This window comes from Anabas testudineus, chromosome 3 (genome assembly GCF_900324465.2).
Source record: "Anabas testudineus chromosome 3, fAnaTes1.2, whole genome shotgun sequence".
Classification (NCBI taxonomy): domain Eukaryota; kingdom Metazoa; phylum Chordata; class Actinopteri; order Anabantiformes; family Anabantidae; genus Anabas; species Anabas testudineus.
Window position 1 is genome coordinate 26,055,531 of NC_046612.1, and position 59,731 is coordinate 26,115,261.

The following is a 59,731-nucleotide window of genomic DNA, read 5'->3' on the forward strand; positions in this document are numbered from 1 at the left end:
AAATGTTCTATGTTTTTGCGGGGAATATTCCCAACATCTAAGAGCAAAAGGATTTTGTTGGAATATTCATACAGTAACAAAATATTTTTTATTTAAACTAGTATGGGATGGTTACTGTATGGGGTAATAGTCCTCCATAGATATTTTCCATTCCCTAAATTTCAGCTTTTATTATGGTTTGGTATGGTCTTGTTTTTTTTTTTTGTTTGTTTGTTTGTTTGTTTGTTTTTTGTTTTATTTTGCTCCCATTTTTCATTTGAGCAAAAGTATTGAAACATGTTACTGACAGGTGTGTTTTGCTGTGGTGTGTCCTAATGCTTTGATTATTCAAACTATAAATAGCACAGAATGTCTCCACTAAGTTTCAGATTTAGATTTGTTTGTTAAGACTGCATTTATAGTTAAGAGGCGTAACCAACATAAAAACCAGAGTTGTCTATTGACAAGAAACAAGCAATTATGAAGCTGGAAAGATGGAAAATTAATCAGAGCCAGTACAATAATTCAGAATGTTGTGAAGAAGGAAGAAACCATTGTTGTACTAAGTAACAGACATCGAATGGGTAGACTAGGGAAGACAAAAGATTATATAAGGAATTATTATAGTTCTATGACAATAATTACTGATGGATCTAAATATCTAGGAAGTGAGCAGAAGAGTGTGCATACCCATGTTTCTTGTGTATATTTGCAAAATAATTAATGATTATACAGCAAGAATAATAGCTATAATATTTAGGTTACAATGGATAGAAGTAAGACCTGCGAGAGCTGGTATTTGTTCAGTTTCAGGATAGGTATTAATACCCTAAAATTAAAAAATACTGCAAAAAAAAAAGAAAAAAGAAATCACATTAATCAGAGAAGATAGATATTTTTATTATCATTTATTTTTTTAATCAGAAGCACAGAAGAAACAGTAGGTGGCGGTATGCACGTATATGGACGTTGGTTTGCAACCCTCCTTTAAAGAGAAGAAGAACCCTTGACGGTAGCGTTGGTGAGTCACATGACAGGTCAGAATTTCTCCCTGATCTGATATCGTTACAAGACTTGTAATCATGGTAAGTAGTTTTCTCCACAAAAGGCTATTGTCTGCATTTTGTCCGATAGTCACGTGTTTTCATTTTAATGGACCAACAAATGTGTTAATTTTAAGCGATTCTGAAAGGAGACTTGTCTGTAAATCCTACTATGGCCTAACTAACGTCAGTTAGCGGTTTGCTAAGCTAACGAGCTATTAAGCGATTGCAGGCGATCAGCTAGGTGTACCTCCTTTATTTTAATAATGTATTACATTCCACATAATGTGTTTGCAAAATTTACAAGAAGTATACCCTGAGCTACCCAGGACAGAACATGCAGAAATAACCTGTTAGATTAGCCTGCTCATCCGCATAGCTGTGTCAAATTAGTTGTTTCGCTGTTCCGGTAGCGTTACTTGTGATTTGATTGCGCTGTTATGGGAGCTGCATTAACAGAGAGGCCACGGTGCGAGGTGTTTCCAGTGTACTTGTGACTATGTTAACTGGTGACCGTTGCACGTAGGGAAGTTGCTGAAAACAGGAAAAGCGCATGTAGTGAATTCCTTTTGTCTGTAATCAATTAATTACCATACCAGTATGATATGATATTTGCAGGAGAACCTGCACCTACTACACTCTGTGTAAAAACTGCCAACAAATCTTAAGGGCTGATCAAATGGGCAGTCCCCGTACGTATGGTGAGAAGTACCAACAACAATATCTTCTTCCTCTTCCCCCGTATTTCAAGGTGAATGTGCCGGACCTCGTACATAGGAAAAGGAATTCCCACAGTGTTAAAAACATTCTACTCATTTAATTTAAAGTTATTTACACTGCTCAAAAAATGAAAGCAACACCTTTTTAATCAGAGTATAGCATCAGCTAAACCTCTGGAATATTAGTCTGGTAGCAGAGGGGTTGTTAGTCTGTTGCAGCTGCTTTGGTGTTGATGAAATTAACAACAGGTGCACTAACTCTAGGAGAGCTGGATAGAGCTGTGGAAGGTCTAGACAACCACACCGAGTGCCTTTTGGTATCGGAATAAAATCTTTGGACCTATTTTCAAACCTTATGTTGGTGCAGTGGGACCTGGAGGAAATGCCTGACTTAATGTGTTGAGAGTATGCAGGAGGATGGAAGATACTATCTACCGACCCCCACGCTTGCCTGCCCTAAATGCAATAGAGCACCTCTGCAATATAATAATTTAAGATGAATGGACTAACGCATATATTCACTTTGATTTGAAGGGTGTCTTTAAATTCAGTCCTCTGTAAATAATGATAATTTCTCTTATCTGTGTTTTCAAAGTGTTCCTTTAATTGTTTTTGAGCGGTATAAATACATAATACAAACAGTGTCACATTGTTTGAACCATTGAACCAAGAAAAATAAGCCAAATCCATATTTGATAGGCATTTTCATGATTCCTTCATTTCCACAATAAGACACACAGGGCTGTCGCTTCACAGGTTTGATTCCACCAGTCGCCCAGGGGACATACAGTTGGGTTAGGTTATCTAGTGACTCTAAATTAAAAACATAGGTGTGACACTATTTCTGAATGAATATCTGTCTGTTTATGTCAGTCCTGTGAACAGGGCTTTTCTGGAATATCAGAAGGAAAATACATAGCGTAGAGTATTTTGCCCTGGGAGGTTGCCCAGGTCACTTATACCTGAAGTGGTGATCTCTCCAGGGTGTACCCTCCCTCTTGCCCCATTTTAGCTAAGATTGGCTCCAGCCTGATTACATTATAAGTAAAGGTCAGTTTAGTCAGTCTTTTGAATGTTTTCACATGGATTTTTTTTTTTTTTTTTTTTTTTTGTGACCCAAATATTTTTCTACCACTTCATTTTTACTACATGACCCCTAGGGGGATCTGTAAGATTCTAGGTAACTTAAATATAAAAATGACTAATTGAAATCTGTTAAGATATGTCAATGTTATAGTACTTTTTGTCCATAAATACTGGATCTTCCTCCTTTACTTGTAAACTTTGTTTAGAGGGTGGTTTTGATCTGTTCAATATGATAATGATGTTGACTAATTTCAGCAATCTTGCTATGGGTGGCCCTATGGGAAATTAACAGTTTTGGGCATGAACAACTTAATAATACTTACATTTGAAACAAGCTCACTCACAGTGATACATATGAAATACTCACAAACCTACTGAAATAGGAAGTACTCACATTCATTTATGACTTTGCATTTGTGTATATGAAACGCACTGATATGAAATACTCAGAAGGTAGTCATCAAATTAAGAAGAAGACAAAGAAGAAATAAAGCATGCAAAATGACTGAATGTCATTAATGCTGTATTTCAAATGAGTGATATTCTGAGTTTACCTGCCTGTTGAGTGCTATTTTATGTGCAGTATGCATGGACATAGTCTTTAAAGACTTAGCATCAGAGTTTCGTAGAACTATATACATTGCTGTTGTTTTTTTCTCTTTTTTCTCCTCTCCTCTTCTAGTTGTCATTTCTAGTTGTCATATTTTATTTTCATCATCTTTTACATCCCTGTCTTCTGTCTCCTCCGTTTCATCTAGTTCCACCTCACATTTGCACTGTGAATACACTGTAATTGGGAGTATTTAGTTTATCCAAACTATTTGGATAAACTAGATCAGCTTTGTCAAAACTATAGATCAACACCAGCACATACAAAGGTAAAAAAGTATCAGTACCTTTTGACCATTTTCAGTACATTTTAATAATTGAAATACTGTGATAATACTGGTAACCATACTCATTTTGGTTACTATAATTGTGAATAAAGATTTACAATTCATTTTATCTCTACATTGATCCACTGAGAGGGAAATTCATGTGCCACTACGGTGGAGTAAAAATTACTTCCAAAACACATTAAATCCACTCTGTTTGTCGGAAATAATGGTTACGCCAAACTCACAGGTGCATTTCAGCTATACAATAAGGGAAAATTTTCTGCAGTTATCCGACTCACTTGAGTTTATAGGGAGTGATGGAGGTGACCGGTGAAGATGGACCATGTTGTTTTTATGTGAGCCCCACAATAGGGCACAGAAGACATTGATGTCTTTAACTGCTAATGATGTGCATCTTAACTCAGTCACGCCAGTGCACCAAAATAATTGTTAACAATCATATGATGCAATTTTCAGTTGTATATGTGAGTGAAATATTTCCATGGTATGATAATTAGTGGAGACATCAGGCAATCACTGTTAGTTTGCAAGAATGGTTAATCAATATATTAATAATGAATTAGATGGCTTTTTTCTCTGCAGCATTATCTAAAAAAATGTCACTAAATTACTTTTTTTTTTTTTTTTTTTTTTTTATTACAGCCATCCACACAGTCTCCCATGGATGAACAAGAGAAACTTTTAGATGAAGCTGTGCAGGCTGTAAAGGTGCAGTCTTTCCAGATGAAGCGATGCTTGGTAGGATCATCCTTTTATTACTAAATATTAATATAGTGGTAATTGCTTGAGCCTGAAATGTGTACTAAACTTGTGTGACGAACCAGTCAGCCTTGAAGTCCTTTTTTACTATGGAATATGCTTTCAATTTTAATTTACTGTGTTTGTTTTTTTTCTGGTCAGAAATATTTAATATAGTGTTATATAGTAGTCATACCAACCACCATGTGTAACAGCCAATTACAGTGGCAAGAAAAAGACTTTCTCTTAATCCAACAGTCTACAGTTAGGAAAACAATCTACAAATGGAGACATTTTGGGAGTGTGGCTACCTTAGTGGGCGGCCAGTCAAAATGAGCCCAAGAGCATAACGAATGCTTCTCAATGAGATAAAGAAGCAACTCTGAGTGACAGCCAATCATTGTGACTGGCTAACATGTGTTCATGTGTATATATAGTACGTAAAAAACATTGAACAAACGTGGTGTCTTTAGTAGGACACCATGAAGGAAGCCGCTGCTTACCAAAGAGAATATTGCTGCATGCCTGAAGTGTACCAAAGAGCACATTAACACTCCTCAGCAGTAATTGCAAAATTTTTGTGGACTGATGAAACTACAATATATAGAACAATTTGGAAAGAGCACACAGCACTCCATTTGGGGTATAAAGGGAACAGCATATCACCATGAAAATATCATTCCAATCAAAAAGTATGGTATTTCTTGCCACTGTATATTGCTTTTTCTAAGCCAGTTAATGAATATTAAAAATTGTAACCATTACTTTTGACCATTCAATATGCAGTTCAACTCAGTTTATGTATATAGAGCCAAATCAAGGTGGCGAAAACCCTACAGCCCCACTTGAGCAACCACCAGGCGATAGTGGAGAGGAAAAACTATATGTCTATATCTCTATCTAGATATAGATATAGATAGATAGATAGATAGATAGATAGATAGATAGATAGATAGATAGAGAGATATAGAGAGATAGAGTATCAATATGACTGATACTGGCCAATCAGAGGCAGGTGGGAAAAATGCAAAAAAAGAAAAGACATGCTGGTTGAATATAATCTAATATAATAATAAAGAAAAGGAAAAAAAAACTTGGTGACATGTCTATTCTGGCTCTGTTAGTGACTGCTGCCATCTTGTGTAGTACTGCATCAGAATGTTCTGTTCAATACATGGCCAGATGCTACTGAAATCCAGTCCTGTTTTCCATTCTATTTGGTTAAAACTATTAGCCATAGAAACACACATTTGGCACCCTAGACAACATGTACCTAAAGACGTAATTTGTACCAGTAAGTAATCAGAGGCAATTGTGAGATTTCAACAATGGATTTCATCCTGAATTTCCGTTTGGGGATTAATAAAGTTTGTTATCTTATGTATTGGGAATTTGAGTCATGGCCAACTGGACTTTCCAGGTCGAAATGTTTCACTATTCATCCAAGTAGCTTTATCAGTTTGAGGATAGTTGGTTGAAACCACAAATTAATCCTCTAGGTTGGTTTCATTTCACAAACAGTCTGAATAGGCTTGTTATGTGAAACAATGGAATGGGATGGTGTAAGTAGATCTAAACACTACACTTCTGACAGCCTACTTAAAAGTGAATTGTTCAGTGTGACCAACCTTGATGAATGACAGGCAGCATAAAAAAATTTCATGGTTTGCTGAATCAAATGTTTTGAGAAAATGGACACAAGCATGATATTAATTTTGTCTTGATAACAACATTTCTAGTTAATAACGCTAAGACAGTTATTTTTAATAAAAATTAAATAAAATTGAGAAAATAATTGCTTTATACTGTATGTGAGGGCTCACTGAATGCTTTGATAAGTTTGAAGATCATATAGAGCATATGATAAAACTGCTGGAAGAAGTTTCTTACATAAATTCTATGCCCAACAAAGTTCTTCACAATTTGTCTTTGACATTCGAAAGAATTCCCTTTTTAGATAGAAAATTCAGTGATAAAGGGTTGTATTTAAACCTGTGTGTGTGCAACTTGCCATGCATACTACTGGTATATAGTGTTTTTAAGATTTCTTAAAGTTTTGAAATTAAGGTTTATAATTTGACTCTATTATGGTGTTTGCAGGACAAGAACAAGCTGATGGATGCTCTGAAACATGCCTCTAACATGCTTGGTGAACTGAGGACCTCCATGCTTTCTCCAAAGAGCTACTATGAGCTCTGTATCCTTGACAGTTTTAAAATGTGGGGTGGCAATAGCTCTGTTGGTAGAACAGTCCTTTATGAACCCCAGAGTTAGTGGTTTGAATCTTGCTTCCTCCTGACTACGTTGGGTGTCTTCGGACAAGACACGCAGTCACGTAGTTTTGCCAACATGGCTGCTGCTGTCTGTCTGGCTGCTGTCCAAAAACAATTTTCCCATGGGGAAGTATGTCATAATGTTCAAACCAATTTATGGATATTTGCTCGCCTTATGTGCTATACTACCGTATTTTTCGTGCTATAGGGTGCACTTAAAAGCTGTAGTGTTTTTTTACACGTTACAGCTGAACAAGTTTGGGAGTTATAGTAAATGCGTTGAATAAAGTTTGACTGACTTTTTTGTTTCGCTTAATGCGCCTTTTAGTGCGGTGCGCTTTATATGTTAAAAAAAGTAAAGCCAAAATAAGATTTCAAGGAAGAACCTTCTGTTTCTGTCACACTTTCTGTCTTTTGCCCATTTCCTCTTTAGGAAAAGTACAAATACTTTAAAATAGTGCATTTCTGAAACTAAAAAGTGACTCGAGCAACTTCAGACCTATCCACCAAATATTGTCCAGAGTTCATGCAAGAAGTCAGTTTATGTCAGTTACTTAAAAAGAGAATGAATAGTGTTCATTGTAGACGATTATGACACAGTGCAATAATGAAGCATCTCTCAGGTTAGGAAAATGCAGGCAGCTACTTTGACATTGTATGCAGCTATTGTTACATTTGAATAATTCATGCTAGGTTTGTACTGGTACCTAACAGTGTTTTCAGATATGGCCATTTCTGATGAACTTCATTACCTAGAAGTTTATCTGACTGATGAGTTTGCCAAGGGACGCAAGGTGTCAGATCTCTATGAACTGGTCCAGTATGCAGGGAACATCATCCCCAGGCTGTAAGTACACCTTAAATAAACTTTCATCACACACAAGTGATCACAAAATTAATCTGTACACAGTATATTTAATGCATTATTGTAAGTCAAATAAAAATATTAAAACCTTTAAATACTAGCAGGCATTGTAGGTCTTGATCCGATAATGATTGCTTTTGCTTAAACACTAGTGATGCTATTGTCTACCTTTGTGCAGTTTGACTCGAACTAGAAGTCTACGTATGAATTATGTCAGATAAATTATAATTTAAATGCATTTATTTAAAACGTCATAGGCTGCAGCATGCACATGTTTTGGATGCTTTGTTTGCACTATTATTACACTTACTTCTAGGCTGTAGGATTTCCATGCAACATAAAGAGCCCATATTACACAAAACAACACGTTTTGGTAATTTTGGTATATATATATATAGATAATATATATAAATATATATATATATATATATATATATATATATAGATATATATATATTATTATAGATATATATATATATATAATCATATATATATACATAGATATATATGTATATATATATGTACATATATAGATCATAGAATGAACTATATAATGTACATATATATATACATATATATGAATATATATATATATATATATATATATCTATATATCTATATATGTATATATAGTACATATATATATATAGGTATATATAGGTACATATATAGATACTATATATGAATATATAATATATATATATATATATTAGAAGTATATTTAGAAGTATATTTAGAAGTAACAGGTCTACGGTATATGTCCCCACTAAGTCTGGGGGTAATCATTGATGATCCACTGATCTTTACCAACCACATCTCCTCTGTCATGCAAAAGATCAGACCTTATATTTTGGACTATACAGTACCTCATTGTGCAGGCTCTTGTCATATTATCAGAAGTCTATTTAAAGATTCAATTAAATTACATTTTGTTTGTATAGCACCAAAACACAACAGAGATCATCTCAAGGCAATTTACAAAGATAAGTAAGATTTAAGACCTTATAAAATATAACTGTATAAAGAATTAAATAGAAAACCTAACAACCCCACTTGAGCAAGCACTAAGCAACAGTGGTGAGACAAAACTCCCTTTAGGGGAAGAAACCTCCCACAGAACCAGGCTCCGGGTGGTCGGCTGTCTGCCTTGACCGGTTGGGGTGAGTGGAAAGGGAAGAAAGAAAAGAACAGCAGGCAACAAAAATAACAACAAGCAGCAAGAACACTGGGCAGGTTGGTAGGGCCAGTAACTGCACTCTGGGGATATACAGCCCAAGGATACCTGCAGAAGAGTACAGAGGGGAGGAAGCACATCCACGGGAGAGAGAAGACGCAAAGTTAATAACATGCAATGGTGGCATTTGAATGGATAGAGGAGAGGATAGGACGGGAGAGGAGGAGCTTAGCTTACTGTATTAGTAGAGGTCCCCCAGCAGACTAATCTATAGCAGCACAGCTAAGAGATGGTCCAGAGTCACCTGAGCCATCTTTATCTACAAGCTTTATAAAAAGGGAAAGTTTTAAGCCTAGTCTTCAATGTATGCGTGTCTGCCTCCAGAACCTGAACTGGGAGCTGGTTCCACAGGAGAGGAGCTTGATAGCTAAAGGCTCTGCCTCCCATTCTACATTTGGAAACTTTACACATGCTACCAGTAGACCTGCACTCAGAGAACAAAGTGTTCTGCTGGGAAAATATGGAACTATGAGGTCTTTAAAATGTGATGGAACTTGATTATCAAGTGCTTTATATCTGAGGAAAAGTTCTTTTGAACTTTATTCTGGATTTTACAGGCAGCCAATGGAGAGAAGCTAATGTTGGAGATAGGGTAGGCTTTTTAAGGAGTAATCCTATGAATATTAAATGAAAATAGTCCCAGTTTGCTTCATTGATAAATGCTTGCGCTCACTTTTGTCCATCTGACATCCTCAACTGAGGGTTCAGCTGTCTGACTTAACCGGTTGTGGTGAGTGGAAAAAGGGAAGAGAAAAGAACAGCAGGCACCAAAAGAACAACTTAAAACAGCAAAATCACCGGGCAAGTTGGTGCATACTAGAAACATACATTTGGGCAAAGAGAGGAGAAAACACAACGACAGGGAAATACAAGACACAAAGGTAACGACATACAGTGGCAAAAAAAAGTGGACGTCTTATGTGTATGGCTCTCCTTAGGTTGATTGATGCGTGTTTCTTGTGCTCTTGGGGTTATTTTGACTGGCCGCCCACTTCTTGGTAGAGTATCCACAGTCCCAAAGTGTCTTCATTTGTATATTGTTTGCCTAACTCTAGACTGGTGAATTTGTAAAGTGTTTGAAATCACTTTTCAACCCTTTCCTGTTTAATTGTTATCAATGGTTAGATCCTCCGAAAGCTCTTTTAGGGCGAGGCATGACTCACATAAGCTTATTTTTAATGTGCGGAGCAAACTCAAACAGTTTGGTCATTAATTCAAATGTTTTTTGTGGTTGTTCTCAATTAAGACATGACAGATCAGAATTGTAACTTATTTAGGCACATTATGTGTTGATACTCTTGGCTTGCATTAAGATCAGATCACATTTTTTATTAAATTTTTTTCACATTACAGTAATGCAGACAAACCATGAAAAAAAGTTGCACATACTTTTCATTGCCACTGTATGAGTGAGGAGAGCAGAGGAGAGGAGTTCCACAGTCTAGAGCTAGACTTCAAGTAGATTCTCTCTCCTTTCTAACCATTTTAAGTTACTTTCACTAACTACTTACAGCCTTGGTTTTACCAGATTAAGGCTTACTAGCAGGCACATCTTTCAAAATGTTGTAGATTTTAAAAGAATAGAATGTTCTATCAAATCGATTTCTTTTTTTTTTGGTTTACCCTTTCTTCCCAGGTATTTGCTCATCACAGTTGGTGTTGTGTACGTTCGTTCCTTTCCCCAATCTCGTAAGGACATTTTGAAAGACCTGGTCGAGATGTGCCGAGGTGTGCAGCACCCTCTGAGGGGCCTTTTTCTCAGAAACTACCTGTTGCAGTGCACCCGCAACATACTCCCGGATGATGGAGAGGAATCAGAGTAAGCCAGTCAAGTGTTTTCTTTGTATTAGATATTCACTGTACTTTCCCATAACGGGGTATGGGTATGTTACGTTATGATATGTTATGTTATGTTTTACGTCATGTCTTAATTGCTAATTTTGAATATTGTGCCATCACAGTTACTGCATTGGTTGTGATCCATGTGATTGTGATCTATGGGCCAGCTGGGTAACTTCTGTAATGAGCTTAGCTGCTGTTAAGATGGAGACGCCACAATGCCAACGCCATGACATCTAAATAGGCCCTGGGACATGTTTCTCTTCTAACTTTCTGACATATTTTTAATTTTCTGTCTCTATGTCAACCAGTCTGGCCTAATAATTACTTATTCTACAGCAATGACCTGTTTCACGGTTATGAAGTTACTATGGACTGCAATAGATATAGCCTACTCCTTTGTCCTAATCCTAGTTGGGCTATCTGCAGCCTTTGACACTGTTACCAGTCAGCCAACAGGTTCAGGATCTATCTATTTGAGCAAACGTGTTTCATTGCCTCTCCACAGGTCTTTGTCTTATCTCCATCGATACCACATCTCTGCAACTACTGCTTATCACCTAGCTAAAACTATCTCATATGGTGAAGCATGCTAGTGGCAGCATCATGTTGTCTGGGTGCATCTCAGTGGCAGTGACAGAGAGACTGATAGAGGTGTATAAATTCCAACAAATACAGAAAAAAGACTGCTACAGACTGGAAATGGCCAGAAATTGGGTTAATTGGTGAATACCTCATGCTAATGGAAAGAATGGAATAGCTGTTATTGTCATTGTGCATCATCACAACATTTGGATGAGCTCTTGGCGCAAACAATACAGTATAAAATATAAATTGTATCATAAAAGAAAAACATGCATGTCCCACACTAATCACTTTTGCGTCGTCACTGTCCACACATATGTATTGCACATGTATTGTAGAAAGTCTGTATGATCTGTATATGAAAGTTAATGTACTGTTTAAATCAACGGCCCCTTGATGTAAAGTGTGTCAAGTTCTCCTCTATGCCTCTGAAAGTCCAGTACCAAATCCTTTGTCTTTCTGGTGTTTAGATAGATAAGTGGCTGGTTAGGGTAGTGGTAAGATCACTGCCTTCCATGTGGGAGACTGGGGTCCGAATTCTAGCTGTGGCCTACTTCCAGTAGGTGTCCATAGGCAAGACCTCCTTACTGCCTGCCCTTGTAAGTCGCAGTGGATAAAAGCTTCTCATAAATGACTAAATGTAAATGTAGATTGTTGACAGCACACCATGTACGTAGCTTCTGGACCTCTTCTCTGTATGCTTTTTTGTCACCTTCTGAAATAATTAAATTTTAAATTTAAAGTTTATGGAGACCAGTCTCACGTAGTTCCCAGGTTTCTCAAGATGGTTCAGAGCAGTGTGTAGGGCTGTGGCGATGGCGTCCCCTGTTGACCTATTTGCTCTGTAGGAAAACTGGTGTTGATCAAAGTTTGGTGGAAGGCAAGAACTAAGATGTTGAAGGACCAGTCTCTCAAAGCACTTTGTTACTACAGCATTCAGCGTGATTGGTCTGTAGTCATTCAGGCTACTTAGGGCTGTTCTCTTTGGACTGGGATGATTGTAGCTGCTTTCAGGCATGGTGGGACACTAGCCTGTTGAAAATCCTTGTTAGGACCCCTGATAGCTGGTCGGCAAAGGCTTTTACTATTTTACACAGTACCCCATGTGTTCCTGCAGCTTTGTTGGTGTTCACAGTCTTTAAAACTGCTTTTACACGATGTTCCTGCAGGATGAGTGGCTGAAGGTTGGAAGGCCATTGAGCCAGGGCCACCGGGTCAGTAACCTCATAATGGGTATGGCATAAATGTAGCCCCTGCCACACCTGCCTCGAGTTATTGTCAGTGTATTCTCCACTCTTTGTTTGTAATCCTCTTGGCCGCCTCTATACCTCTTCTCAAATTTGCCCTAGCCTCACTGTTTTGGTTCCTGTCACCTGCATTGAAAACAGAGTTCCGGGCTCTCAGGATTAACTGTACTTCTGTTGACATCCAGGTTTTATGGTTGCTGTAAACCCCGATGCACTTATCCACTGTGACTTTGTCAGTGCAGGTCTATAAATACGAGAGTACGGTGTCAGTGCATTCTTGCAGCTCCAGATGTTCAAATAGACTCTACCCAGTTGTTTTGAAGCAGCTGTAACTGGCAGAGTGCTCCCTCTGGCCAGTTTTCATGACTGGTCTAATTCTTCTTCTGAGAGCGGTGTATGTTGTATGCTTGGTAGTACCAGACTTTGAGGTTGCATTTGTAGCCGAGCTAGCAGGCCAGCTCTGCATCCCTGGTCCTAGAGAACCACAGCCCTACCCACCACTGGCACAGAACATCTGTGGAAAGACCTAACGATTTGACTTCACAGATGGTTTCCATCCAGTTTAACCAAGCTTGAAAAAATTCACTAGCATAAATGGGAAAACCCAAATCAAGCTTGTAGGAAGTTGCCCGATGATGCTCTAAACAATAATTGCACCCAAAGAAGTTCTACAACTTACTAAATTCTGGGTCTGAATTATTTCTAAACACAGATGTACAGTATTTTCACATTATTATAAAAATTTTAAATTAAATTTACAACACAGATGTGTGTCCAAAAAATAAGAGATCTGAATACTTTTCTCAGCTACTGCATTGTGTACAAGCCATATCTTTAAATTCAGAATCTGAAAATCAATTTTGGTAACACTTATACTTAATATAATAAACATAAACATAATTTAGGTAGAGTACAATCGTTTACCTTTTTAAGAGAAACGTTCAGTCATCAATCTATGATATATACCCCCTTGGCTGCTATTGCACAGCAATTGAGTTACGTCCTGGAGTGGTTTTCAGGCTGTCACAAGGCTGACACATTATAGCCTTTTATGCTCGTATTCATGCCCATGTGCAATTTAGATATACATGGTAGATGTGTGAAGGGAGCTCGAGGGTCCGTTCCTAGGACTGCACTCTTCTGGACAGAGATCTCAGATGTTGTTCCTGGGATCTGCTGGAGCCACTCTCCCAGTTTGGGAGCTACAGCTCCCAGTGTTCCTATCACCACGGGTACCACTTGTGCCTTCACCTTCCACATCTTTTCCAGCTCTTCTTTCAGCCCTTGGTACTTCTCCATCTCATGCTCCTTCTTCCTGATATTGCTATCACTTGGGATTTCTACATCTATCACTACAGCCTTGTTCTCCTGTTGTCACCATGTTGGGTTGGTGCCATACCAGTTAATAATAAATAAAAATAAGAATACTTATGATCGAAGTGTGGGTGGTTGTCGCATACACAGGGTTTTCTTCCAAGACACGTCTGCAAGTGCCGGGACAGGGAATCGAACCCTCACCTGGTTCAGGCGATACCCGCTGAGACTCAATTAGAGTCAGTTCTCTGAAGACAGATCCTGTTTCGCGACCACCTTTGGTGTGTCCCATTTTGACTTGGGGACTGTCCAGCCTGTTTAGCCGGGCACAGATGTCACCTGGTACCTGCCGGCCGCTTGATTATGGCGTTCCATGTATGTCTTGCCTGCTAGCATCTTGCATCCCGCTGTTATGTGCTGGTTTGTTTCAGGGGCATCTTTGCACAGCCTGCACCTGGGGTCCTGCCTGGTATGGTAGATCCCAGCCTCTATCGATCTTGTACTCAGAGCCTGTTCCTGTGCTGCTAGGATTACTGCCTCTGTGCTGTCTTTCAGTCCAGCATTGTCCAGCCACTGGTAGCATTTGTCGACATCAGCCACTTCTTCTATCTGCCGATGGTACATACCATGAAGGGGTTTGTTCTTCCATGAAGATCACTCATTCGCTAAGCACGCCATCAGTTGGGGCCATTTTCCTGATGTATTCATGGAGCTGAGTTGTTTCATCCTGGATAGTGGCTTTCATGCTCATTAATCCTCGGCCTCCTTGTCTTGATGTCAGTGGCTTCCATCTCCTCTTTCAGCCAGCTCATTATGCCAGCAGGATACCTGGTGACTGGGAGGGCGTAGGTGTTGATCGCCTGACACTGAACTTTTTGTTTGTCATTTACAACGGAAACTACTTGTGGTGGAAATGTGTTTGTGAACAGACATTCTGCATTGCCTCAGGGTTTTTTTGACATGCAACTTTATTTTTACTCTACAGTGAGGAAATGACAGGTGATATCAATGACTCCATCGACTTTGTCCTTCTGAATTTTGCTGAAATGAACAAATTATGGGTTCGAATGCAACACCAGGGTCACAGCCGAGACAGAGAAAAGAGAGAAAAGGAACGACAGGAACTTAGGATCTTGGTCGGAACTAATCTAGTTCGTCTAAGCCAACTGGAGGGTGTCAACGTGGACAAATACAAACAGGTGTGTTTTTATGTAAAACTGAATTACCCATGAATACCCATTTGTAATTTGCATAAAGAAAACAAATGAAATGTTTGTGAAAGTAGAAAACAGGATTGAAATCAAAATCTGAGTTGCCCAAAAAACCCAGATCTACTGACAACTAGAGATGGACAGATGATATTGAAGTTCCAATAGTGGCTTTAATTCAATGTGCAAGTGCAAGTGCAACAGTTTGATGCAAATCTTTGATGTTATGTATCAAACAGGGCAGATGACAAAGATTACTGGTGTTTTTATAAGTTCTTCAGAGCTACTTAGAAAGTTTTGAAAGCTTTGCAGCTAAACAAGGACAAAGACATTAATGGAGCAAGTGATAATAATTAATGAAAACTGATGACAAATATCCACTAATGACCAAATTGTGGTCATGAAGATGACTCAGCTTAACATAATTGGACTAAGCTTTATTTGTTCTCATACAGACCCGGAGCTACAGGCCAAACCGAACGTTTTGATTCCAAATCTAGCGGGACACCTTAATTTAGTAGTTATTTAGTGGACGCGAGAACGCATTGGCCAGTTGAATGCGAATTAAGCCGTCCCACGTGACTTCACTTAGTCAATCGATTCTGTGGATCACAGGCGGTAAAATTAGCGATTCAACAGTAGATGAGAGAAAGTTCGAGGTTGGAAAGGAATTAATAAAGAAAGACGACGATAACAGAGAGACAGAGATACAGACGACAGAGGAGAGAGGGAGAGATACAGACGACAGAGGAGAGAGGGAGAGATACAGACGACAGAGGAGAGAGGGAGAGATACAGACGACAGAGGAGAGAGGGAGAGATACAGACGACAGAGGAGAGAGGGAGAGATACAGACGACAGAGGAGAGAGGGAGAGATACAGACGACAGAGGAGAGAGGGAGAGATACAGACGACAGAGGAGAGCCTAGTATGACCACTTGAGCCACATGCTCAGTTTGATGTTACATAAGAATAAATTCGTCAAAAGGTTTTTGAATTGTACTGAAATAATTTGATTTGACATTCAAGTATTGATTACATGCATGCTACTTGTTAATATATCGCAGTAAATAGTTAGACAAATTTTAATCTTCTGGACCTTTCCTTCTAAAAATATTGTGTAACCGGAATTTTAGTTGAATACCCCTGATTTAGGACCCTTAAAGTAAGTTACAGCCCTGACCTGATTTTACCAAGTTCTTTCAATAATTTGCTAGATGTTTAACTATACTGTACCTGACAGTATTTGGTGCCATGCACAGCATATTTTACGTGTGTGTGTGTGTGTGTGTGTGTGTGTGTGTGTGTGTGTGTGTGTGTGTGTGTGTGTGTGTGTGTGTGTGTGTGTGTTATGGCACAAGGAAGAAGGGTTGTTGCTCACTAGGCTTGAAAGGGTTGCACCTTTTTAATATTTGACATGTATTGGGTTACATATTGTACAAACATGTAGCTATTTGCATGATGTCATATTAGTCTGGCTAAACTGTATTTCCTGTTTGTTTCTCTTACAGATTGTTCTTCCTGGAGTGCTTGAGCAAGTTGTGAACTGCAGAGACTCATTGGCTCAGGAGTATCTAATGGAGTGCATTATTCAAGTAAACACCTTGGATGATAACCGTATAACTCAGCTGTTCTTGAAGTTACTAGTCGACATTAGTTTTACAGTATCATTTGCAGTCAGGCAGCAAGGAGGACTCAGTTTTTAGGGTTGGGGTCCTTTAAATTCTATTGCTGATTTTTCATGTTTTTGTTGCTAAAGATTGTTCTTTAAGACCCTCGCTGTGCATTTGGGGTTGTTATACTGAAACATGTATTTGGAATTCATCAGACTCTTCCGGGAGAACTAAATCAAATATTAAAAGTTTAGTAGAGAGATTTAATAGTTTTTTTGCAGAATTTAACTAACAATTCATGGTAAAACAAAGTCTCAGCACTTATAAAATGATTTCCCTGGCAAGCCCTAATACTGGTGACTGTAAATTTAACATGTTGTTAGAAGATTCATATGTTTTTCATTGGCCTGTGCTTATTCATATGTATTTATATATCATCCTGGACTGAAATAGTCTTGTCTTGTAAGGTTTTCCCAGATGAGTTTCACCTTCAAACTCTGAACCCTTTTCTGCGTTCCTGTGCTGAGCTTCATCAACACGTCAATGTCAAGAACATCATTATTGCCCTTATTGACAGGTACATTTTGATTTATTGTAAAATGACAATGTTCTGTCTTTGGATGTTCCACCCGTTTCATTGCCATTATAAATCAATCATGGTCAATATAAGTTGGTGACTTTGACTAAATAATTTCAGAAAAATATCAAAGTGAAAACAGGTTTCTACAAAGTAATATTAGTTGATGTGTAAGGTAAAATAAGTGAGATGTTTTATGACAAATTAATGCAGAATACAATTTTAAAAAGTTCACATACTTTTTCTTGCCACTGTAAATAATACATCACATTATTGGGTTGGTAACATTTGACATTTACTTTTGAGTGCATAAGGCAGGTAATAATGAAACGGGTCCGCCAGATCTTGCCAAAACTGCATTTATTTACAGCTACTGCAATCACATTTTCATCATTAATGCCATAATGTAAAACAGGTTTCTGTTATTAGAAATGTCAATTAAATACAAATATTTAAGGTGAAATCAGTGTTTCCATTAATATTCACCCCCTTTAAAATCACTGACGTCATCCTGCAGAGGTCCAGCCGTTTGGTTCTAGTACTCCCACAATTAGTGAAATGGGGATCACCTGAGTGCAGTTAAGTGATTGCGTTATAAAGACACATGCATCTGGAAGGTCCAGTCCCCATTTAATCACTATTCCTGGCTAGCATTACACCATGAAGACAAAATAACACCCCAAACTGCTCAGAGAACAGGTCATTGAAAAGCATAAGTCAGTTATAAAATAATCTCCAAGTCACTGAACATCTCCTGGACTTCAGTGAAATCCATCTTCAAGAAATGGAAGGAATGTGGCAGGTGTCTAAATCTGCCTAGAACAGGTCGTCCTCACAAACTGAGTGACCATGCAGGGCAGAGAACAGACAGAGGGGCCACAAAAACACCAATGACTATCAGAGAGTGTTACAAGCATTAGTAGGTGAAATTGGAGAGACTTTACATACAACTTCACCAATCAAAGATTTAAAAACAAAATGCCAAACTTATTGCTAAACTAATTAGGAATTTGTGACCGGACTTGAAAATGGCTGTTCATGCCAGACCCCTGCAACCTGACAGAGCCTGAGTAGTTTTGCAGAGAAGGTCAACATGGTGCATGTGAGAATTGAACCAGATTTTTCCTGGAATGAATGATAGAAGACGGGTAATCTCTAAGGCCTCCACCTTTTGTTGAGGGAAAGGGTTTTTAATTTGCACATGCAAAGCTTCCCTTAACCCTCTTTCAAACCATGTTGTTGCAGAAAGGAGGACTAGCAGGAAAATATCTGGGTAATCTCTAAACTGACCAACTCCGTCACTCTGTGACCAGGATAAATAGTATTTGTAGTATGTGTAATTTACTAACTTAAAAAAGTGTTCTTACTACTACTAGAGAACACTTTATTTTCCTTGACCGTGTCTTATTTTTTTAGACTGGCTCTTTTTGCTCATCGAGAAGACGGCCCTGGCATTCCAACTGAGATCAAACTGTTTGATATCTTTTCTCAGCAAGTGGCCACTGTTATTCAAGTAAGTTACATTTGATTGAACTATTTTTTATTTAAGTATTTTAACCAGCACAACAATGTAACCTCCTCTGCACCATTAAGGTCTGAAAAGATGGCAGAATATACATACACAAACAGCAAAAGTGAAGCACAAAAACGAGGTTTACATTTTTACATTATTTTACAATATCAATGATATATGAAGTATTTAAATTATGTGGCGTGTACGACAAGCTTGTTGTGAGTGTGTATATACACTCACGAGCCACTTTATTAGGTACACCTTTCCAACTGCTCGTTAACGCAAATTTCAATTTGATTTCAATCCGCCAATCACAAGGCAGCAACTCAATGCATTTAGGTATGTAGACATGGTCAAGACGATTTGCTGCAGTTCAAACCGAGCATCAGAATGAGCAAGGAAGGTGATTTAAGTGACTTGAAGGTGGCATGGTTGTTGGTGCCAGACGGGCTGGTCTGAGTATTTCAGAAACTGCTGATCTACTGGTATTTTCACGCAAAACCATCTCTAGGGTTTAAAGAGAATGGTCCGAAAAAGAGAAAATATCCAGTGAGCGGCAGTTCTGTGGGCGCAAATGCGTTGTTGATGCGAGAGGTCAGAGGAGAAAGGCCTGGCTGGTTCGAGCTGACTGAAAGGCAACATTAAATCAAGTAACCACTCGTTATAACCGAGGTATGCAAAAGAGCATCTCTGAACGCACAACACGTCGAACCTTGAGGCGGATGAGCAGAAGACCACACCAGGTGCCACTCCTGTCAGCTAAGAACAGGAAACTGAGGCTCCCATTCGCACAGAGTCACCAAAATTGGACAATAGAAGATTGGAAAAACGGTTGCCTGGTCTGATGAGTCTCGGTAGGGTCAGAATTTGGGGTCAACGACATGAAAGCATGGATCCATCCTGCCTTGTATCAACGGTTCAGGCTGGTGGTGGTGGTGGTGTAATGCTGTGGGGAATATTTTCTTGGCACACTTTGGGCCCATTAGTACCAATTGAGCATCGTGTCAACGCCACAGCCTACCTGAGTATTGTTGTTGACCATTTCCATCCCTTTGTGACCACAGTGTACCCATCTTCTGATGGCTACTTCCAGCAGGATAACGCTCCATGTCATAAAGTGCGAATCATCTGAGACTGATTTCTCGAACGTGATAATGAGTTTACTGTACTCAAATGGCCTCCCCAGTCACCAGATCTCAATCCAGTAGAGCACCTTTGGGATGTGGTAGAACTGGAGATTTGCATCATGGATGAGCAGCCTACAAATCTGCAGCAACTGCGTGTTGCTATCATGTCAATATGGACCAAAATCTGAGGAATATTTCAAGTACCTTGTTGAATCTATGCCAAAAAGGATTAAGGCACTGTATATATTAGCGAGTTAATGTCACATTTGCTCTTGGCATACAGCTTGATGTCATCCATGTAGAGGAAGGGGCTGATGGTTGTATTTTGTAGTCAGTATCCATAGCCCGTCTTGGTGATGATCTGGCTGAGGGGGTTTAGGCCTATGCAGAACAGCAGTGGGGACAGAGCATCTCCTTTGTATATGCCGCACTTGATGTTAACTTGGGCAATCGGCTTGAAGTTGGCCTCTAGGGTTGTTTTCCACTTTCCCATTGAGTTTTGGATGGAGTCCTGTTGATCTTGTACAGTTCCATTCCATGATCCGTGTGTCAGGCATTGAGTCATAGGCTTTCTTGTAGTCAATCCAGGCAGTGCACAGGTTGGTGTGTCTGGTCTTACAGTCTCTGGCAGTTGTCTACCAGTAGCTGGTGCTTTGCTCCCCTGGTGTTACTACCAATTCCTTTCTGGGCACTGCTCATGTATTGATCCATGTGCCTGCTCATCTTAGCTGCTATGACGCCTGACAGGAGCTTCCATGTTGTGCAGAAGCAGGTTATTGGGCGGTAGTTGGATGGGACTGCTCCCTTCTGGGAGTCGTTCAGGATCAGGACTTTCCGGCCTTCTGTTAGCCATTCAGGGTGGGTTCTATCCACTAGTAGCTTGTTCATTTGTGCCACCAGGCGCTCATGGAGTGAGGTTAGCTTCTTTAGCCTCCTTCTCCCATTTGCTTTTCCAGTATTGTTCAGTCTCCAGCCTCGGTGGGTCTGCTCTCATGTTATTACCCTGCCACTGTGAGTACACCTTGGATGACTTGGTAGAGAACATCCAGTTCAATTTCCTGGTCTCAACTTCTCTGGTGTATCTCTTCAGCCGGGTAGCCAGGGCTGTGAGCCTTTGCTTGGCAGTCTCCAAGGCCTCAGGTATGGTCAGCACCTGGTTCTTCTTCATCATGCCTTTCTGTAGTTCTGATAGTTGGCTAACTTCTCTCCGTGTTGCCTTGATCTTAGCCTCCAACCTCCGTTTCCATGGGGGATACTGCACCTTATGGCTTGGGTTGATCTTATAGCCAAGTACCTCAAGGATCATGGTTGCTGCGCTGTATATCAGCTGATGGTCAGAGTTGGTATTGTCTGTAGTGCTGCATTCACATCTTCTAGCAGACTTTCAAAAGGTACTTCACTAATTCTTGGTAACTGACCTCGGGAGCTACAGGTGTCCATCTTAGCCATGATCTTCAATGTTAGGTCAGCTGCTACCCTTAGCAGGAACAACTGCAATCAAGCATTTTGGATAAGTTGCAATGAGTCTGTTACAGCAATGTGGAGGAAGTATCTTTGCACACTCATCTTTGCAGAATTGTTGTAATTCAGCCACATTGGAGGGTTTTCGAGCATGAACCGTCTTATTAAGGTTAAAGTGTTTTTTATATATATATATATATATATATATATATATATATATATATATATATATATATATATATATATATATATATATATATATATATATATATACACACACACACAGTGGCAAGAAAAACTTTGTGAACCTTTTGGAATTTCATGGTGTAAATGTTAACATGTTATGTTCAATAAAAACATGAAAACATATGATTCTGTAGTATTATTTTAAGCAGACTGTGTTTTTCTATTGTTGTGACTTAGATAAAGATCAGAGCACATTTTATGACAAATTATTGCAGAAAACCATGAAATTCCAAAAGGTTCACATAGTTTTTCTTGCCACTGTGTATATGTATATATATATGTATGTATATATATATATATATATATATATATATATATATATATATATATATATATATATATATATATATATATATATATATATATATATATATATATACTTTTGCTAATTATTGCCTTTATGCAGTGCTATAGCATAGAGAAGTCTATAAATATAAATGCTCATGTTAGGGGTAGCTGGGGATCAATAGGTAGAGCTGTTGTCCGCCAATCATAGGAGCGGTGGTTCGATTCCCGGCTGCCATGTCACATGCCAAAGTGTTCTTGGGCAACACACTGAACCCCAAGTTGCCCCCGGTGAGTCAGATCACAGCTTTGTTGGGACATGGTGGCCATCCACTGACCATCCACTACTCCATCCATCTGGACCATCCAGAGTTGCATGGCACTCATCAATAAACAAGACTGTTTGAAAATTAGTCTTCATGTATGTCTGAGCCCACTGGAACCGTTTCTGCTTGTGACCATTGGTAGGGGTGGCAGAATACAAGGTTTATACACAACTGCAAGCCTCTGAAGGATCCTACACCTTGAGGTTCGTGGGGCTCCAGAGGCACTAGTAGCTTCAAATACCTGTTTGCTGCTTTCTAATGGCATTTAATCAGCTGCTCCCTTAATCTGACAAATTTGTCTGGCAGAAACCTTTATCTGCACGAACCCGTCTGTGCTCTGAATCAGCCACAAATGTCTTCAAAGTATGATCACGTTTCCGTGAAATATCTAATGTTTTCATACCTTGTTCAAGGCATTGCACTATTTTACGCTTTTCGGCAGCAGAGAGATCCTTTTTCTTTCCCACATTGCTTGAAACCTGTGACCTTCCTAATAATGTGGAACAACCTCTTGACAAAACAGGGTAGATTCTATTGTCAGTTAGCAAGGAAAAAAGCAGTCTGTCACCAATGTGTTGGCTGGGGAAAGAAAATGCTGTACTCCCTTGCAGATTTGACCTAAAATTGAGCAGTCATTGCTGTCCTATGATGTCTTCTTTTTTCACTGCTTTCCCTTTTTGCAGTGTTTGATTAAACTCATGCAATTTTTGTAGAAACTGATTAGATATGTGGTTACATATTAACATGACATGAAATCTACTTGTTTAAATTAGGTTTTCATAATCCCCTTACCTAATGCAATTGGGTCTTCTAAGTGCATCAAAATTCACCAAAGGGTATGCTTGCTTTAGTGGGTCTGTAACAGTAGAAATATGTTATAGTTGGCAAGTCGAGTTTTAGGTTAATGATACAGTGTCTGGTCTACATACTGTACATGTGAACTAAAAGTGTAACTCTGTTCTGTCTAGGCCGCTTCTCCAAGATATGGGGACTTCTGTTTCAACAAACATTGTACTGACAATCATAATGATGATTTCTCCTTTAGTCCCGCCAGGACATGCCGTCGGAGGATGTGGTCTCTCTTCAAGTCTCTCTCATCAATTTGGCCATGAAATGCTACCCTGAACGTGTTGATTATGTAGATAAGGTCCTGGAGAGTACTGTGGAGATATTCAACAAGCTCAACTTGGAACAGTAAGTTACTAACTCCTAAAACACCAGGACTAAAGGAGGCTGGTGTATTTTGGCTATAATGAATTGTCATAAAATGTATAAAATATTATGAAGTGTTATAGGTTAGTTTTTTATATTGTAGTAGTAGTAGTAGTAGTAGTAGTAGTAGTAGTAGTAGTAGTAGTAGTAGTAGTAGTAGTAGTAGTGCAATTAGGGACATATTTCTTATTGAATGTTTAATAGTAATCTCTCCAAGCTGTTAGGCATAATGACGTCAGACAGCATGGTGTGTGAGGTAGTTATTTTGTTATTTTAGTTTGTTAGTTAGTTTTTCAGTGTTCAGAAATGTTAATTTGCATCTTATTTAATTACACTAAAAACAAGACAAAATACAAATTCAGCAGAGAATCAAACTTGTCTTTTTTGATTTTACACTGGTGTAATACACTTTGGCCCATTCCTCTTTCCCCTCTTGTAGCATAGCGACTAGCAGTGCAGTGTCAAAGGAACTCACCCGACTCTTGAAGATCCCAGTGGATACCTATAACAACATCCTGACAGTGCTGCAACTCAAGCACTTCCCACCGCTCTTTGAGTACTTTGACTACGAGTCCCGCAAGAGCATGAGTTGCTATGTGTTGAGCAACACACTCGACTACAACACCACTATTGTGGCACAAGAACAGGTTTGATTCTTTGATACCACTTTAGCACAAAGATGTATAAACATTTATAAATTGCCTTGTAACTAAGTTATAATAAAAACAGCACCAACTCTGTCAGAATGTTATGGCTGGATTGATTCCAGGCAAGTTACTCTCACTGCTCACATTTTTAAACAATATAATATTAAATATATAATATTTATAATATTCTTTAACAATATTTACAAAAAAATATATAGTATTAAATCATAGCTGTAGCTACTGGTAAAAATGTACAAAATGCAGGCAGGTTGTGGGTGAACAAAAATGACTTCGAAAACGAGTGAACATAAAAAAAAATTCTTTTGAGTAGCTCAGTTTTATGTAAGATTGCAGCTGACTGACTCATTTTATAATCTCTAAGTAACTATACCTGCATGAGTGCTTTACACTGAACAATGGGACAACTCATCATTCAAGTCCTACGTAGACTGTGATGATGATTGGTGTTTGTATGTGTTTAAGTAGGAACGTCCACAGACCTTCATTAATGGGTCAGCTCGGTTAAGGATTTCATTAAGAGATAAGTGCAAGTAATAGTTTGGGTTCAGTACTGCGGTGGCTATAGGAAGATTAACTGATTTACAGTCCCTATAAAAAGTATTTAACCCTTGGATGTTTTCTTCTTTTATTGACACAAGTCAAAATGCGACATTTCAGAAAAACACCTCATTAGTGTCAAAGTGAAAACAGGTTTCTACAAAGTAATGTCAATTAAATAAAAACATGTAAGGTGAGACAGTGTTTGCATTAATAGTCACCCCCTTCAGGTCAGTATTTAGTAGATGCCCCATGCTGCAATCACAGCATGGAGTCTGTGTGGATAGGTCTCAATTAGGCTTGCACATCTGGACACTGGAATTTTATGCAATTTTTCTTAGCAAACCTGCTCAAGCTCTTTCAGGTTGCGTAGGGATTTGATGGACTTTTCAAGTCCATCCACAAATTTTCTATTGGATTGACATGGCCAGAACATTAACCTTGCTTTGGGTCATTGTCTTGCTGGAAAGCAAATATTCTCCCCAGTCTTAGTTGTCTTGCCACTGAATAAGATTGTCCTCCAGGATTTTCCTATATTGTGCCACGTTCATCTTACCCTCTGCCTTAACAAGCCTCCTAGGATAGGCTGCCGAGAGGCATCCCCACAGCACTATTTTGATCTCATCAGACCAAAATAGTTGCTTTTCGATTATCTATTCTCTGAGATCCTGGAAGTGTTCTTTTGTCTTCATGGTGTAATGATAGCCAGAAATACTGAATAACCAGTCACTGGACCTTCCAGAAAAAAGTGTCTTTTTACTGCAATCCCTTGAGACACATTCACTGCACTCAGGTGATCACCATTTCACTAATTCTGAGAGTACTAGCACCAAATGGCTGGACCTCTGCAGGATTAGGTCGGTGATTTTACCTTTCATATTTTTATTTAATTGACATTACTAATAACACAAACCTGTTTACACCATGGCATGATGAAAATATGAATGCAGCAGCTGTAAATGAATGCAGTTTTGGCAAGTAATCAAGAGTTCAAGTTCTTCTTGTGTCTTCTTCAGTGCATTAACATGGTCTCAAGTAACTAGGTTACTGCGAGAAACCAGGTTTCTCAGGTAATCAGAGAATGTGTTTACTTACATTCAAGAAACCTAGTTACTGGAAATTTAAATATATATGCAGCAAAAGAGTAATCTGATTTCTCCTCAGATTTTGGAAGCGTGGTCCACAAATTTTAGCTGTATGGAGACAGAAAAGATGCTTATGTGTATCTTGTGTTTACCAAGGTAATTCAACAATAGAAAGGGGTTGGATAATTCCTGAGTATGGCTGTCTTTTACTACTTCCTTTATCAATAAGGAAATCATAGCAAGATACATCACATCAACACATCTCACTCCCTTTCTTGTGTCCTTAGGTGGATGCCATCTTGAACTTGGTATCCACACTGATTCAAGACCAGCCAGACCAGCCAGCTGATGACCCTGACCCTGAGGACTTTGCTGAAGAACAGAGCCTTGTGGGTCGTTTCATCCATCTACTCCACTCTGAAGATCCAGATCAACAGTACCTTGTAGGTCCCCTCAACATTAAATAAGTGTGCCTGCAATTTTACAAAATGTAAAATCGTATGTAATTTTCTTTTTTACAGAAATGTATACTAGAATATATACAATTCTATACTGCTATTTATGGATATCATAATAATGGAAAACAGGTTGCCATAAAAGCCTCAAAGTGAATTCTACAACATGAAAATGTAACTGTGTCAAACATCAACTGCAACCTTAAATAATTTTCCCAAAATGAAATTGTGTGATTGGTGGGCCACAGCATGTTTGCTATTGTCTCCGTTCATATTATGATTTTTTTGTTCAGATTTTGAATACAGCCAGGAAGCACTTTGGTGCGGGTGGAAACCAAAGGATCCGCTACACACTTCCTCCTCTTGTGTTTGCTGCCTACCAGCTAGCCTTCAGATACAAGGAAAACTCCTCATTGGTATGCAGAAATCATTGAATAAAAATTGTATTTTCTTTTATTTATTGTAATAGTAACTTAACTTAAATTTGCCTCCATCAGGATGACAAATGGGAAAAGAAGTGTCAGAAGATCTTTTCCTTTGCCCACCAGACCATCAGTGCACTTATCAAGGCTGAGCTTGCTGAGTTGCCTCTTCGACTGTTCCTGCAGGGGGCATTGGCCGCAGGCGAGATTGGCTTTGAGAACCATGAGACTGTAGCATATGAGTTCATGTCACAGGTAAAATCTTTTGTAACACTGTCCTTTAAAAGTCTTGAGCACCAAGTAGTCACGGTATCTGCATAGATGAGCAATACACTACTTAAATTTCCACTTCTTTTCATATGACAGTATGAGACAATATACAAATGAAGGTGTGTAAGTTTTAAGTTTGAGTGAGCAGAACAGTTAAATGTAAATTAAACTGGAATTAGGTTAACTAACACATTGTGGTGGTATGCCTCTGCTAACTAGTGGCTTTGTAATTTACACGCGGGTCTATCCAGACTAATTTTCTAATAAGTTAATGCAAATTTAGTCCAAGTGGATGTTTTTGCCAGGTGTAGTTAGAAATTCATTTAATTCATTTCTGAGAGGACATTGATGAGATTCTTGAAGTTGAGTGTTGAATGTGTGTGTGTGTGTGTGTGTGTGTGTGTGTGTGTGTGTGTGTGTGTGTGTGTGTGTGTTTTTTTTACATTTTACATTTTACACCTGGTAGGGAATTGATTTTGTGCTCTGTAATGTCTTTAAAAGAAGGGAAGACATACATAATGAATACAAATATATGTGATATATGGTGAGTTTTTATTGGTAAGAAAGATGTGTGTAATATAGAAAAGGTGCCAAACAGGTAATTGCTTTAATAATTTTTTCTTTGATTATCAAAATAGTAACCTCTTGTCTCTTTTGCATTTAACATGATTTTCTCTCCTTCCTTGCCCATCACCAGGCCTTCTCTCTGTATGAGGATGAGATTAGTGACTCTAAAGCCCAGTTGGCAGCAATCACACTGATAATTGGTACCTTTGAGCGAATGCGTTGTTTCAGCGAGGAAAACCATGAGCCACTGAGGACTCAGTGTGCACTAGCTGCCTCAAAGCTGCTGAAGAAGCCTGACCAGTGTCGAGCCGTCAGTATCTGCGCCCATCTCTTTTGGTCGGGTCGTAGTACTGACAAAAGTGGTGAAGAGGTGTGTTGGAGCTAAAGCTACATTTGTGCATTTGATGCTTATGACAATTAATGATATTATCTTGTTAATACAGTTCCTTTTGCTCATTTGATTTGTTCTAAGTTAAATTTTAGGTGGATATAACTGCCATTTTTACACTCGGTAACACATGACAAAGTTAGAACGGTGGCTTCCCTAATTGGGAAATAGAAGAATAAATATAGCGCACTTCTATAGTACTTTTCTACCTTACAGAACAAAGCACATTACATTTGGTTTTCATTTATATGCAAACATTCACAAGGCATAGCATGGGAATGACCCACCTGAACCAACTTGGAGTTTGATGTTTTGCCCAATGGAACTATGACATGTGGAACTAAGGATTGTACTATTGTACTAAGGATTGAGTCAGAGTTGCTCAAAGTTGCTCTTTTTTTATAATTAAAAAATATTCCGTTTGTATTTATGGGGCAGGGAAAGTATATTGACAGGCAATTGAATCTATTTAAAATTATGTCCACACAATGAATTGGTTAAAAACTTAATGGAATGGTTTGTGATTTTATTGGCACAACCAGCTTGAGGGGACAATTACTTTTTACACAAAATTGCATTTTGTATTGACTGAGGAAATATTTTTTCACAGCACTGTACACATTACCAGTATTATCAAGATAAGGACAAACATCTATTTTAGATACCTTTTTATTTAATTTTATTTGATCAGTAATTATCTTTTAATAATATACTGTATAATGCCTGGGCAGTTGTATTGAGACAATTTTGGTGAGCTTTAATCTGTTTCCAATAAGCTGTCATTGCTAACTACTGATTTAATTTCTTTAGATCCGTGATGGCAAGCGGGTGATGGAGTGTCTAAAGAAGGCCCTGAAGATTGCCAACCAGTGCATGGACCCATCACTGCAAGTGCAGCTTTTCATTGAAATCCTCAACAGATATGTCTGTTTCTATGAGAGGGAAAACGATGCGGTAAGAACACAAATGTCAAATTCATGCTTAAGATCCAAGTCCGAAGCTATGCTAAAATCAGTTTGCATGTGTTCTCTCTTATTCTCTAGGAATGGAAATGTGAAACGTTTTTATCAAAAATAAAATGTATTTTAATATATAACTAAACAAATTGAAATTGAGCCTTGTTATCCTCCACCTCTCCAGGTAACTGTGCAGGTATTAAACCAGCTAATCCAAAAAGTCAGGGAAGACCTTCCCAACTTGGAGGCAAGTGAGGAAACCGAGCAGATCAACAAACACTTCCACAACACACTGGAGCATCTTCGCCTGCAGAGAGAATCTCCCGAGTCTGAGGGCCCTGCCTATGAGGGTCTGGTCCTTTAAAACAATTTCAGGTTGGAAAGATGTTTTACTATAAAAAAAAAAAATAAAACAAACTGTATACTCAAAAGAACATAAAAAATCCAATGCTTTATGCAGGAATAAAATATAAATGTCAATAAAAACTAAAAGTACATAATCTTTTGTTTATTGTTATTCAATGTTCTGCATTATTTCCTCCACACTATTCCTTACTTGCAGAACAATTGGCCATTACACACTGGCAATGATGTATTCTAGTAAGTGTTGGTCACCACCACTACAGTATACATAGCTTCATTGTGCACTTGTGGCAGACTTTATGCACCATTCATTTAAGCTGTCATATGTGAACCTTTTTTTTCTTTAACCGCCATTATTGTATCGCCTACAGTACACCTAGCTGTTAAACTTTCTTGTTTATGCCACACTTTTTCTTTTAGATTAATTAATAAAGCAGTGGTGTTACAAGTGTGATACACACAAGCTAAATTGTGAGCCTAAATCATCAATGTCCCCTCAGGGATCAATAAAAAGTTAACTATCAATAACTGTTGGTCTTTAAGATTGCTTTGCAGCACATTTTAAACAGGGTAGCACCAACCAAGCTCAAAAGCAGATAAAACTTGTAAACTTTTGGACCAACAAAAATATCAGTGTTCCCAGTAAAACTGTCATAAATATCAAACACATCTTTTCATCTTGTAAGACTGTGTGTGGAAAGTCACTTTTGTTAATAATTGTGCAGAACTGCATGACATTCAAATGACCTGGAATACATACTGGGCAGCAAAGAAATAAACTTGCTAATCTAGTAGTTTTTCATACTTTACAGATAAGATCCTATACTCTAACACAGTAGCGCATCTTTTTCATTTAGTATTAAGTTTGTATCATTTCTCTATGGGCTCCATGTTGTCACATTTGGAACTGTTTCGCATGCTTTATTGTGGTTGGCTCATAATGCAAAGGGGCCAGTGTCTGTTTAATTTAGATGGATTCCACAATAACAATGTTCAACTTTTTCAAAATTCTACTGTTTAATAAAATGCTATTGCTTGTTGACACTGTCTAATTGGATTCGTGTACGCTAGTTGACAAGTGTGCTATACTGACTGTGTAATGATTTAGACAATTTTGGAACTATTTGCTTATTAATAAATAGCACTGTATGTTGATCTCTCAGAAGTATGACGTAGATTTTTTTGTGTGTCACCAGTTCACTGTGTTTTTTTTTTTATTATTATTCTGCAAGCAAACCCATTTAAATAATAATAAAAAAAAAAAACGTAAATAGCAATGATCATTTGCTGCAGTAAAATGATCAGATCTGTGTCCTTCTTGGGGTGGCTGTGGCTCAATAGGTAGAGCAGTTGTCTACCAATCGTAGGATTAGTGGTTCGATTCCCCGCTGCCACTGTCACATGCCAAAGTGTCCTTGGGCAAGATGCTGAACCCCAAGTTGCCCCCGGTGAGTCAGGTCAGCTGCATAGCAGCTCTGCCATTGGTGTGTGTGTGCTTGTGTGTGATAATGGGTGAATGAGACTCAGTGTAAAGCGCTTTGAGTACCAGCTAGGTAGAAAAGCGCTATATAAGTGCAGAACATTTGTTGGCTTCTTATTTTCCCTTCATTTTCTAGTTCAACTTGTCCCAAAGCATTTCAGATTGATTCAGATCAGGTGATTGTATAGGCCAGATTACCTCTCTTAAAAAAATAAACGATGATCCAACTAAGTGCAAACCAGATGGACTGCATGTCACTGTAAATTGTTGTGGTTTTCTATGCTGGTTAAGTGTGGCCTGCCATCAAAGCACCTCCAAACCATCGTAACTTCTCCATGCTTTACAGTGGGGAACAACACATTCATGAACCATCTGATTGAAGAGTCACCCTCTCTACCTTTAGCAAAGACCCTGCAGTTTGTGATTGAACCTTTACCCATCTTACACATTATAAATGATGCTCTAAAATTAAATTTCAACACAAGCTTACACATCAGCAACTGGTTAAACAGCCTACAGTTTCTCAGAAATGAACAGGATTGGTTGACATGCAGTCAAGTTTAGAATATACAAGCTATAAAGGGTTTGCTAATGTGCAGGTATCAAGTATGACATTTAGGGCTAATGACATAATGTACAGGTGCTGATCATATAATTAGAATATCATCAAAAAGTTGATGTATTTCACTAATTCTGTTCAAAAAGTGAAACTTGTATAATATATTCATGTGTTACACACAGACACATATACTTCAAGTGTTTGTTTATTTATTTATTTTTTTTTTTTGGATGATTAGAACTGACAACTAATGAAAAAATTAAATTCAGTATCTCAGAAAATTTAAATTACTTAAGATCAATACAAAGAAAGGATTTTTCCACACTCTAATCAACTAATTAACTCAAAACATCTGCAAAGACCTTCAAATGGTCTCTCAGTGTAGTTCTGTAGGCTACACAATCATGGGGAACACTGCTGAGTGTACAAGCAATAGGTATAACCACACCCTGGAGAGAATTGTGAATTAAAACCCATTCAAAAATGTGTGGGAGATTCACAACGAGTGGACTGCAGCTGGAGTCAGTGCTTCAAGAACCACTACGCACAGACGTCTGCAAGACTGGCCTGACCTGACGTGACCAGATGCTAGTGGGGTGATAAACATGCTGAATTCAATGATTTAAATAATCAAAGGTGGACTAATGAACTATTGAGAGAGGTTTAAATGACCAATGTACAGGAATGAAATAAAGACCACTACTGCTTTAGTTATGGTGCTTTTAAAATGGGCTACAGTAGAAGCACTGTCTAAGCACTGGGTGAGTGGTTACTTGCTGATGTGTCCTTGGACAAAACACTGAAGCCCTGTAGTAGCGCTGACATACCATCTGGCAGCTGTCCAACCACAATTTCCCCAATGGGATCAATAAAGTATTCATTATTATTAGTAGTAGTAGTAGTACGTTGTTAGAAAGTCTTATTGAAGTGATACTGATACTCTTGGTTCTAAACAAGTCTGTTCTGTGGTAAGTAAACTTTAAAGCTGTTTATGGGGTCCTGAAGCTTGTGGCGGTTTCAGGGTGCAGCAGCAGCAACTGCAACAGATAAAGACAAATACATTGAAATTGAAGTGTAGATTCTGTGGAATACACACTTCTTTTAAACTAAAAACAAAACACACATTTTGTCTAACAACTCTGTTCAGATTGCTTGGAAGGAGATATACTCAGCATCAACCTCTCCAGCCATTCATCTTTATCTATCACTGTGACACAGGCAAAAATGAATCTTTGGGAAAATAATTTGTGTGAGGGATGTGTCGCAGAGGCCGAGCACTGCTTCTTTTTTTTCTGATACTATTGACATAACTCATAAATGACAGTAGCCTTGCTGTGCGTCTCTGCCATGAAGATTCCTAAGTGGTCCCATGCAGAATATACCACTGATTCTCCAAGGGAAAAATTTCAACTTGCATATTTTACCAGTCTAAAAGAAAGAAAATGAGAATACTCATCACAAAGTCTCTCAGACTGTATTTATGCTGCCACAGACGTTGCTCATTAAGCAGTAAATAAAAATATACTATTTCTACCAGACAACAAATTATGTTTTGGTGAAGACTAATGTAAAATCGACCTCAAAACAAGGCTGCTCTTGTGGCTTGTAGTGGCTAAAGCCCAAAAGATGCCAACAAAGCCTACTAATGGGAGGTCAAGCATTTCTTAAATTACCATATTAATGATTATCAGGCTCAGTTCTGGATATAAGAGTAGTAGTTTGTTGTACCCATGTTACACTTAGGATATTCCTTTCTGGGTGTTATTGCATTGAAAGTCTGTGGTTGTAGTTAAAGCACAGGTGCATTTAGCTAAAAATGCATTTGCATCATGCTTTTATGACTAAATATTAATTTTATGCACTGGTAATTGGCAAAAGCAAATCCAGCGGATTAATCAAACGCAAAGCCTTACTTTTGTTTACAAAGAAACTTAAAGCTGAGTCTGTATATTTTAAACTTTTGGAAATTACAGTGGGTCAATTATATATAGATGTCACGGTCATGGTTCAGAGCATGCTTTCTGTGTGTTTGCTCTTCAAAATACCTTTACTGGTTTAATCTTATAGAACATAATAACATATTATGATCCTAAAGGCAGAGATGTTTGGGTTTCGGGGTATGGCCAAGCCACTTAAGGACATTCATAGAGTTGTCCTGTAGAATGATGTTGAATCAATGCCAAAACTAGAGCATGCAAAAACACAAGAAAGAAATAACACTGGTTTTAACACATTAAATGCATAAATATGCCACTAGGGAGCATAAATGTGTGTGTGAGCGCAAAATATAGCGTTATGTGTACATTTATCTTTACATCGTGTACAAATTGTCTTTTTTTCCCTGTCGAATGTCCCTTGATTTGAACGTTTTTCTTGTGCACAAAGTGTTTTACGCTTAGCTGTTCTAGGAGGGGCTTCTGGCAGCCAATTCTATTCAGAAAACCCACCAACACTGACCAGCCCGGCCCGGACCTTTTGTTTGACTCACATCATCCACTACAAAACAAACTAGAAGTCATAAGGACCCTGAACCATAGGGTGCAAAACATCCCAACCTCCATAGAAGCCAAATTAAAGAAAGACAGGCAAGCTTAGGGCAGCATGCTGTTCCAGAAAAAAGAAAACAGATCAGCCAAAGTCCCAGGGCCAACATAAAAACCTGGTCATTCCTTTCATGGCTGGGGCTTCAGAGAAGCTGAAAAGGATTTTTAGAAAACACGTTCTATGCCATATGTTCTATACCAGGGGTCACCTACTTTTTTGAAATGGAGAGCTACTTCATGCATGGAAGAGTCATCATTAACATGCACATACTGGAATCTATCTGATAGATTTAAACCAGCCTAGTGCTGTTTCTTTAACCCCAATGATATGTTACAGTCTTTGTAATAGATGTGTTGTGATCTATAGTGTCAGAACTAAGATTAAACAAGACAGGTATAAAGAGAAATCCATCGTCTGACTCTAAGAGAACATTGTTAGTGACCTTTACCAGTACTGTTTCTGTACTATGATGTTCTCTAAAACCTGACTGGAAATCTTCATACAGGTTGCTCCTGTGCAGGTGGCAGATATTGATCTAATTGGCTAAAAAACCCTGAGTCAATAGTAGACTTTTTGAGCAGAGGTTTGACTACGGCAACAATGAAAGCATGTGATACATAGCCTGTTGGTAATAATAGATTGATCTGATCTAATAAGCATGTGCTATTCAAAGGTAAAACATCTTTGAGCAGTCTTTTTGGCATTGTGTCTAGAATGATGGTGAATTGATTGAGAATTGATTATTGAAATGAACTCAGCCTGTCTACACTGTAGACTGGCTGAGTTCCTCATCTCAAGGCACTTTACATTGTAAGGTATAAGACTTTACAGTATTATTTGGAAAACATATACAACTTTAACTAATGTCAAATTAGAGCTCGGGTCTTAAGAGGTTAAAGTTGTATATGTTTTCCAAGTGCCTTGCATTTTCTATTTCTCTTTTCTTTTTGGGCTTATTGGAACCTGATCCTCGTCATATGCCTACAACAACATATTATAACACATTCTAAACATTTTGCATTAAAAACTAACAATGCCCTTGTCTTTACCATCCTATTTGTGAGTGTTACAGTCGCACAAGAACCCAAAATGTGATGTGCACACATTGAGTTAAGCGCTAGGTAAAAATAGACAGGAAAAACTCCCTTTAAAACAACAAACCTCTAATGGAATCATGCTCAGGGTAGGTGGCCAGCTGCCTCGAGCATTGGGGAGAGTGGAAAGTAAAGAGAGAAAAGAAGAGTGACAGCAAGCAGTAGACAAAACACTGGCCTGGTTTGTAGCGAAGAAACGTGCAGAGAAAAGAAGACAAAGCACCACTAAGGGAAAATGCATGTGAAGCAAAGTTAATGACAGGCAACTGTCTAACTAACTAAGAAATGGTTTAGAGTCATTTGAGCCAGCTCTAACTCTAATCAAAATGCAAAGTTCTAACCTGAGCGTGAGCTCTGTGGGTTTGGGTCACTTCCTTGCTCCTCCTCCTACAGTATGTTGATCACCTGTGCTGTTTATATGAATTAAAATGAGTGCTCACTCATTTAATGCTTTATACTTAGTTTTACTGTACAGCAACTTAATTAAAAGCCCCAGCATATGTTTTTTAACACTCTAGCACCTATTTATAAAACTTTTTTTATTTTATATTAGATTTTGAGCCATCCTGTCAAATTTACCAGTTTAGATATCACTAAAAACGACTAGTATGAACAAATCTGGTAAGGTTAGCAATAAAAGACAGCGTGATGTTGTGTCTTTTTCAACAGTGAATGTATTTCTAGGGAGCAGTTGCCCTTTTATGCTTCAAATTAACATTAATACATAACACTCTTGTGGGTTATATTTAAAGATATTTAGAGTTTGTCAGTGGAAGTGATTTTCAGCTACATTTGCATTCTAGCCCATGTTAGCAATTTTCAGTGGAAACAATGATAATTAATAGTGGTAGAAATACATTAAATGTTTAATAATTCTATAAAACCCAGAAGAATGCAATTAAGTTAAACTGAGACAGAAAAGGTCTGTCAGTAAACAGAGAGTAGATATTTGTTGTAATCACTTTTTGGCAACGAGAAAACAGCATTTATTGGTTTAGCTGGTCTTAGTGTAGGTATAGAAGGTGTTAAACAGATAATAACAATAATAATAATTTTCAAAAAATAACTATTAAGAGTAAATTAGAAATGAGACAGGTCGTGATCCCCTTTTGGCAATGTGAAAACTGCATGTTACTAGTTGAACTGTCCAATCAAGGCGTTTAGAGTGTTAAAATGGACTGGATGGTTTATATAGCAGCACAGAGTAGAAAGTCACTGAACTATTCAAATTTTTAAGGTATTTTACACAAATGTGAACACATATTAGTGCGTATCACATACAGTTTTTGCACTTTATGATGGTGTGATACCAAAATAAGCAGCGGTTTTGGAAACGAAAATAGAAAAAACAACTGTTTTTTCAATTTTCGTTTTTTTCGTATTTCGATTTTTTGTTTTATATTTAAAAAACGAATGAATGAATAATACACAGATTCACCACAACCAGGTTTCACGTTTCTATCAAATTTTCCCTACACAGCAACACACCCACTGAGAAACTAACTCTTGTGATTGGCAACTCTATGGTCAAAAACACCACCTCCCTCCTGTCTCCACGCCATCTGGACTTCAATACCCAGCTTCCCTAACTCTAGTCTTCACCTGAGTTGTTGGGTGCAAGTTTGTGGTTTCACTAATGTCTTGTCTCTTTTAAAGCTGCACTCGCCAGCACAGACCCACCCCTGGCCCCAGATCTCCCTCATGACACTCGAGCTTCTTAAATAAGCTTGTTTTAACCAATCGTGGCCTCTCGCATCCTCCTTGAGCCTTGCTGAGGCCATTTAAATTTACTATACTGAACTTTACCTTACCTAAGAAAAAAATCCATTACAGCAGATGATTATCTGAAAATGCATTTGACAACAGGTTAAAGGATTGAATCTTTCAAGTCAGAGCCATGTACCAGCACGGAGAAGGGCAGTCATGTAAACTTACTGCACTATAAGTCGATTATCTTGTTGATAATACTGGAGCCTAACCATAATCAATACTCGATACTGTTGTCCCTCTAAAGGGGAGGCAGTGAATCAGAGGAGGATAGTCCCATTGTACAAATGGGACAAATCTTTATCTTAAAGCAAACATTATATAGATGTAAGCTGGAAAGGAGGTCGTGGTCCACTAATTCAGATGAATCTTGCCTACCCTGGAAAGACAGTTTAATAAGATATACAGTATCTTTACAAACAGGCTATGTACAACAGGTTGCTCTAGTCAAACCTCTATTCAAAAAGGGTTAGGGTTACTCTTTTTAGCCAATTATAGATCAATATCCAATCTGCCTTTTATCTCTAAAATTCTTGAAAAAGTAGTTTCAAAGAAATTATGTGACCACCTGGGCAATAATAACCTGTAAGATTTCTAGTCAGGATGTAGATTATGTCATAGTACAGAAACAGTGTTGGTGAAGGGTCACTAACAATCTCGCTATACCCATTTTGACCTTAGTGCTGAATTTGACACTATAGATCACAACATGTCTGGGTTGGCAGTAGCTCAGGTGATGGTAGAGCAGGTTGTCTACAAACCCCAGGGTGAGTGGTTCAATTCCCAGTTCTTTCTGGCTACTTGTTGAGGCCACTTGGTGGCTAACAGACCTCAGCCTGGTGGCAATGACCTCATGACCTCATACTCATCTGGTTGCTCATGCTGTGCACAAAGGTCCTCAGGGGACAGGCGCACAAAAATCTTTCTCAAAGATGATCCATAATCCACATACCCTCTGTGGTGAGACACACACAAATAACTGGTTGGTACTTTTAATTCTCTTTCTTTGCTTCACTAAATAATATTTGAGAGTAGATTTTTCCCTTTTTCTGAGAGTTTATATTTATTTTTATTTTATTTCCGTTGCTCTGAATGTGTCACAGACACAGAATAGCTGCAGCAACATGTAAAGTACAAAAGTGGTGTTGATAAAAAACAAATTGATATAAAACTTAAAGTCATAGCTCAGCATTCTTCCTTCCAGGAAGGAAGAGTCTCCAGCTGGTCAGTGAACATTGTCATTGTAATGCAGAGGGGAGCAGGGAGTCTTTAAGTACAGTAAAGACAACAAACATCTGTCAACACTCAGCAACACAGTGTAACAACAGCATCAGCTAAATCTTGTAAATAACAGAACATTAAACAGTAAATAATTTTATTGGCAATTATTACAGTAGTAACAATACTACAATAAAGTTGATATTAGAATGATCATTCTAATGTCACTGCAGCATCACGGTGCACAGTTGATGAAGTAAAAACAAAAGTTTAAGAGAGAACTGAGAAAGTGATTCTGTCCTTTTTATTAGTAACACAGGATTGCTGTGCTGTCCCAGGAGTACCGTCAGGGCTTGTCTGTGTAGATCTCTGAGATTTTGCGGTACCAGCAGATCTGCACCCCAATAAACCTTACATTGTAAAGTGCTTTGAGGTGACTCCAGTTGTCATTTGACGTTTAACTGTGAGTTTCCAGTTTGGACTGAGCCTGAAGTGAGACTGTGTGATGAAAGACCGTAGTCTACGTCGACATAGAGGAGAATTCTGAATGGAACATTCTGGGAGAGGGTCAGACTAAACAACAAAAAATCAAAAAAAGAGGACGTGCATTTCTAACATAATTTGTCTTAGATAAATTCTTAAATAAACCTGTCAGGACCACCAATGACATTTAATAAGGAAGTAGTTTATTTTCTCTTGTGCAAGGGAGCATGCACTCATCAGCTAAGCAACTGAACTGTATGTGATGATACTCAGAGTATCATCACATACAGTTCAGGAACAATAAAATTCAGTGTCACATTAATTTATTGCAACTGTTCAGTAGAGATAAATGTACTGCAAAGGTAAATGTCTTAAAACAGACAAGTAATTCCATTCAGTTGCATAATGTCTGCAGTGTTTACATCAAGGAAAAGAATATTGTGTCACCATACTGAATTTTCTCTCTTCTGATGTGATGCAGTTCCCTCTTTTCTACTGACAAATAGTACTTCAGCTGTCTGATAAGGCATCTTCCTTTGCAATGTCTGGTGCAGGTAGCCATTATAGAAGTCTGTTGCTGTCAGTCTTTTTTTCAGAAGAACTGCCTTGAATCCCACCCAGCCATCCTGGAACAGTGAAACAGAAACATTTGTATGACATACAAAAAATAAAAGATTAAAAGGGTGTACTGTGCTATTGTCACTAAATTCTAAATGTTAGTGATTTAAAATTGTGCAATAGCACCTCAGGAAGCTTAGTAGTTTGTGTGCATGACTTAACTGCAATGTCCCCCATTACTCATGTTATGCCACCATTAAATGTTGTTAGCTCTGTCCTCTGTCTCCCGTATTTGTGCTTCCTCCTCTCTATCTCCCTCCCTCTATCTACTTTTCTGCAGGTGTCCCTCGCCTCAGGTTGTATGTCCCCAGCATACAGTTAACGGCCCAACCAACCTGACCAGTGTCTTTACTGCATGTTGTTTTTTTGTTGCCTTCTGCAGAATAATGCCAAGTTTGCACAGAAAACTTTGCATGAGCAGCACATTACCAGAACAGCAGCAGCAGCTTTGGTTTATGTCTACCAAGGCAATATTTAGACAAAAGTGTAGGTGTCACAACCTGCGTTTTGGAAGGGTATGATTACACACTGCTCCAAAAAAATAAACACTAAAATAACACAACCTAGATCTGACTGAACGAACTATTATATTAAATACTATTCTTATTAAATACTTTGTTGTTTTCATAGTTGGGTGTGCTGACAACAAAATCACACAAAAATTATCAATGGAAACCAAATTTATTAACCCATGGAGGTCTGGATTTTGGGTCACACTCAAAACTGAAGTGGAAAAACACACACACAGGCTGATCCAACTTTGATGTAATGTCCTTAAAACAAGTAAAAATGAGGCTCAGTAGTGTGTGTGGCCTCCACGTGCCTGTATGACCTCCCTACAATGCCTGGGCATGCTCCTGATGAGGTGACGTGGTCTCCTGAGGGATCTCCTCCCAGACCTGGTCTAAAGCATCCGCCAACTCCTGGACAGTCTGTGGTGCAACATGGCGTTGGTGGATGGAGCGAGACATGATGTCCCAGATGTGCTCAATTGGATTCAGGTCTGGGGAACAGGCGGGCCAGTCCATAGCATCAATGCCTTCGTCTTGTAGGAACTGCTGACACACTCCAGCCACATGAGGTCTAGCATTGTCTTGCATTAGGAGGAACCCAAGGCCAACCGCACCGGCATATGGTCTCACAAGGGGTCTGAGGATCTCATCTCGATACCTAATGGCAGTCAGGCTACCTCTGGTGAGCCCATGGAGGGCTGTGGGGCCCTCCAAAGAAATGCCACCCCACACCATTACTAACCCACTGCCATTTGACAACAGGTCATTTTGCAGGGCTCTGGCATTGCTCCTCCTGTTGCTCCTTGCACAAAGGCGGAGGTAGCAGTCCTGCTGCTGGGTTGTTGCTCTCCTACGGCCTCCTCCACGTCTCCTGATGTACTGGCCTGTCTCCTGGTAGAACCTCCATGCTCTGGACACTAAGCTAACAGACACAGCCAACCTTCTTGCCATAGCTCGCATTGATGTGCCATCCTGGATGAGCTGCACTACCTGAGCCACTTGTGGGGGCTGTAGAGTCCATCTGATGCCAACACTAGAGTGAAAGCACTGCTGACATTCAAAAGTGACCATAACAGCAGCCAGAAAGCACAGGAACTGAGAAGTGGTCTGTGGTCACTACCTGCAGAACCACTCCTTTATTGGGGGTGTCTTGCTAATTGCCTATAATTTCCAAATGTTGTCTATTCCATTTGCACAACAGCAGTGTTCCCTTTATTTTTTTGAGCAGTGTATATGTAAACTTAGGAAAATAAGCTTGAAGCCACTTCGTGACACATTAAATGCCAATAATGTCAATTATGTAAATAGCTTGATTGATTAAAATAGGAGTGTATCTGTTGCGTCATGTGTATATGAAACACAGCTGACACAATTCCTGCGTAGACACATTAGGTCTGACACTTTCCTACTGAAATATCCACTCAACATTTTTCCTTCACGTCAGAATATACAGTATTCACAGTGCTCAACTTTTTCCAAATTGTGTTATGTTACAGCCTTTTTCCAAAATTGATTACACTCATTATTTTCATCAAAATTATACAAAAATACCCCATAAATGTGAAAGAAGTTTGTTCAAAATTTTTGCAAATTTATTAGAAAGAAAAAACTAAAAAAATCACGTCGATAAGTATTTCCAGTCTTTGCTCAACACTTAGTTGAAGTACCTTTAGCACCAATTACAGCCTCATTTCTTTTTAAGTATGATGCCACAAGCTTGGCACACCTATTTTTAGGCAGTTTCTCCCATTCTTCTTTGCAGTACCTCTCAAGCTCTATCAGGTTGGATGTGGGATGTCGGTGCACAGCCATTTTTAGAGCTCTCCAGCGATGTTCAATCAGGTTCAAGTCTGGGCTCTGGCTAGACCACTCAAGGAAATTCACAGAATTGTCCTGTAGCCACTCCTTTCGCTGTCGTTGTCCCTTTTGAAAGAAGAACCGTCGCCCCAGTCGGAAGTCCAGAACATTCTGGAACATGTTTTTGTCAAGAATGTCTGTACATTGCTGCATGCATCTTAACCTAAATTCTAACCAGTCTCCCAGTACCTGCCACTGGAAAAACAAACATCCCCACATCATGATGCTGCCACTACCAAAGCTTACTGAAGGGACGGTATTGCCAGGTGCTGGGCTGGTTTTATCCAGACATGACGCTTGGGATTTAGGCCAAAGAGTTCAATCTTTGTTTCATCAGACCAGAGAACCTTGTTTCTCATGGTCTGATAGTCCTTCAGGTGCATTTTGGCAACATTCTATTGAGGAGTAGGTTCTGTCTGGCCACTCTACCATACAGGCCTTCTTGGTGGAGTGCTGCAGAGATGGCTTTTCCTCTGAAATGTGAAAACACTTGAGCTCTTTCAGTGAGTGACCATCAGGTTCTTGGTCACTTCCCTGACTAAGGCCCTTCTCTCTCTATGGCTTAGTTTGGCCAGATAGCCTGGGACACGTAGAAAGAATCCTGGTGACCCAAAAGTCTTCCATTTATGGATGATAGAGGCCACTGTGCTCATTGGAACCTTCAATGCTGCAGAAATATTTCTGTACCCTTCCCCACATCTGTGCCTCCTGTCTCAGAGGTCTACAGACAACTCCTTGGGTTTCATGGCTTGGTCTGTGTTTTGACATACACTGTTAACTGTGGGACCCTATATAGATAGATTTATGCCTTTCCAAATAATGTCTAGTCAACTGAATTTCCCGAATTTGGATTCCAATCAAGTTGTAACATCACAAGGGTGATCAGTGGAAACAGGATGCACCAGAGCTCAATTTTAAGTGTCATGGCAAGGACTGAATACTTTCAGTACAGTACAGTACTGTACATGTGATTTTTTAAATTGTTTTCGTTTTGAATAAATTGACAAGATTTATGAAAATGACATGACAAAATTTGTAAAAAGTTAAGAACTGTACTATACTTTTTGGGTGCATTGTATATTTTTGAAATCCCAAAGTATGCATCAATGGTACCTTCATACTTTTTTGTCTTCTGCACAGAAAATCAACATCTGTTAAACAACCTATAAACAAGCTGAAAATTTGACACATCCTAACCACAGAAAATGTGATATCAGACTTTCAAGACTGACAAGACAAGTTTTTATATGCAGTACAGAACCCCAACTGTGCAGTTTTAGCTGACTTTCAGTACTAAAAGAAACAATTCTGAGTTTAAGAGAGCTTCACAGACCTTACAGCAGACAGCCAAAATATTGGATTCCTTCTGATATGTCACTGAACCAGGGACAGGTTTCCTCAGCTCATCTGCAAACACAGTTTAAGCAATACATTTTTAATACAGATCAGGGTCAAGGCACTCAGGTTATACATTACTGCTGTAGTATTGGGCAACCGCAATACAGGAATACTACGGAATAATACGTACATTGTTGTATATTTCTGAATTTCTTTTGTCAAAGTCTCCACCATTTATCAACTATGACTGATTTATAATGTCAATAAAAGGATGAAACATCCAAGGGGGTGAATACTTTTTATAGGCACTGTAAGAGGGTGCAGCCTCTGGTTCTGGAAAATAATCCCATTAGAAATAATACCATTATGTTTAATACATTATGAACTCAATGTTCCCAAAATGAGGATAGCAGTTTTCTAAAAGAAATTACTGTTCCCTGAATAGTTTGTTGTGTCAGGAATGTTTCAACTTCTTAGGAAGTTGAGAGAAAACTTGTGTCTAAAGTCTTAATTAGCTAAATTGTGAGTTTCTTACAGCTGTGCTCTGTTGGACAGATAACTTTACAGAATCTAACTGACTTCACCTGATAATTAGAAAAAGTGTCATGTTTAATTAAATGCGTTTGGAATAAAGTGCATCCAGAATGTATTCACAGTGTTGATTTTTTACTAAATGGTAAATGGTCTGCACTTATACAGTGAGGGAAAAAATTATTTGAACCCCAGCTGATTTTGTAAGTTTGCCCACTAACAAAGAAATGATCAGTCTATAATTTCAATGGTAGGTTTATTTGAACAGTGAGACACAACAATGACAAAAAAAATCCAGAAAAATTCGTTTCAAAAAGAGTTATAAATTAATTTGCATTTCCACGAAGGAAATAAGTATTTGATCCCTTTGAAAAACGTGCTTTAGTACTTGGTGGCAAAACCTTTGTTGGCAATCACAGAGGTCAGCCGTTTCTTGTAGTTGGCCACAAGGTTTGCACACATCTCAGGGGGGATTTTGGCCCACTCCTCTTTGCAGATCCTCTCCAATGTTTGGCAACTCGAACCTTCAGCTCCCTCCACAGATTTTCTATGGGATTAAGGTCTGGAGACTGACTAGGCCACTCCATGACCTTAATATGCTTCTTCTTGAGCCAGTCATTTGTTGCCTTGGCCGTTTGTTTTGGATCATTGTCATGCTGGAGTACCCAACCACGACCCTTTTCAATGCCCTGACTGAGGGAAGGAGGTTCTCACCCAACATTTGACGGTACATGGCCCCATCCATCCTCCCTTTGATGCGGTGCAATTGTCCTGTCCCCTTGGCAGAAAAACACCCCCAAAGCATAATGTTTCCACCTCCATATTTGACAGTGGGGATGGCGTTTTTGGAGTCATAGGCAGCCTTCCTCCTCCTCCAAACACAGCGAGTTGAGTTGATGCCAAAGAGCTCGATTTTGGTCTTATCTGACCACAACACTTTCACCCAGTCTTCCTCTGAATCAGTCAGATGTTCAGTGGCAAACTTCAAAAGGGCCTGTAGATGGGCTTTCTTGAGCAGGGGGACCTTGCGGGCACAGCAGGATTTCAGTCCTTCACGGCGTAGTGTGTTAACAACTGTTTTTTTGGTGACTATGGTCCCAGCTGCCTTGAGATCATTGACAAGTTCCTCCCGAGTGGTTCTTGGCTGATTCCTCACCGTTCTCATTATCATTGAAACTCCACGAGGTGAGATCTTGCATGGAGCTCCAGACCAAGGGAGATTGGCAGTTAATTTATGTTTCTTCCATTTGCGAATGATTGCACCAACTGTTGTCACCTTCTCACCCAGCTGCTTGGCGATGGTCTTGTAGCCCATTCCAGCCTTGTGTAGGTCCACAATCTTGTCCCTGACATCCTTGGAAAGCTCTTTGGTCTTGGCCATGGTGAAGAGTTTGGAATCTGGATTGATTGATTGCTTCTGTGGACAGGTCTCTTTTATACAGGTAACGAGCTGAGAGGGCTGCCAATGTCAGCTCGTTACCTGTATAAGATCCACCTGGGAGCTAGAGATCTTGCTGACGGATAGGGGATCAAATACTTATTTCCTTCATGGAAATGCAAATTAATTTATAACTCTTTTTGAAACGCATTTTTCTGGATTTTTTTTGTCATTGTTGTGTCTCACTGTTCAAATAAACCTACCATTGAAATTATAGACTGATCATTTCTTTGTTAGTGGGCAAACTTACAAAATCAGCTGGGGTTCAAATAATTTTTTCCCTCACTGTATAGCGCTTTTCTACCTAGCTGGTACTCAAAGCGCTTTACACTGCGTCTCATTCACCCATTCACACACACAAGCACACACACATTCACACACCGATGGCAGAGCTGCTATGCAGCTGACCTGACTCACCGGGGGCAACTTGGGGTTCAGTATCTTGCCCAAGGACACTTTGGCATGTGACGTGGCAGCTGGGAATCAAACCACCAATCCTGTGATTAGCAGTCAACTGCTCTACCTATTGAGTCACAGCCACCCCCAACAGATACTGTACGCTACACAGTTCAACAACAACATGCATTAAAGTAGCATTATATACTACATTTTGTTATGTTACAACCCTATTCCAGAATAAATTTAATTCATTATTTGTGAAAGAAAATGAAAGAAGTTTGTTTCAAATCTTTGTAAATGTATTAAAAATAAAAAAACATATCACATGTACAAGTATTCACAGCCTTTGCTCAATACTTTGTTTAAGCACCTTTAGCACTAGTTACAGCCTCATAACTTTTTGAGTATGATGCTACAAGCTTGGCACACCTATTTTTGGGCAGTTTCTCCCTTTCTTCTTTCCAGTACCAGGTTGGATGTAGAGCATCGGTACACAGCCATTTTCAGATCTCTCCAGAGAGCCTCATAATTCTACATTGGGCTCTGGCTGCACCACTCAAGGACATTCAGAGTTATCCAGTAGTTAGTCCTTTGTTTCTTTCTTTTCTACCCTTCCCAACATCTCTGCCTCAACACAAACACAATCCTGTCTCACAGGTCTACAGACAATTTTTTTAGAATTTATTGCTAGGTTTGTGCTCTCTTGTGCTTTGTTAACCATGGGACCTTACATAGACAGGTGTATGCCTTTCCAAATCATGTCCAATCAACGGAATTTCCCACAGGTGGACTCCAATCAAGGTTGTTGCAACATCTCAAGGATGGTCAGCGGAAATAGAATGCACTACAGCTTAATTTTAACTGTCTTGGCAAAGATTGTGAATACTTAATTTTTTATTTTTAATAAATTTGCTGAGACTTCAAACAAACTTCTTTCACTTTGACTTTATGGGGTATTTTTTTGTAGAATTATGAGGAAAATAATACGTTTGATTCATTCTGGAATAAGGCTGTAACATCACATTTGGATAAAATTAAGTACTGTCAAACTGTGAACACTATGTGGATGCACTGTAAGCTTACCTGATAATGAAATATGACATTTTCCTACAAAATCCAGAAGTTTTATTGTCTTTCCCATCCATGTGGTCCTCAAAGGTATCTGTTAGCAACAAGGAACAACAAGGATCACTGCAGTTATACTGAAGGGAACATGACATGCAAAGAGCACGCAACTAATCCAACTTCTCATAAATTATTTTTTGTCTTTTATTTTAGAGAATATGGCCCCAGAACAATTCTTATTTACCCTAGATGAGAGAGCACGATATAGACAATCAATTTGGTCACACGTCTGTTCCTCCCACACAATCCAGCTTAAGGATGTATTGATTTTAGGGGCTGTTGGAGGAAATTGACAAAAAAGTTAGAATTTTTTTTTTTTAATTTATATTGACCATGACTCCATGTAAGCCAAATTTACATACCATATCTTGCACCTGCATTACTTTGCTCCAATTTCTGTACCAGTCTCTCAGACAGTGACTTTAATGTATCAATCAGCTGTAATCAAGAATATAAAATAGCAACTGTATTAGGATCCAATTAGAAAGGAGTAAAGGTAATCATCTTCTACTAGACATGTTCCAACAACTCACCAGATATGCTCCTTTAGCAGCTAGGGCCTCTCCAAGCTCATCAGCAGTACAGTTATCAGGGATCAGATGGAGCTCCTGGTTGAGAATGGGGCCCACATCAAACCTGGGATGTAAAGAGTTGTTTATTAACAAATATTTATTACATAAAAATGAAGAACATTGAGAGGTGGTCCCTTCATTTACCTGTTAGGATGGATCTGGATTATGGTGACTCCTGTCACAGTGTCACCATGCAAAATAGTGTGGAAGATGGGTGCTGGACCTCGCCACCTGGGCAATAGGCTAGGGTGAACATTCAAAATCCCACTGGAATGAAAGTGCATTTGTAGTATGAGAGAAAACCTCTTAAAGCTCTTTTAAGCTTGATACTGTACTAAACTTAGTATTTAACATACAATATATCCTTACAGTAACCTGAGTCAGAATGGCATCATTGTTGGTAGTAGTAGATCATTTCAAAGCAAGAAAAAAAACAACACCCTTTATATAGACAGTAACTCTTCAGATGTAGTGCAGGAAGTAGTACTGCTTTGTGCTCATCATGAACTAACCAGAGGTTAAGAGAATACATTGGTATGATTTCCCTCTGGGATTAAAGTTAATCTTGAATAATCTCACATTGTTTATCGATACAATTAGATGTTGTCTCTGATATTTCCACAACATTACCACAGTTTACATACTGGTTTTATAGCCGGGCTGACTACATTGTCAGCCAGGCTAACACCATTCTGTTGTTGAGGATGTAATGTGTGCACAGTACACTGAGCATTGTTTGAGATGTCTTTGGAAACACCTTCTCCTTCAGTGTTTTTTCTTAATTTATATTAGTTTTAATAATTATCATGACATAATTTATTGATCCCTTTGGGGAAAGGTCTGCACCTATGCAGCCCCACACACAGGAACTATACATAGTTATAACTAATACACTGTGTCTTGCTACACCTGTTGATCATAGCCACCATTATAGTTTTCCTAGGCTGAGCCTGTTCAACCACAACAATAAAACCACCAGTTAGTTTGTGTCTGATCAGGCTTAACTCTAGCCTGAGTGTTACTGGGCGTGATGGGTTCACAGACTTGCTGAAGGCCAATGCTTGTCACAAGAACTTGGATATGGCCTTGTTTATTTCTGGAAGGGTTTCTCGTTTTATAACATCCTGTAGTGTTTACTGTCCATATGTGCCAAAAACTACCATTGGAACAAATAATTAAAAGCTTTTTAGTGACAACTGAACAAGGAAAGAAAGATTTAAAGGCTCTTTCTCTTGTGTAACATGTTTTTAGAACTAAACGCTTGGTATCATTTTATATGCTAGTTTAATCTTATATGGGTTTGTATTATTTGAGTCTTAAGGGATACTGCTTTATAACAAGGTATAGTTTGTCAACCTTTTGTTTTAAATAAACAGGCAATTGTGAAATAATTTAGGTGATTATCTTACTGTCTTGCAGGCATACCACTGGACATTATGAGATAAAGAAGGGAGGACACATCACAAATTAAATCTTGAGAAGGCAGCCTGTGAATTGAAGACTATTCTGGATGACTATCTTGTGAATCTGATGAGAAAATGTCATTAGTGTGCCAAACCTAAATGTATTATTTGAAAAATCTAAAATAATACAATTATAAAATATAAATACATTTTTGGGTTATCTATTTTTTCTGCAATAATTTCTTCAATATTGTACAATGTTGAAAAAACACTGAAAGAGGAAACATATTCAGTGCATACAGTATATGTATGTAGGAAACACCCTCTGTAGCCAGATCAGAACCCTAACCGGCCACTGGCTTTAACACTGACAGAAAAATTATGCTCACTATGGAAACTTCTTGATTAGGCTCTCATGGATTAAACAGCCAAAAGATACCACCACTCCAACATCAAACTGTCCTTTAACAATTTTGGGGGGCCAGCTGTGGATTGGAAGGTGGTTCTCTTGTGCAAACATCTTCACTGGGACATCACCAGACAAAGTAACAACTTCAAGGGACTCCACTATTCTTTCACTGCAGCTCCTACAAAAAGAACATGAAAATTAGTTATTATGCTCTCATCTTTTACTTGCCTTTATTCAAGATGAAGCCTTTGAGATTAATATGTCCAACAAATTCTGTTGTCACCATTTTTCAATCCTTCAGTGACAGGACTTACAATGTTTAACTAGAAACGAAATAAAAACTGGGACTATGCAATCTAACCTCAACATTTTTCAAAACTTCAATACGAATCCCATTTCCAGAAAGGTTGTGACTTTGTTTTTTTTCTTATCTTATCCCATGGTCAGTATCAGTGATTACACATTTGGCCAGATTTTTTTCCTCTGGACACCCTACCTAACAAAACAAAACCAATTTTGTACCTGGCTTGGGACCGCCACCAGCCATTCTACCAACTGTAGAGAAATATTCACTGACTGTGCTGCAGGCATCAAACAATACATTTGCTCATATTTATAAAATAAATTTAGGTTGGTCAGTTAGAACATTGAATTTCCCTTTTCAAGTAAATAAAGGTTCAAGGAAATTGACAAATATGAGTTTCCATTTTATAAAACAAAAAGTCACATCTTTTATAGAAACTGGGTTTCTACTATTTGTTTACTGCCAATAACAATCCTATCGGAACACTTAGAAAAAATTAAATATTGTCAAAATGGCCTGTCAATGACCTGTAAAAAAAATCTAAATACAATTATAATATAAAGCTGGAGACCCTTATAAGGTCTTACCTAGCCATGTTATTACTTTACCATTAGTTTTTGTCCTCTCTACCCTTTCCTAGTGATTATCACTGTGAACTAAATTCACTTTTTCTTTTGATGGCTCATCACCATGCTCTATTATCTGCCTTTCCTCTGTCGCCTCAGCCTTCCAAAAGAACTTAAAAGAACTGATGTTAATAAAGTCCAAGCTCTGAAATAGACATCACACACCATTTAATATAGTGTAAGTAGCCACGTGTAGCTCTGTACGTTTACCAAGATCAGCAGGTTAAAGCCGCAGCACCGTATGCTGCACTTTATAAACCGAGCAGCTCATTTCACGGTTGTTATATTTGAGCCAGTTATCCTGAAACTTGTTTTTGGACTGTTGCTTCATTTTCACCGTACCCGTCTAGGGTTCCTTAGAAATAACCTTGTTAACGATGACAACACTTGCACTTTTGTATGGGACCCGGTGTTTTTTATGGGCGACTTCATAAAAAAACTAAAATATAGTTTTCAGTTGATTGACGTTTTAGTCAGCGGATTGTTTTTTGCATGCTTTCATGTTGTTATCACTGAAACCGGAAATAACCTTAATGAGAGCGCTTTAATAGAAAAAGAGGCTCGTAGCTAAGTAGAGAGAAGGAATAGCGTTTGCCAAGCAAGTGGTCATTTTAAATCGTTATGAGTTTGATTTGCGTGAATCAAAGTTATGCACTGCAATACCCACAATCTCGCACTGAAATTCGCTGTACGGAAATCTAGATATTTTAATTTCTTTCAGGTAATATAACCTTTGACATCGTCTCCCTAAGAAGACTCTATGGGGACGCTTGGAGAGTGTTGTCAAAACATAAATGTATTGTTCTGTAATCGGCGGCGAGAGCCAAGACACAACCGCACCTGCTGGCTGTGAGAAGTTTTAGAGATTCCACAGCGAAATGATCTGAGCCAAAGAACAGGAGTCTCCACGGTGGTCCTGATGATGACTTCAAGCTGTAGGGCCGCGGCTGCATCCCGTCACTTCCTGTCCTCCGCATGGTCTGCATAAAGCCCCGCTGGAAATGGCTGAAGACTTTCTGAAAAGCTCCCATTATTCCTGTTGTCCACATCCTAACAACGCCCGTTTCTTCAGTTCAAAATGCCAATTTTCCAAAGTATCACTGCTAACACTGGGGAAGGCTCTGTACTTCTAGTGGTTTAACCCTAAATACATAACACAGCAAGAGTTCCGCCATTTTTTTTCTGTGACGTTTCTTCTTCGTGGGTGTTTTTTTTTTCTTTTTTTGAATAACTTTATTTCAATGCCATACAAACAGCTTGACATTAACATGTTCAGTAGCCGTGAAATAAGCAAAGCATAGAATCAATTCTTATTATTGTGTTTAATAAAAAAATAAACTCAATAAAATAAAGTATATTTAAATGAAAAATACATTTAATAAATACATAATTTAAAAAGGGAGGGGGTGCTAAGTGAAGCATTTAATATTCATTGATGATGCTGAAATAGAGAAATATAGTAAGGAGCTGAGTTGTTGACATGTATTTTAAAGATGGAACAAAGTTATTTTCTAGGTCTCCTGAGAAAATAGAGAAGAGGGGGCTTATGTTTAGGGTTTTACATTTGTGAATAAAAAATTCCCAAGTAATAACAGGGCATTCGCAAGAAAAGCAGAACTACTTTCATGTAGTAACAAGCCAAATATAATATCTTTTCGATGGAAGGTTGAAAGGGCAGGTATTTTTGTGGCCACCCACTTATGCATATCATCTCAGAAAATAGAGAAATCACAGAATATAAATAAGTATTCAGTTGTCTCTAAATCATCATCACAGAAAATAGTTATTGTGATCAATATTAAATATTTTCCTCAGAAATTAATTTGATAGATAGAAATTATTGAGAATTTTATGTAGAATTTCTTTTGTTTTAGGTGGCACCTGATTAATTGCATTTTAGTTTGAAGGGGTCAGGTAAATGATATTGGTAAGCTGATGATGCAGGGATTTGTGTTTTAGTGAATTTCTGTTTTTCAAAATCTTGGCCATCAATATTAAGTAAAGGGTCGGTTGCACTAACTGATAGTGTTCTGAGCATATCCTTAATTCATCAGAAGAAGTGGAATAACTTTTAAGATGGAACACAATTTTCCACAACACTGTTATTCGTCCATTGTTTGACATATACTGATTTCCTTCTATGTCGGATATATCTGTTTTTCCATATTGGTTTTCTGTGTGGTGTAGAGTCATAGTTGTACTATAAGTTTCTAAAGTAAAAGTACCTGTTGGTTAAATTATGAGTTTGATCAGCAATCTGGGAAAACAGAAGTCACATTTTAAGAGAAGGTCAATACCTTCTAGTTGCTCTAAGAATGTGAAACAAGATACTATCCTCATCCTTTAAAAAGTGCTTAAGCCACTTAATTTAAAGTGTGCCATTAATATAGTTAATGGCACACAGCCCATTAGTATAATATTTGACTATTTCTTTCTTTTTAATATAATGTGGTCCTTTTCACCATATAAAATCAGTTCATACATAAAAGTTCAGTTTATTGATTGTTTTGCTGGCTTTTTCAAGATTCAAAAGGCTTTATTAATCCAATAGGGAAATTGTTTTGTCTCATTACAGTTGTTCTCAACACAGGCAGAAAGGAAGGGAACACAACCAACCACAACCAGGAAAGATCCAACACCAACATAAATACACATAACCAATGACATCAATACAGAAAAACTCAATATATAATAAACTGTATACAACTGTGGATTGACAGCAGGTATATGACACAACTATCACTTCCCCCACCCCTTACAGAGGGGGGAGGAATTGTACAGATTGATAGCCACAGGTAGAAAGGATCTCCTGTGGTTCTCTGTGGAGCACTTAATGTTAATAAATGTTAATAAATAAATAAATGTTAATAAATGTTAAGGGGGAGGTGCTGCAGATGATGAAGAACCTGAGTTTCCTCAGAAAGTACATCCGGCTCTGAGCCTTTCTGTACAGTGCTGATGAGTTCTTAGTCTAGTCCAGTTTGTTGTACAAGTACACTTCCAGGTATTTGTACTCGGACACGACCTCCACCTCCTCCCCCTGTATAGAGAGAGGGATGACAGGACTCCCAGATTTCCTGAAATCCATCACCAGCTCCTTTGTTTTATTGATGTTCAGTTGAAGATGGTTGAGTCCACACCAGTCAACAAACTGTCCACCACTCCACGGTACGCCGTGACATCACCACCCTTAATACATCCTACAACTGCAGAGTCATCAGAGAACTTCTGAAGATGAGAGGATTCTTGAGTTGTACCTGAAGTCTGAGGTGTACAGGGTGAAGAGGAATGGAGACAGAACTGTCCCCTGTGGAGCACCTGTGCTACAGATCACAGTGTCAGACATACAGTTCTACAGGCAGACGTACTGTGGCCGGTTAGTGAGGTAGTCCATGAACCAGGAAATCAGGGAAGTGTTGACCTGCATGTTTTTTAATTTCTCTCCCAGCAGTGCAGGCTGGATGGTGTTGAATGCACTGGAGAAATCAAAAAACATGATCCTCACTAAGCCCCCAGGCTTGTCCAGGTGGGTGTAGGTGCGATGGAGAAGGTGTATGATGGCGTCATCTACTCCAATATGGGGTTGATAGGCAAACTGGAGGGGATCAAGTGAGGGTGTGACAAGAGGTCGGAGGGACTCCAGGATCAGCCTCTCAAAAGCTTTATAATGTGTGATGTCAGAGCCACTGGTCTGAAGTCATTGAGGACTCTGGGACGTGGCGTCTTATTCACTGGAACAAGGCACGACTTTTTCCACCCAAGAGGAACTCTGTCCAGGTGCAGGCTGAGGTTGAAGATGTGTTGGAGAACAACACATAGATGAGGAGCACAGGCTTTCAGCACCCTTGGGCTGACTCCATCAGGACCTGCAGCCTTTGTGGGGTGAAGCCTGTTCAGTTCTCTTCTCACCTGCTCAGCTGAGAATGTAAGGGTGATGGCTGAGTTGTGTGGGGGAGGAACTGAGGAGCGGATAGCGAACTGAAGTGGGCTCTGTGGATCAGCCTGGAATTGATTGAAAAAAATTATTCAATTCGTTGGCCTCGGGCCACAGTCCCCACAGTCTCCTGGCTGCTGGACTTGTAGCCAGTGATGGTTCATGCCCTTCAAAACCTACCTGGTGTTGTTTTGTTGAAGGCTATGTTCTAGTTTTCTCCTGTACGTCTCCTTCACCTCCCTGATCTTGACAGACAGCAGTCTCTGGACCCTCCTCGCTGCCTCCCTGTCTCCTGATCTGAATGCTTTCTTTTTGTCATTCAGGATGGCTTTGATGTCCTGAGTGACCCAGGGCTTATTGTTTGGGAAGCAGCAAATGGTTTTTGTGGGTTCGTGTGTGTCTACACAGAAATTGATGTAGTCAGAGATGCAGTCCGTCAGTCCATCGATGCCCGCACCGTGAGGTTCACAGGGAGTCTTCCAGTCTGTCTCTTCAAAGCAACCCTGCAGGGCACGGTGTGCCCCCTCTGTCCCCCTCTGTCTTTACGGTTCTGAACCAAAGGTGTGTATTGCGGGAGGCATCTTTAACATTAGCATACAGGTCCAATGTCCTCTCCCCCCTGGTGGGACAGCTCACAAACTGGGCAAAAGTAGGAAATGTCTTAGTGAGGGTCTCCAGAGATCATAAAGAAGGCGTCAGGGTGTCTGGTCTGCAGGCTGGAGGTGACCGTCTGAATGACATCACACAGCAGCGGCGTTAGTAGATGGAGGAACAGCCAACAGTTCAATATCAGTTCATGACCAGATGACTCCACCTGTTGTTAATGAGAACGGCGAGCCCCCCTCCTCTCCTCTTACCGCTCTCCTCTCTCCTCCTGTCCCAGCGCACGGTGCTAAAACCGTCTATGTTAACACTGGAGTCAGGAATACCATCATGCAGCCATGTCTCTGTGAAACACATTAAACTACACTCTGTAAAGATTTTCTCCATCCTCACTAGAGCTGTCAGTTCGTCCATCTTATTGTCCAGTGATCTCACATAACCCATAATCAGAGAGGGGAGATGCGGCTTGAATCTTCTCACCTTCTCTCTGCGCATCGCTTTTCTGCGTTTTTTATTTCCTCCTTCCTGTTTTTTTTTTCCACCCCTACATCCCCTTGTTGTCTTCCTTCTGATCTCCCCTGGCATGTTTAAAGTCCCGGACATAGTTTGATCTTTCACTCCGGCCGTCCTCAGTAAGATCAGCTGATCCCGGGTGTAAACAAAGAAGCTGGCTCCATAGTGATGGAGCAGCTGTTGCGCTAATAAAATTAATAAATAACCATTAGAGAAAAAAATGATCAGATCCCCCCTGCAAAAGGCATGGATGAACTGTTATGTACAACAGCTCTAGATTCATTTATCAGACTTCACTCGTTCTAATACTGCTTCTTCCCTGTAGATCATCCTGAGTAGATTTCAATAATTAATTCATTGAAACAAGACACACTTGCACAAGTTTACATAATTAATCACATCAGAAGGCTTCAGATTTAGCACATTTATTTTATCTATGTATAATTACTGCATAATATGCTTTAGAATTTTGTTATTCGCTTGATAATGTAGGCATTGTAAAGTAAATATTTCGGTGAACTACTTTTGAACAGTAGTGGAATATTCTTCCTGCAATGGTCTTCAAGAATACAGTATTCATAGGTCAAAGTTTATAGTTTAATTGTTCTTTTGGAAGCAAAGACAAAAACGAGGGGCTGCAGGGGAGGCAAAAAACGAGGTAAAAATAAAGAATGGAGAAGAGCAATGTGCAGAGACGAGGTCAGATTTAAGGTGGTGCTGGTGCTGTTTTATAACTGAATTTGTCCCAGTAAAATAAATTAACAGTTAACAAAATAAATAAACTTTAAGTTTTTTCATGATTTTATTTTCAGAGTGTTATTCTTTGCAAAGGGTACTGGAGTTATTCGAGCTTATTGATGGACACAAGTTAGATTTGGAATATTTGTGTGACAATGATGATGCCATCCTGGATGCTGATTATCAACCCCCCCACAGGAGCAAAGCAGCAGTGTGTGAGGGAACGGACTGACACGGAGTAAACAGGTAAGTACAAAAGGAACTATTTATTAACAACAAAAGGAAGGGACACGGGGAAACCAAACAAACACTAACAAAGTATCAACACAAAAGACCCAAAACCACAGTGGATAAGAACTAACAAAAACCAGGAACAGACAGACCAAGTATCAACCTAAAACAATGCAGGTAAAATATAAAATAACTAAACACACAAATAACTGACTAACTTAACACAGGACTACACAGCACAAAACCGACAGACTAAAAAATACAAGTAACAAAAGAAAACTACTGTCGAGGGCAAGGCAACACAGGAGCAAACGCCAAAACCAAAAATACAAAGTGACAACAGAAAATCACTGCAGTCGCAGGCAAACAAAACTCACATGTGGGGAAACAGTCCAACAAACAAACGAGGAACCTGACGGACGAACGAGAGTTGCTGAGGATGCAGAGGACCCTATACAACATGACATGACACATAACACAACGTGACGAACCAGCAGAGAACAAAGGACTGAGGGAAGCTTATAAAACAAAAGGGGAACACAGGTGAAACCAATCAGTCAATCAGGGCTCCATGGGTTGAGTGGAGGTGGAGGTGCAGGAAGGGAGAAAACAAACAGAAGGGGGAGACAAAAACGTCCAAACAGGCAGGTATGAGGCCTGAATCCTGACACAGTGAGGATGACAGTGGTGATGAGGACCCAATTCCACAGCCCACTGATCACAGAAGGGGATGTAAACGTCTCCATGGTAAAAATAATAAGTTAACCAAGACCCAGTGATACTCGTTTATTTTAGGTTAGTTAGGACTTAAGGAGCAGGCTCAAATGGCTCAAATGATGGCTCAGAAGAGCCAACAGCAGGACCAAGCTCTCAGGAAAAGTCCAATAAAGGTAATTGTTCACCACAGTGAATGAATTATATGGGTAATTGTGTAACTTACTTTGCAAGTACAGCATCATGCAGTTCCTTGAGTTCCATATGAAAGTGTTGAGGACCCTAATGGCCCAGCATCACAGTCTGGAAGACGATGCAGAATTTTCAGAGCTGTCAGAGGAAGAAGATGATTCAAAACAAGTGAAAAAATGTCCGGTGGTGGCAGTACCCCATGTCTCAGTCCGCAGGGGAGGGCAAATGCATATCTCCCAGAGTTGATCAGCCTGAAGAACGCAGCATGTTGCACAGCAGCACGGTTCATTGGTAGAAGCAGAGTGCATTGTGTGACCTGCAAGGCAAGCTGATCACAACTGTTACACAGCCTTTCACAAATAGGTGTGAAAAGAAAAGCGCATTGCTAGTTTTTAATGCAAAATGTTTTGAATGTGTTATAATTTGTTTGTATGATGACTTCCTGAAACTGTTTGCAGCATTTCAATTGAGCCTTACTGTAGCTGTGACTGTCCAAATGGGGCAAAACTGTCATTTTATTTAGTTTATTGCACTGATGTTCAAAACATGTTAAAGAAATTTTGTACGTCCACAAGTGTGACCATGCACAAACGTAATGCATCAGCTTAGGCCGTCTTCTACCATTGCTCCATGTTCTAGTGTATCCCCTGTTGTCAATGGACAGCTCAGCACACTAACGGGTCTGTGGCTTTGCAGGCCCATTCCCATCAACCTGCAATGCACTGTGCATCTGACAGTTGTCGTGTTGCTTCAGTTTGGCTTCAGGAGCTTTGTTGCATATTATACTGTTAACATATTTCTTGTTGTGTTCAGTGTTTACTAAGAGTTATAATAAAGCACAAATATGAGCTACCCTTTGCTCTCCATGCACATCAGTGAACTTGTGGGCATGAATGACTGTAGCAGTCAGTATGTTCCAAATGTCATTTAAGAAAGGTGAACCAACATCACAAAGCCTCTGCAAAACCTACCTTTATACAATTTCCAATATATCACCTTTAAAAAATGACTGTTCACTTTCTGCCTAATTATCCCACCACTTGAGAGATGCAATCATAACATAAGGTAAGGTAACACATAATTGTTCCCGGTGAGAGATAATGAATGTGCCACACCAGTATACACCAGTATAGTAAGTTAAATCAAAAACATCCAAAACAGAATAAGCTGAATATAGTACAAAAGGCAGAATAGGGCAAATTACATATAATTAGGGAGGTTAAATACTCTAAATAACAAAGTGTGTTACTCCACGAGCAACGACAAATTGACAACTGTCCAAAACTTCAATCTTCAAACTTCAAAACTGCAATCAACCAAATTGGTCATCTAAGCCACTTGAGTTTTTTGGGGACAATAGAGGCGAAGTGTGATTGCAGAAAAAAAAGGTGACAGAACTATTCATTTTTAAGTAAGGCACAAAACAAAGTGATGTCTTTATAAATTAAAATTTGAAATTGTTGCATTTTTTATTATTACTGACAAAAAGGTAGAGGCATATTTTTATGTGTACAAAATGGCAAACATACCATTATATAAATTCAATATGCATTTTCTGAATATAAATGTTCTTAAAATAATCTGGCTAACTACAAACAAATAGCTTTTACTTAAGTTGTTAGCTACAGGACAGCAATAATTTATGTGACACAACCACCACAAACTGACTATTGCACATAGTTATTAATGTACGTATAGGTGTAAATTTAGCAATTATTCATATTTTCCTTAAATTTAGTAAGGTCACAAACAGGGGCCAGACTATCATACCACATTTAAATTTTAAAGTTTGGCTAAAAATTCTATGTAGAAATCTTAATGTGTTAACTTCAACATACCAAAGTGTCATAATGTTTTTTAGCAATTGTTTAACAAACTTTATTTATTAGTATGTGCCACCATGTACATGTAAAGTAAAAGCACCCTGTAATTAATACAATTTAAAGGCCAAAGATCTCAAGATTTCAGTTTAGGTACTGACATAGTAGTTCAAATTCCATCATACTATTATTCTTCTGTTTTTTCCACTTATCTATAGCAGTCCAAGCAGAGTTGCCCAGACTTCCCTCTCCCTAGATGCTTCCTCCAGCTCTCTGGGGTAATACTAGAGCATTTCACCTCAGCTGGCTCCTTTTGATGTGGAGGAGCAGCTCTACTCTGATCTCCTCCCGGAGTGCCCAAGCTCCTCACCCTATCCCTAAGGGTGTGGAGGAAACTCTTTTTAGCCACTTGTATCTGGAACTTCAAATACTACTTCATATACTATAGTAATAGAGCCAAAAGACATGTAACAAGTCATTAGTCATACAGTCTGAAACTGTAATTGGTAATTGTGTTTATATATTTTATTAATGATCAATTTATTTTAAAAATACGTATAAGCATTAAATTACATATAAATTAGATATTTAGAGGGTATCAGTACAGTATCAGTATATTTATACAGGTAATCATTTACCTAATGGCACTGAGTGTGTAAAGAATGGATTTATAAAGATGTGTTCTTTCTATAGGTTATATATAATTCAGGTAGTTAAAAACAATGTTGTCTTTGTTGTTTTACTTTGTGAGCTCATCTAATGTAAGGACTCCCTATGCTTTGTAAAGATTTTATAAAGAAAAAGACAGAGAGTTATCATCTCAACAGGAGATGGAGACAAACACAACACAGGCTGATATAGAACAGAGAAATAAATGCAATGCAATCTTATATGAAAAATAACAAATATTAACAAAATAAGCAAGAAAATGAGAACAATAATACAACAAAAGCAACAAAATGTACAAAATGTACAAAAAGTAACAAAAGAAAAAAACTTGAGTATGAAAACTAGCTAAATATTCAAAGGTAGTAAAAAGGTACATACAAGATGACATGTCAGTAGTGAGTATGTGACTTTTCTTACTTTGTCTACTTTGTTCACACATTGTGGATGGTGGATAACTAGGTAGTTAGAGGTGCGGATGCCAAGAGCCGGAAGACGCAGGCAGTGTTAGGTTGCATATATTCCTGTTGTTTTTTTATTTCACAGGTGTGAGTATGTTTGCTTCAGCACTGTGCAGAGCAGAAATAACAAAGCAAAGACCAGTGTCGTTTGACATAGACTCCCCTCTGTTTTTACACACACAAATCACACACAAACCATTGTAGCATGTAGAACAACAGGGCACCACACAGAGCTCCTCTCAGGCCGGAACCTAATTGTCAGCCCCTGGTTTAGCTAGTCCAGGGATTAGCTACTGACTGGGAAGTACTATTCACTCTCTGTTTCACTCCTCTGCCCAGTGGGCCTTATCATCATCAATCTGACACCCTGTTTATCTGACGCTGCAGGCAGATCTGCTGGCCTAGGAGAAATATTCACAAAGGCCATGATCATCAGCACTTCAATTGTGGGACTCCAAATGGCCATTACTCTCTCTGGCCCCT

At 38.9% G+C, this 59,731-nt stretch overlaps 2 protein-coding genes across 3 annotated transcripts; one reads left to right on the plus strand and one right to left on the minus strand.

Moving 5' to 3' along the window:
• The first annotated feature begins 978 nt into the window (after positions 1 to 978).
• vps35 (VPS35 retromer complex component) lies at positions 979 to 30,264 on the plus strand. Its single transcript, XM_026377781.1, has 17 exons — positions 979 to 1,064; positions 4,369 to 4,464; positions 6,565 to 6,661; positions 7,461 to 7,584; positions 10,473 to 10,655; positions 14,807 to 15,020; positions 16,540 to 16,623; positions 17,109 to 17,218; positions 18,635 to 18,731; positions 23,222 to 23,370; positions 23,828 to 24,035; positions 25,966 to 26,121; positions 26,427 to 26,549; positions 26,631 to 26,810; positions 27,523 to 27,762; positions 28,591 to 28,734; positions 28,921 to 30,264. The coding sequence occupies exons 1-17, from the start codon at positions 1,062 to 1,064 to the stop codon at positions 29,098 to 29,100; spliced, it is 2,388 nt and encodes a 795-aa protein (XP_026233566.1). The 5' UTR covers positions 979 to 1,061; the 3' UTR covers positions 29,101 to 30,264.
• A 7,637-nt stretch (positions 30,265 to 37,901) lies between these two features.
• mtfmt (mitochondrial methionyl-tRNA formyltransferase) lies at positions 37,902 to 50,567 on the minus strand. 2 transcript variants are annotated; one of them, XM_026378199.1, is made up of 9 exons: positions 50,217 to 50,567; positions 48,427 to 48,624; positions 46,779 to 46,901; positions 46,596 to 46,698; positions 46,425 to 46,500; positions 46,247 to 46,338; positions 46,021 to 46,099; positions 42,565 to 42,638; positions 37,902 to 38,870 (listed from the first exon to the last, which is right to left on the minus strand). In XM_026378199.1, the coding sequence occupies exons 1-9, from the start codon at positions 50,423 to 50,425 to the stop codon at positions 38,688 to 38,690; spliced, it is 1,137 nt and encodes a 378-aa protein (XP_026233984.1). In that variant the 5' UTR covers positions 50,426 to 50,567; the 3' UTR covers positions 37,902 to 38,687. The 2 variants fall into 2 exon arrangements, with proteins under 2 accessions (XP_026233984.1, XP_026233985.1); XM_026378200.1 differs by lacking the exon at positions 48,427 to 48,624.
• Between the last annotated feature and the right edge of the window lie 9,164 nt (positions 50,568 to 59,731).

Excerpts from the sequence above, each read along its gene's own strand:
- mtfmt (XM_026378199.1), bottom strand. The coding sequence starts at position 50,425 with ATGTGGACAACAGGAATAATGGGAGCTTTTCAGAAAGTCTTCAGCCAT. Across the intron at positions 46,699-46,778 it reads ATCCAGATCCATCCTAACAG|GTTTGATGTGGGCCCCATTC; the intron begins GTAAATGAAGGG and ends TTTACATCCCAG. Across the intron at positions 46,501-46,595 it reads CTGCTAAAGGAGCATATCTG|CTGATTGATACATTAAAGTC; the intron begins GTGAGTTGTTGG and ends TCTTGATTACAG.
- vps35 (XM_026377781.1), top strand. Across the intron at positions 4,465-6,564 it reads TCCAGATGAAGCGATGCTTG|GACAAGAACAAGCTGATGGA; the intron begins GTAGGATCATCC and ends TGGTGTTTGCAG. Across the intron at positions 10,656-14,806 it reads GATGATGGAGAGGAATCAGA|TGAGGAAATGACAGGTGATA; the intron begins GTAAGCCAGTCA and ends TTTACTCTACAG.